Below are 72089 nucleotides of genomic sequence, written 5' to 3'. Positions count from 1 at the left end.
TGTGAGTCTGTGGCTGTGGGCCACAGTTCTCAGAAGTGCAAATATTTTGTTCTTTTGATCTGACACTGCTACTGTTGCATTTGTAGCACTGAGATGGTGGGGGTGGGACGAGCTCTGTGAGGTAGGGGAAAGGTCGGCTAAGCTCTATTCCTAAGCCTTCCATCCTCTGCTTGGCAGTGAGGGTTTAACCCTCCATTTTCACCCTTCTTCCCTCAGTCTTTGCTCCGAGGTCTCTGCTGTGAGCATTGGGTTCAGCTGTGTTATATGCTGATCCCTCAGGGGGGACTGTGGGCCATAAGCGGAGCACTAGAAGTCTGACTTCTTCCCTCTCCTGTGACTGTGGTAGCTCCATAATATGGGGAGCTTGGAGCGCCGAGCTTGGTCTGCTTCCTGCACTCTCAAGGTCCACTTCTCTGTACTTTCCCCTTTCCTTCTCCCCCACTTGCCCATTTGCCCACCTTTAGATGATTTCAATTGCACATCTCTTAGTGTTGCCTGTGTGCTGCACAGAGAGTACTTTGTGAATTATAGCTGTTCAATTTGTAAATTCCAGGAAAGGTTTCAAGAGACTCACCTAACACCTCCATTTCTATGATGTAATCCCTGTTTCTTACATTGTTATTCTTACCTCCCTTTCCACTACAGTACTTGTACAGCTCAAAATTTCTAGGCTTCCATTTACAATACCAAAAATCTGCCAACAAAATAGACTTTGGCTTGAGACAAGCATAATTACCCATCATAGCCCAAAAATATGATTCAAAACAATGTTTCAAAATAGAATTGGAAAAAGAATATATATTACAGTTGCCATTTTTGAGACCCCAAATCTAAGGATAAACAAATTGATGCAAAAGCCAGAACTTAATGATTTTGGTGAGTGGGAGAATCAGAAGATCAATGTGGTTGTGACTTGGTAGGTGAGGATTGAGTGGTATAAGAAAAAAACAAAAAACACTTAGATATAAAGGCCACGTTAGAGAGGATTCTATTTCAAGGGCAGTGGAGAGCCATAGACAGGATTTGTAAATACTATGGAGCAAAATTTAAGGAGTGAAATGCTATGAGTTCTACTTTTAAAAGATAATTTTTACTACTGTGTAGAGAATCAGTTTAAGGAAAACAGGTTAGTGACAGGGATCCCCACTAATAGTTGTAATAGTGTCCCCTAGGAGATGATGTTTGTATGCATAACGGTGGAGGTGGCCATGGGTATTAGATAGGTGTCAGATATGCCATAGAACACTTAGAATATTTAGTGACATGGTGGTAAGAAAAAGAGGGCTCAAGGATGACTGCTACATTTTACCATGGCATTCCCAGTGGTTTGGAGTATTCTGATATGTAGAGGGCTAGCAGAGAAAGAGAAACTAGCAGCAGAGACTAAGAAGGTTGTCCTACCTTCGATAAGCAATAAATGGAGAAAGTCCAAAGTGCTATAAAGTAAAGCAGAAGAGCTTAGGGACACAAAAGACAAGAGAGTGGAGTGTTTCAAGAGGAGTTGGTTGGTTACATTGAATGCTGCTGAAAGATGGAAGACAAGGGGGAACAAAAAAATGGCCATTGGATTTGGGCAGAAAGAAGTTAAGAATGCTCTTGACCCAGCAGTTAGAGTAGTGAGTATATAAGCCAAGGGAAATAAAGAAGAGAGGCTATAACTAAGGGAAAAAAATAGTGACCGTGGCAACCCTTTTGGGAAGCGTTGTTGAAAAGGAAAAACAGAGTAATGAGGCAATAGATAAAGGGGCATGTTTGATCACTGAAAGGTTTTTTCAAAATTACATTATGCTGGTATTTATTTTTACATTAATGGTAATGACCACAAGGAAGAAATGAAACCTACAGGTTACAGGAGAGAGGAAATCTGTGGGAGCAAAGTCCTTGAGTGTAGAAGAAATGAGTCAGACTACAGGTGGATGTATTGGCCCTCAAGATCCAGGAGAGACCCCAAAGGGTGCCCAAAGGAAGCAGATACAAGAGACTGAGACACAGAGGAGGAGAAATTGGGCTTCTCAACTGGAACTTTTCTTTTCTCACTGAAGTATGACGCAAGGTCTCAAATTGAGAGAAGTGGAACAGCAAAGGAAAGTGGTGAGGAATCATTTTGAAAAGAAGAAAATCAAATTCTTGTAACAGAAAAGTGTACCTGAGAGGACAGCAATTTGGCGGTTGAGATCATTAATGGAAATCTGTTTAGCCAGCATTCTTGTTTGTTTTTCTGCGGGTACATTTGAGCCTCTAGGCACTGAATGAATGAAGTATTATTATCTCCACTTTATAGATGAGGGGTACAAGGCTCACAGATGCTGACTAACTTATCAAGTCCATCCAGTTCCTATGTAATGAAACCAACTTCAAAGGTCTTTTAATAGAAATAATTATAATAATAACTGCTAACAGTCTTCCACCAAAGTACTTTAAAATGTATAGCAATGGTAAAGGAAAGTGTTTTAAAAAAATATTCCAAGGTTAACAAACACATTTCGGCAGAAATGAGGGGAAAAGGTATACAAGCAATCCATTGATAGGAAACAATTATCCCGTTACATATTGATGACTCTGAAATTTTTGTTGAAAGTTTAATTTTTAATAGAATGTCTTAATTGTTTGGTAGAAACCAGATAAGATGATAATCTTCTAAATGACCTGAAAGAAAGACACATGCTATAATAAGCCTGGCAATATTTATTCAAAATATTGTATTGATCAATTAATAAAACCATCAATGATCATGGCCTTGTGTCACAAAAACACTCAAAGTCTAGCAGCAAAACAATGCCAAATAAAATAAACATCCTGTGGGAAACGTCTTTAAAAGCTCATCACCTTATAAATGAACCTGGGCAAATCAAATATGGGAATCAACACATGAAAAGTCTAAATGTGGTTCTTGAAAAAAGAATGTAAGAAAATAACAGGGTTTTTTTTCTACTTCAACAATGCAAAGGAAAACAGAAGTAGAGGATTGTGTTTGTCAATTGATGCCAAACATATTTGACTGCTTTCTGGATAAGATTGCAGGATAATTAGCTGAAGTAAGGGCAAAGAATTTGCCCACTTGTGTTCGTGTACATGTATGTTACATATTACTGTGTATAATCACATCTGCACATACATTTGATACATGTGATTTATAGTTAAGAAAGCTCACAAAAGATTTTATTAAAGTCAACTTTGTGGACACACAAATTAATTTAAACATGTCTAAAAGACCACTAACAGGGGACACTATAACTCAGGGGAAAACCACAGAAGTATTTAATTTAGTCAGCATGATGTGAGGTTTCTACTAATGACCTAGCAACTTGGGGATAAACACTGTTTTTAACTTGCAATATAAAATAGGGCTTTTCTTAGGAGTAGAAACTTAACACTCAAAGGATTCAAGTAAGTTTTAAAAAATGGAGACAAGCAATAACCAGTACAGACAAACCTAGGGTATAGATGTATAAATACATCAACTTCTAAATGTTCTAAGTCAACCATCTTGATGATTTCCAGGCTGTTCGTTATTTATATAATTTTAGATATAATTTAGCTATACTGTTTAAGCTTATGGAAATACTACTACTACTACTACTAATAGCAACAACAACAATAACAACCACAGCTACCATTTATCACATTCCTACACTGTGAAAAGTGCTATCAGTCTCTTTATAATAACCTGACTGATGTAATGAAAACAGCTGTATTATCCCTATTTAATAGATAAGAAATGGGCGCGGAGAACTTGAGCTTCCGTTGTTTGCTGGAGTCAGAGATCTACCAAGTGGTGAGATGAGAGTAAACCTCCCCCAAATTATCCATCATCTGCACCATCCTTCCTGGCACCCCTGAGTCCGTCGTGCCGAAAGACAGAGTCAAGGCAGCAGACTCAGTCATCCCCGATCACCCCTAACATCGCCCCAGAGTCCGAGGTTTGGGCTAAAGCCTTCTCCTTGCCAGTCCTATCATCACTGACACGAAGCCACTGCGCTTTCCACCTTCCTTTGTCAGGGTATACAACGGGGTTAAAAGCAGAGTAAAAGCCTCCAAAACACAGCCCCAAGCAACTTTGCAGGTCCACTTCACCTGCTCTGCACCGCAGGCACCCAGTTCATTTACGGAGGTTCTGATCACTGCACACCCTCCTGCTCAGCTTCCTTGTGTCCTGTATGTTCCATTTTACTTTAGGTCATGTCTGTGTGTGCATTTTCATATGTGCATTATGTGTGTACTTGTGTGTACATGATGTATGCATACATGTACATGTGTGTTTGTGTGTGTCCATGTGCATGTGCTCTGGGGATGTGAGAGACACATGCTTAGGGGTTGCTTAGTTGGAAAGGCCCTAGCCTTTTACACTTAGAAAGGCCTAAGTTTGAATTTGAGCTCTATTACTTACTACTGATCGCTTGGACTGCTTCTGGATCCTATACTCCAGTAGTGCTCAACCAGGGGCAATTTTGGCCTAAGGGGGCATTTGGCAATGTCTAGAGATGACTTTGTTTGTCACAACTGGGAGGGGTACTGCTCGTATTCAGTGGATAGAAGTTGGTGATTCTTTTAAATATTCTACAACACACAGGAAAACAATAGAGAAGTATTCCCCAAGAAGTCAACAGTACCAAGGTTGGGAAGCCCTGCTTTATTCTCCTCAATGCTGAAAAAATGAAGGCATTCCACAAGGGTCTTTATTCTCACTCCACTCTCTGGTCACCCGCCCTTCTAGTCTCAGGGCTTTATCTATCTCCTACCAGGTTCATGAAGCTCAGCTTTAGCTAAATCATTTTCCTTCCAAAAAACCTTGTGCAAAATCTAAACACTTCAGCCTGATATTCAAGGTCTCCAAGGTTTTTCTGCAGTGGACTTTTCTAATCTTATTTCCCATTACCTCTTTTCCTACATACTATGCCCAAAACATAGGAAAAAAACCTCACTGTTACTCTTATTCAATCCCTTCTTTCCAACCTCTATACTTTTACTACTACAAAGAATCTTCTTCTTTTTTGCTACATATCAAAATCCCCATATTCTTCAAAGTCCAATACAAATGTTACCCTCTACACATCCCAACCTGATCCCTTCACTTAGAAGCAATGCTTCCAGCATCAGCAGCCCTACAGCACTTCATCTGAACTTCTTTTTTCTCCCATGTCTTAGAGTTATCCTGTGCATACCCCAGCAGATTGATGCTCTTGATGGGAACATTCCAAAATGAGATTTTTCAAATGGTGGGCAGTGATAAATTATTGTTGAACAAAGGAATGAAGAAATAAACTAATGTAAAATAATTTTAAAATCAAACAGAAGGGGTATCAATATATTTCTTAAGTCCCCAGCACAAAGAAAGTGCTCAATAAATATTCACTGAATGTATGTGTCAATCAATTGATCAGTTGAATGAATTAATTGATGGCTAAGAAGACCCACTACAACCCATTTGGTAATTTGGTTACATCACAATGTATATCACTGTCACTTCAGATAATTCCATATTAACTCTTTGAGTTTCTGAGTATGAAAAGCAATGGTTGATTATGTGTTTGGAAAGACAACATGCTATGCAACCCCTTTCATGCTATTGGTATAAGACAAGACCTTGGATAGCATCCAGTGCACATTTTCTACACTGTTGTTGAATTTATAGCATATAGAATTCTTCCAGGATCCAATAGGAAAGCCTCTAGTGTGAAAGAGATGAATGTCTATTTGCTCAGCTTCACTGGAATGATGGCTTTAATTCAGGGACAGATCAAATATGGCCTTGCTTCACAGCTACTGTGGGCGAATGTTCAGGACCCTGAAAAGGGAACACTGCCTGCCTACCTTTCAGCCCATCATTTTCTATCCTAAGTGTTCAGTGCCTTCTGTGAATGCTCATGAAATTCCTAGTGGTGATAAAATTTATCATAACAGGACATTTCAACCAAGCAGGGTCAAATCTTGGGAGAAATGCTGAGTGAGTTAGATCTTGCTGGACCCTTGACCCCCTGCTGGCTTCTGCATATGCTTTAGGCGGGCACTTCTGCATCCTGTCCTCTACTGTTCACACTTCAACACGCTCTTCTCTTCATTACTCAGGCTCCAAAATGACCCTACGTGTGTCATCACGCTGCTAAAGCTCAAAATCTCACCACAGCACAATTTCTTCTGGGTTTGGGAGAATAGCAGAAGGATGAGACACATTTACACTAAGATTTGAATGACGATAGCCTCAAAAGCCATCCCAGATATTGCTTTGCTTATAGGAAACCCTCCAAAAATTTTCTTTTATTTTAATTGCAGTAAAGAAATTCTGAAAATATAAAACAATATTTTAGGAAGGGGGGTTCTCATCATTCCATCAACCTCTAGTGCATGAACCTGCCACACTAATTTCATGATCCTTAACATGATTTCCTTAATCAGTGTAATGGACCACCCACCCCCATGGTGTCTTCCCATTCTTGCCCAAGTGAATATTCTAAAATAAAACTCTCTCCATGTTTTACCACTATTTAAAATCCATCAATAACTCATTATCACCTATGTGATAAAAGTTCAAGCTCTTCAGCATAAAGCAGAAGATTGTTCCCTGTGTTGCCACACTTCAGTGCTCCCTAAATCTCTTCTGGTATTTAGCATCTACCTATTACCCAAATTCTCACCCCTAGAACTTTGCAGAACTTGTGGACTTTGCTTGCTGTGTGTCCTGCACAGCCCTCTGAACCAGCAGCTCTTGCTTGTCCTCAAGTATCCACCCTAACTTGAACCTCGGCATCCCCTAACCTACATTTCCTGATCAGGGAAAAAAAATGTTTTAGTTTTATGTGATGAACAAACATCATTTATACAAAGGTATTTATTTTTGTAAAGTATACTCAACATGGGCTTTCAACTTCATATCAAGGGTTTCTCACAAAATAGCAAGACAAATTCCTACAAAGACTGAAGCTAAGACATGCTGGAAGAATATCTCCAGTGCCCATGCAGGTGTGGGATATATTTACACATGCATAAACCTACACACAGTGGAAATGCCCACCTTTGTTGGTGCATCTTTCTCAGTTGAAGATGGCACCTTGCTGCCACTACTTATAGCAGGCTGCCCCTCCTGTGGAGAAAGGAACTTGGAGACCAAAGTTCAACACCTGGATTCAGAAAACAAAACAAAACAGAAGAAAAACATAAAGCTAATTATTTTAAGCATCTATTTTCTACCTTTCCTTTCCTTTATTAATGCTGGAGGTTGTCATTGTTGGCCTGCTAATCTCTGGCTTAATTGTAAACACAAATATCAAGGTCCAATTCCATATCAAAATTTCAAGTATGTTGATATTTTACACTACTCATTAAATTTCAAAAAGAAAAAAGTGTCTTTTGTGCAGTACAGTGACATTTTTTTTAAAAAAAGTGCTGCTTTTAAATAAGCAGGTACAAAAAGTTTTAAAGAAAATGAATGTCTGGTATTCTCCAAAGAATACAATGACATTTAACACCAATAAATTACAACTAGAATATCAAAAATTATGGTATATTTTTCAACCATCACTGTAAAAGTGTTGTGCACAATTTCCAGTAATTTTTGGTGTTCTTTGCCTCATCTTTTTTTCCTGCTGACAGGACTGCCAATGAAATGACTGGTGCTCAAGCAGAACATTCTAAGGAAGTTTTTGGTTTGCTGAAGAGTATTTCAAATGATCCGCAAAGTATTAAATACCTAAGAACATCCAGTATAATAAATTTATGACTTAATTTAACATCCACTAAACGCGCAGTGCTATATCGAACAAACCGGAGACAAAAGGGGATGAGCTCGTACAAGAAAACCCTTGCAGAAGCTAGAGATGGTCCTAACTAGCTGGCAGGACCAAGCACATGATCAAAATTCTCTGAACAAAACCAACTGACCACAATCTCTCTTATGTTGTACCCTTTATACATGAGTGTATATGTTGTCCACTCAAATCGATTTTAAGTAGTAAACATGACAGTTACTTGCCTTGTGTTCTTTAGAGAATATGTAAAAGGATTTTCAGGGCCTTAAGTACCAAAACAATTTAATACAAGAAACTAAACTTCTATGGAAAAAAATAGTTTGTCATTTGAAATTGTAGTAAATAAATGATATAATAAAGAGTGGCTTTGTTCCCAGGCTAGCACTCAACACTTTAGTTTGCTCTAAAGCAAAGAAACTAAAAGATTCTGTGTTCATATGGGAAGGCACAGAAAGTGTCTGTTGCTGAGGCTTTAAGTGTGCTAAATGGTAAAGGACTTCTGAATTTGTTGGATTAGGTTTGCCTGTCAGTGGAAGAAAACCTAATGTGACAGTAATAACTGAAAAGTTATTTTTTTTGTTTTTTCTCCTCTCTAGAGGTACAACATAGATAGAACAGATTCATAAAATTATGAAGGGCATGCATTCCTTTGATTTTGTTTCTGTTTTCCTTAGAATGTGCCATTTATCTCATAGTCCTAGATGATTACATAAATTCCAACCATTAGTTCTGCATCTCTCCCATCTGAAAAAATAATTGTTTTTATCTCACTGTCAGAATGTAGTACATTCCCACACTTAGCTTCAAGCGGGGATGGGAAACTTAATCTTTACTGTAGACTGACATGTTGCCCCCCCTTTTGTTTTTTATAAAATTGGGCTTCTATTACAGTGAAGAAAAGACATAGTTCTTATTCAAATTATGCTTCACTTTTCATGGCATTTCCATGCCTATTCTGTAGTTTCATCTTCTATCTGAAGAAAGGAATTCTCATCAAGGACATGAACGTCCCCAGGTCACCCTCACTATGGCAGGGGTGGGGTTTGTGGACAGGACAGCTTGGCTGTGAAAAGAGCATCATCTTTCAGTTAATGAGAATAAGGACAAGCAGGGAGCGACCAGTAATTCACACGTGGATTTGCTTCATCCCAAACTGAATGTTCGTTAAAAAGTCTTGTTAACTAGGAAATATGTCTGTAAAGATTTGTATATCTGCTTTTTAGATAAGTAGTTTTTAATTACAAAAACATACTCCAATATTATTTCTTTCTCTCCTTTTTAATATTATCTATGTGTGAAGAAAAGGCTAACAAAATATGTAGTCATACCCAAATGTGATATTGTAATAAACACACACACACACACACACACACACACACACACACACACACACACACTATACTTTGGAAGTCAGAAAAAAACTTGAGGAATGTTATTAACATCACTATTATTACCAGCAGAGTTTTATATTTGCTAGTATATTTCAGATGATGTTTAAGTTATTTCTCTACAAACATATTCCTGAGGGTCTGAGGATGGAAATAAGTACATTGCAGCATCCTCTTTTGCTTGTGTGCTAAGTGAATGGAAACTGGAGAAAGGAAAACATGAGACAGAAAGACAGGAAAGTGGCATGTTTGGAGCCAGGGTCATGATTGTTTGTCCCAGTTCTGTAACTAATTTTCTGAACACTTTCCATTCCCAGGTCTCAGTTTCTTAATTTATAAAATGTAGGGACTGGATTAAACAATAAAGTCATTGGAATGGACTGAACTGTGCCTTTCCCCCAAATTCATATGTTGAAGCCTTAACCCCAAGTGTGATTATATTTGGACACAGATCCTTGAAAAAAATAATTAAGGATAAATGACATAAGGGTGGGCCCCTGATACAATGGCATAACCTAATAAGAAAAAGAAGAGACATCAGGGATGCATGTACACAGAGAAAAGACCATGCATGAAACTCAGTAAGCTAAGGAGAAAGGCCTCAAATGAATCCAACCCTGCTGACACCTTGATCTTAAACTTCCGGCCCCCAGAACTGTGAGAAAATATATTTCTGTTGTTTAGGCCACCTAGTCTGTGGTATTTGTTGTGGCAGCCTTGGCTAACTATTACAGTCACTTTAAACAAACATTGTTTTATTATGAACATAGGCTTTCTTTATGTATAAAGATCAAAATATACTAATGTGAATTAAAAACAATATTGTACAAATAATAAAGCTATTCAAAAAATTCTACAAAGTCTCATCAACTCCCAGAATTTTAATCAAATAAAAGTGACTACTTCTAAAGGGCCTTAATAGCTTATAAAGTGTTTTCACATAAATTATTTTGTTAACTCATTAAGTAAAGAAAATTTTATAGGTCACAGGATTAATCTCAGGTCCCATGCCTTCTATCTATGCACATAAATCTCATAATCTTTTCTTTATAAAAGAAGAAAATTAAAAGGGGGGGAGGGTGGTGGTAGATGAGGGTAAAAGGGATCAACTATATGGTGATGGAAGGAGAACTGACTCTGGGTGGTGAACATACAGTGTGATATATAGATGATGTAATACAGAATTGTACACCTGAAACCTATGTAACTTTCACCCCAATAATCTTTAATAAAAAAATTCTTCCAAAAAATTATATTGAAAATGGGAGTGTAGTCACGAGAACCTACCAACAAAGTCATTTAAAGCTAATTGCTGATTCTCACCCAGTTGACCACGATTATTGTAGTAATTGCTGCCCACAGGCAGTGTTGGAGAAGTGCAAAAGTTCAATTCTTGACTTCTACCATCAGGAAGATTATAATCAGTTAGGACAATAACATACAAACAACAGAGTCTAAAATAAGAAAGAGATGTAAATAATGATAGAAAATATGTGTTACGAAAGTGTGTTATCTGAAAAGCAGACTGAAAAATAACTACTGTGGAGGAAACAAGAGAATTTCAAAGATGTTTTGCTCTGATGACTAGAAAATAAGATGAAATCTGAAATAAAAAACACGCATAGTATATGACAGGAAGGTTGTTATTCCAAGTGAGTGGGAAATTATTAACCTAACCAAAGACCTCCTTAAATTTACTTCAAATAACATCCTGGGCCCCAATGAGTGTGGATTTATCTTCCCCATGTCCCTATCACATGTATTACTCAAAATATTTGTCATTCACTTGTATTTGGGTAGGTTATTAACCTGGTTATATGGGCCTTATCCAATTTCCTAAATTTATTTCATCAGATAGAGATGGTTCCAATATGTCAACATTGTGACTCTTTAAGATGGCCTTAGATGGATCCACCTTACCCCAAGAGTCACTCACTTGGAGCAAAAACAGTGTCTAAGATAATAAGACAATTGTTAAAGACAATTGTTAAAGTTGTTAAAATAATTTTTAAAGTTGTGGCTATCTCTTGCTAATTCTTGTTTGCAATACATGACCTATATGTTGTTCATGAGTCAATTTCATTCTCAATCTAGGAATCTGAATGTTTTTTCCAACATTTGATCAAGAATTTGTTCACCGAATTGCCTTCCCTAGCAGTTGTGATTTCTGCCTTCTCAGCTGAGTATGCATTACTGACCCCACTGTCAACACTCAAGGCTGCATTTCTAACTTTGTACAGAGCAGTTCACCTGACTACATGCTCCTGTTCTCAGTCCTACATAGTTCAAATCACATTTCTGTTAATTCTTGTCAGATACAATATAGATCAACTCTCTGTGTTGCCTTTTGTTGTTAAACCACCACGATACTCTATATCTAGCTTAAAAATGAAATAACACAAAACAAACAAACACAAAAAACTTGCACCAGTAAAACATCATACCTGTATGGATTTAGATGGCAGAGAAAGCATTAGAACTGCCTTTCTGGGCTGGATTCCAGAGTGCATGTTAATTTGCATGGCTCGCATCAGGTGATCCATTTATTGAGGCAACAAGGCTGAGGATTTGATTATAATAATTACTCTTTGAAAATAATTGTTTAACTTTAGTTCAAATTTATTAGTCACCAGGGAGTAATGGCCTCCTGATTGGCATCTCAAAATATCGCATTCGAGGAGTTGCAAACTCTCATGGAATAGAATCTACGTTTTTTCTTAGTCTAATGATAGCTCCATTATTGGATAAGTTTAACAAGATCCCACAATTAATGATATTTTAACAAATGTAGCCCACACAACTTCACTCCACAGTGACCACTTCTTTATCAAGAGAAACGATCCAACTGCCCTAATAATCTACTTATTTTAATATTTGACTGATATGGAAACAGGGCAAATTATTCTAATAGGAATTCACTGTGACTCTGGAAGTTTGGCTGTGTAATAAATGGTAGAGGAGTCTTCTAAGTTTGAGCATTGGCAATAACAGGGTGCTATTCCTTTAAGAGTGAAAAATGTTTCAAAATAAATTATAGTGATTGACATGTTCTTGGGTTTGTAAAGTTTCTTAATTCTTAATATTTCTTTCCACTTCTTCAAGCTTATGATGCCTTCTATTTTAAGGCTCATTAATATCATTTAAATTCTTTTGTCTATCTCCAATAAAATTAATATCTTTCCAAGTGATACAAAATTATCTGTATAGTATATTCATAGCTATGTGAAAATAGAAAAAACTTGTTGGGGGAAAAACAGTAAAGAAAATAAATCCAGATGTTTACAGTGGGTTATGGGTGAAGTTTTATTCTTCCTGTTTTTTCTTTTTTTTTTTTTTCAAATTTTCTACAATTAGTAAATATTATTTTTGTAATAATAATAATAATAATAAGATGATGATGATGACGATGACGATGATGATGATAAACACAATAACATAGTGGAAAGAACATGATTCAGGAGTCAAATAAATCTGATTTAAATTCTTGCCATGAGACTGTGGACAAGTCTCATCATCTCTATAAAGCACTATTGTTACCATTTCATCAAATTACTTATAGGCTACCTTCCTCACAGAGCCACTGTGAGAATTAAATAAAATAACCTTTATAAAAGGCCTCACGGGATACATGTTACTTTTTATATAGCAAAATTTTTATCATAATGGGATAAGAAGCCTCACTGAAAACTAAGGCACAACATATTTTTCAGTCAAAAATGCTATTTTGTTTTCTCTGCATAAGCATGCAGTAACAAAGTTGGATACAAAGCCGGAAATATCTTCCACATTGATTGTATCATCCCAGGTGACCAACACTGACTATCACAAAGTTTGTAACTGTGAGAAACAAGGGGGCAGAGGTGTGCATGGCTCTGGCTTTGAGTCATGAGCAGGATTCCAGCTTTCTCTACCTGGATCCAGGGTAGCCATTAGACTCTTGAATGGTGTGTCCAGTTTCTCAAACAACTGGTAAAAATAAAATGTCTAAAAACTAACAAATTATATATTTATAGTACATAGCTGCCATAAAACTAATTAACTGAATAATCCAAAATTATCTTATTGTCAGAACTGCTGTGACCTGGTTGGGAAGTTATCTCTGGTTCTGTGATGGGAGCTTTCTTTGATGCTATCCATGTTCAATAATGATTCCTCTCAGGTAACCTGGGCTAATTAGGCCAAAATTGTTTTCATTCTCTTGAGAGAGGTCAGTAACAGTGATTGCAAGAGATTTAGCCATTTAAGGCAATATGTAAGCTCCATTATGGACTTCTGGTATATATGCTTTCTGGTGAATGAAGTAGCTTGTGTAAGAATGTGGAAAAACAAACAAACAAACAAACAAAAAACTCCTAAGAAATTACTTAACAAATATGTTCTGAGTCTCTATTACATGCTAAGGCTTGGAGATATAATACAAAAGGAATCCTGCCCCAATAGTCAATCCCTAACAAATCCTGTTCTTTTTACATCCACAATACACCCTTGTTTTTCATCCCCCTGCCATATTGTTGGTCTAAACCTTCAACTTCTCTCATGTGGATGAATGTCAACAGCTTTCTGTCTTTTTTTGTTTTTGTTTTCTGTTTGCAACTGTTTCCTATGCCTAATTCACATCACCCCTCCTTTAGAATCCATGCCCTCCTGGAGAACATCCAGGCTCCACCTGACTTTGCCTCTGGTTTTTCCCTGCAGTCTCATCTCTTGCTATCCCAGACCCAGCGGTTCCGATAAAATTGAACAATTTTAGTGAAACTGAAGCATTCAAGAGATACGTGTGCTGTGCTGTTCACACTCTATCTGATCAAGCTTTTGGCCTCTCATTATCCTTAAACTCACTGTATTAATTATGCCTTTTAATTTTCTGTATTTCTGATGCTTCAACATCCAGGTCTTTGCTGATCCTGGAGAGACAGATCCTCTGAGGTTAGTCAGTTCCTAGACACAGTAAACAATTCACCTGATAATGCATCTTTCATATGAAAACCAACCAATTCAGAGCCCACACCTACGCCATTTCCTTTATTAGGCTCTCACAGGGCTCTCACACTCCAGGCGACTATCCCACTGCCCAGTCATCCCTGAGCCAGGTAACAGGCAACTAGAGACAGCCCTTCTGTCCCAGAGCCTACTGAAATTATGCAAACTATCCAACCCTAATCCTACTTAATCTGCATTGCTAGTTTCTTCCCATGGAAACCACTATCATGGTCTTCCTTTGTCATGTTTCCCCTTACTCCTTCTGCCTCCTGACAGACCCTAGTGCTTCCCTGTGTGGCCCTGCATGGTGTGCCCCTTTCTCTTGGGAACTGTGAGTAACAAACCATCTTTGTGATGGTAATCCTTTCCTTATCTGTTGGCCTCACCCATACCTGAATGATGGTAAAGATAAGAGGTCTGACAATTAAGTTAGCAAACTTGTTGCAACGACATTGCTAACTTTTTAAAAATATTATTTATTATGAATTTGTACCAATCAGATAAACACTTAACCAATTTTACTATTTGGAAGGGCTGAAAATGCTGAGTGAGAAAGGTAGACTAGCTGAACTTTTCGCCAGTAGTTCATGGCTCTTGCATCACGACAAAGTACCAACTCACACAGCACTGTCTGTGAGGCAGTTTGCAGCCAGCAAAACAATAACTGTATTGGAACACCCTACCTACTCACCTGATCTAACCATCAATGATTTCTTTCTTTCTTTCTTTAAAGGAAATATGTAAAGGAAGATATTTTGATGACATTCAGGACATCAATTATAATACAACAACAGCTCTGATGGCCACTCCAGAAGAGTTCCAAAATTGCTTTGGAGTGTAGACTAGGTGCTTTCATTGGTGCATAGCTTCGAAGGTGACCATAGTGATATCCAGCAATAAGGTATGTAGCATTTTTCTAGAATGATTTCATGAACTTAATTATCTGACCTCATACATTAAAAACACCTACGTAATCACATCCTATGGGAAAACTGCCCAAACCCTTTTTCTCTCTCAGGATAAATATGAGACAGTGGATCTCATCTATGCTTCCATTGCCCCATTAAAGCTCTTGCCACAGTGTATTGAAATTGACTGATAATATAGTAGGTTTCTCCACCAAGCTGCCTAGCCAGAACTATATCTTGTACATATACTTTCTGCCACAGCTTAAAAAACACCCACACATATGTTATGGCAACCTCTCCATTCATGTTTGTTAAATTGACCTGAACTAGAAAATGATCCCTACCCTTGAAAATAACAATCCGAAGAAAGATACAGAGCAGCAACCAGATCATTCCAATGCAACATGGTAAATACAAAGATACCAATGAACAACGGGCACTTCGGAACTCAAAGGACGCACATGGGACATGGGACCTGATGTGTGACAGCTTAAAAGTCTTCATTTTGGTTTGCTCTTTGGCTTTGAAAGCTTTAAAAGCTCCTGCTTTCAACAAAATGTGGGCATTATTCCACAGTAAATGTAAAAGTACTAGTAGAATGAGAAATGATTGCCTCAAAATCAGTTAATTTAGAGCTCTCGACTATTTTCATGGGTGACTTGGCATATTTTCAAAAGAGGAAGAAATTATTATATTAATTAGCTGTCTTGGATTCCACCTTCTTAATGAGTTTTCACCTTCTCTGTCCTCATTCTCTCAGCGATTACCTTTGTCCTGGCTAATGTTGGCCACAAGCCTTCCTGAGAAGGAAAGGACCAAGTAGTGACTAAGTGTCCTGAGTTAAAGTCACAGTGTGACCATCACTCTCCCACTTTGGACAAGTGATTTTACCTCTCCAATCACTTGTCTCTCCTCAATAAACTTGCATTAACTAGCATTCAGGATTATAGTAAAGATTAAATTAGTCAATCTATAAATATGTCTTGCACATATTAAGAGCTCAGTAAATGTTAACTACCATTACTCTTGCAATATCTTCCTCACTAGTCTCCTCATCTCCAATTGCAAACATGCCATCAAGTCTTTACTCTCCATAGGCACCTTTCTAACATATAATCCTAACCATGTTTTAATCCTACCTTTAAATATTTTCCCAGAGTTTATAAAATGAAGTCTTAACACTTTAATATGACATTAGAGACTTCCATGATCAGTCTTTCTCTAACCAAGCTGAACTTCTATTAGTAGCTCCTGAATGCACCAGGCTTTTCCAAAGCTCCACCTTTGTGCCCTGGCTCAAGTGTTCCCTTTACCTGGAATTCCCTTACTGACACCTTGCCCCTCCTCCCAGCAAGAATTGGGAATTTCTCTACTTTATGCTCTCCGTATCTCTGTGATAGCATCCCTGATACTTACCTGTATTGATTTATGTGCATGTCAGACTTCTCCAATAAACTGTATGCTTCCTGAAACCAAGGACCATGTCTTACTCATTTTCACATTACCAAAGCCTGAAATGGGGCCTGAAATACAGGAGTAGCTCACTAAATTCTTGTAGAAATAGTGAATCAATCGGGTGAGTAATATCAGTTTAAAAACAAAATTCATTTCCTCTTTAATTTACTGGCTTCTTTTGGAAAATTAGTAAAAATAAATTGTTGGTTTCTATCATCTTCAGGTCTGGGCCTACATAAAGAAAAGTATGTATCAATCTGAAACACTGCGGGAGCTTGACAAACTGTGTTCTATGTACACAAGCCAGGGCTTTACCTTCCAGGTCTCCCCTCCCCAATCCCCCATCACTACACACGGGCTGAAGGCATACAACTGCACCCACCCAGGCTTTTGGCTGGACCAATCTTTCCATGTTGTATAGGTGCAAAAACCAACCAACCAACCAAACTGATAACCTGAGCCAATGGGTCTGCACTTTCAGGCCCTATTTGCCTATTTGAGTAAATACTTGGCAGGCATTACAAAGATATAGCGAGTCTCAACAGACCCTTTCACCTTACTTCAACAGTTTCCATCAATTCTTAGTCAAAGTTTGACAAACTCATTCACTGTCATCAATTTTAGGGATATATTCAAAGCTCATGATTTAATAATTCACTATATTCTCCAAATACATTATAATTATATCTTGAAAGCATGTTATACTGCATTGTAATTTTCCACAGAATTGCAAATGATGCTAAGTCATGACATCAATTCTGGTCAGAGTCAATACAAAGGTCTGGATAGAGCCATGCAGTGCTTCAAAAAAGTAACCCTAAAGGAGGAAATGCTTGGCTATACTGGATTGTCACCAGTTGCATTTTAATGCTAAGCTGCTTCTACTAGCATGTGTGCAGTGGAATTTTCTATTCTCATTACAATACAATATTATTATTATTATTATTTATTTTAGATAAAGCTGTAACTGATATTGGTGGTACACAAATTTACTTTTTCAATCAGTCTTTCAGGAATCAGAGATAAAGTACTTCTACTGAGATGACCTTTCCAATAAAACCCTTCACTCTAAAAGTAACTCTTAATGTAATCTCATTACATTGATTTTCTAGGAGGAAAAAAAAAACGTGGAAAAAATGAAGTGAAATACATTCAATTTCTGAATAAATTATTAAGTTGATTATGTGGATTGTAATCAAAATGTCTTGTGCTATAACAAGCTAACTCTGAGTACTTAAACAATACAGAAACTCTGATGAAGGCTTACGGAATTTAATGACCCTGATGACTTGATTTGGTTTAGAACAATGCTAAGAAACCCATTTTCTTCACGAAAATCGTCCATACCCTTTGGGATTGCTAAATGCTTCTAGAGATGAAGTTCGTTTTTGTTTTGTTTTTTAATCATACACACTTCTTTGTTTGTTTATTCATTTGTTTGTTTTGTCCTGTAATATAATTCTCATGATAAAAAAAAGAATTACCAAGCCCTGTACCCTACTGCAATGTTTTCCCTTCAGTCTTGGTCACTTGATTCACCCTCTGATTCTGAGAAGGATTCTGCCATTTTTTCAGGACTACCGCAACCTGGTCGATAGTGTTGCTCTGAGATTGTATACCATTTTTCCCACGGTATTGAGATATTACTAACATATAACATTGTATAAGTTTAAGGAATACAACATGTGGATTTGATATACTTATATATTGAAAAATAATTACCACCATAGTGTTAGCTATCATCTCCATCACATCACATAACTATCATTTCTTTTTTTGGGGTGACAACATTTAAGATCTACTCAGTAATTTCCAAGAATGTGATACTATGTATTATTAACCATGCTGTACATTAGATCTTAGTCATCTTACAAGTGAAAGTGTGTACACTTTCACCAACATTTCCCCATTTTCCCCATCCCCCACCCCAGCTTCTGGTAACCACCACTCTACTCCCTCTGTTCCTATGAGTTTGTTTTTTTTTAGATTCTACATGTGAGTGATATCATACAGTATTTGTGTTTCTCTGTATGACTCATTTCACTTAACAAACTACCCTCAAGGTCCATATGTATTATCAATGACAAGATTTCCTTCCTCATGGCTAAATAATATTGCATTGTGTGTGGTGGTGGTGGTGGTGGTGGTGGTGGTGTGTGTGTGTGTGTGTATCACATCCTCTTTATCCATTCAACTCTTGATAGACTCATAGGTTGTTTCCGTATCTTAGCTGTTGTGAATAACGCTGCAATGAACATGGGGGTACAGATTACTCTTTGGGATCCTCTTTCCCTTTCTTTGGAATATATACCCAAAAGTGGGATTGTTGGATCACATAGTAGTTCTATTTTTAAACTTTTGAGGAAACTCCATACTGTATTTTATGGTGGTGACAACAATTTACATTTTCACCAATAGAGCAAAAGTGCTCCCTTATCTCCACACCCTTACCAACACTAATAAGTTTTGCCTTTTTGATGATACCCGTTCTAACAAGTATGAGATGATATCTCATTGCTGTTTTGATTTGCATTTCCATTATGATTAGCGTTGTTGAGTCAAGACTCTTTCCAAATACTTGTTGACCATTTATATATCTTCTTTGAAAAAATATCTATTCAGTTTTTCTGCCCATTTATTTTAGATTTGTTGTTGTTGCTACTGAGTTATATGATTCTTATATATTTTGGATATTAAATCCTGATCAGATATATGATTTGCAAGTATTTTCTCCCATTCAATAACTTGCCTTTTTATTTTGTTGACTTTTTCTTGCAGTGTGAAATATTTGTAGTTCAGTTATTAATTTCTGCTTTTGTCGCTTGCACTTTTGGTGTCATATCCAATCTTTTTTTTCCTTAGACCAATGTCAAGAAGGTTTATTTTCCTGTTTTTTTTTTCCTTTTCCTATGAGTTTAATGGTTTCTGTTTTTATGTTAAGTCTTTAATCAATTTTGAGTTAATTTTGTGGGTGATATAAGATGGGAGTCTAATTTTATTATTCTGCATGTATTTATCCAGTTTTTCCAACACCGTTTCTTGAAGAGAGTTGCTTGTCCCCACTTAAGATTCTTGGCTCCCATGTCCAGTGTTAGTTGACTATAAATGCAAGGGTTTATTTCTGGATTCTCAATTCTGTTCCATTGATCTATATATCCACATTTATGGAAGTATTACAACATAGGCTTTGAATTACTTTAGATTTGTAGCATAGTTTGAAATCAAGAAATGTGATACCTCCAGCTGTGTTCTTCTTTCTCAGGATTGCTTTGGCTATTCAGGGTCTTTTGTGATTCAATACAAATTTTAGAATTTTTTTTTTCTATGTCTGTGAAAACTGTCAATGGAATTTTGAAAGGAATTGCATTGAATATATTTTTTAAAAAGTTAATGTAGTATGGATTTTTTTAATGACGTTAAATATCTTAATCCATGAATAGGAATATCTTTCCATATGTTTGTGTCTTTTTCAATTTCTGTTATCAAATCTTACAGTTTTCAGTGTACAAATCTTTCATCTTGGTTAAATTTATTCCTAAGTATTTTATTGTTTTTCATAATTTCACTCATATGTGGAATATAAACAAAAAGTAATAAGCAAACTAACAAAACAAAACAAACAAAATCACAGAAATAGACAGTAGAATGGTGGTTACCAAAGAGGAAAGGGGGTGGGGGGAGGGTGAAGTGAATAAAGGGGGTCAAATATATGGTAACAGAAGGAAACTAGACTTTGGGTTGTGAGCACACCATAAAGTATACAAATGTAAAATTATAATGTTATATACCTGAAAATTATATAATGTTAAACAATGTTACAAAATTATTGGGAAAATTATATTTAAAAATACTTATTTCAGTTTTTACTAAATTTATTGGGGTGACATTTGTTAATAACATTATGTAAGTCACAAGTGTAAAATTCTATATTACATCTTTTCTGTGTTGCTTTGTGTACACACCACCCATAGTCCAGTCTCCCTACATCACCATATATTTGACCCCTTTTACCCATTTTGTCTTCCTCCACCCACTTCACACTGTTGTCTGTGTTTATGAGTTCATTAGTTTGCTTTGTTTGTCAGTTTATTGCCTTCTGTTGCATATGAGAAATCATATCATTCTTATCCTTTTCCGTCTGACTTATTTCACTTAGCATGATATTCTCCAGATCCATCTAGGTTGTCACAAATGGCAGTAATCATCATTTCTTTATGGCTGAGTAGTACTCCATTGCATATATGTACCACTTCTTTACCCAATCATCCATTGAAAGACATTTAGGTTGATTCCATTTCCTGGCTACTGTGAATAATGCTGAAATGAACAAAGGGATTCATATCATTATGAATAAATGGTTTTAAAATTTTCAGGTAAATACCCAGAAGAGGGATTGGGGGTGGTCATATGGTAGCTCTATTCATAATTTTTGAAGAATCTCGATACTGTTTTCCATAGTGACTGTACCAGTTTACATTCCCACCAGCAGTGTCCAAAGGTTCCTTTTTCTCTACATCCTCTCTAACACTTATTGCTTGTCTTGTTGATGAGAGCCCTTCTAACAAGCATGAGGTTGTATCTCATTGTGGTTTCTTTCAACTTGCATTTCCCTTGTAATGAAGTTGAGAATCTTTTAACATATCTGTAGGCCATTTGTATGTCTCCTTGGGAAAAGTGTCTGTTGAGGTCTCTGCTCAATTTTGTCCACCCATTATTTAACTGGTTTTCTTGTTTGTGGTACAGTTGTATTTTTTTTTATATATTTTGAATATTAGCCCCTTTTCCGATATCTTCTCGATGCAAATATCTTCTCCCATTCAGTTGGTTCCCTTTTTGTTTGGTTGATGGTTTCTTTTGCTGTGCAGAAGAGCTTTAGTTTGATATAGTCTCATTTATTTAATTAGTTTTTACTTCCCTTGTCTCTGAGATCAAATTCATAAAATTATCTTTGATCCCAAGGTCCATAAGTTTAGCACCTATGTTTTCCTCTATGTAGTTTATTGTTCCAGGTCTTATAGTTAATTCATTAATCAATTTTGAGTTAATTTTTGTGTATAGTGTCAAATAGCAGTCTAGATCTAATATTTTGCTTGTGGCTTTCCAATTTTTCCAACATTATTTATTGATGAGGTTTTACTTTCTCCATTGTATGTTATTGGCTCCATTGTCAAAAATAGTTGCCCATATACATGTGCATTGATTTCTGAGCTACCGATTCTGTTTCATCGGTCAGTGTATCTGTTTTTTTTTTTTTTTTTTTTTCCTGTTTTATTTTTTTTTAACCAATACCATATTGTTTTGATTATTGTAGCTTTGTAATATGTGAAGTCAAGGAGTGTGCTAACTCCAGCTTTGTTCTTTTTTTCTCAAGATGCTTTGACCATTCAGGGTCTTTTGTAGTTCTATACAAATTTCATGACTTATTGTTCTATTTCTTTGAAAAATGCCATTGGGATTTAGATGGGTATTGCATTAAACCTTAATATTGCTTTAGGTAATATGGCCATTTTAACTATGTTGATTCTCTTTTTTTAAAAAATATATATATTTTTTTTCATTGGAGAATAATGGGGAATAGTGTGTTTTTCCATGGCCCATCACCTTCAAGTTATTATCCTTTACTCTAGTTGTGGAGGACGCAGCTCAGCTCCAAGTCCAGTTGCTGTTTTCAATCTTTAGTTTAGGGGGCGCAGCTCACCATCCCATGTGGGAATTGAACTGGCAACCTTGTTGTTGAGAGCTCACACTCTAACCAATTGAGACATCTGGCCACTCTTCTGGAAGCTTAGCGGCAGCTTATTATCTTCAATCTAGTTGTGGAGAGCACAGTTCACTGTCCCATGTGGGAGTCGAACTTGCCACCCTATTGTTCAGAGCTCGCACTCTAACCAACTGAGCTATCTGGCCATCCCCTATGTTGAGTCTTTCAATTCATGAACTTGGAATATCTTTCCATTTCTTTGTGTCTTCTTCAATTTCTTTCAATAATGTATTGTAGCTTTCAGTGCACAGGTTCCTCAGTTCCTTTGTTAGGTTTATTCCTAGGTATTTTATTCTTTTTCTTAGAATTGCAAATAAAATTGATTTCTTTATCTCTTTTTCTGATATTTCACTGTTAGTATATAGAAATGAAACTGATTTTGTGCATTGATTTTGTATCTTGAAACTTTACTATATTTTCTTATCGTTTTGAATAATTCTTTTTTGGTAGAGTTCTTAGGAATTTTTATAGCTAGATCATGTAATCTGCAAAAAGTGATAATTTTACTTCTTCATTCCCAATTTGGATGCGTTTCATTTCTTTCCCTTGCCTGACGGCTCTGGCAAGGACTTCCAGTACCATGTTCAACAGTAGTGGTCAAAGTGGGCATCCTTGTCTTATCCTGAACTTAGAAGAAAAGCTTTCAGTTTTTCAACATTGAGTATGACATTAGCTGAGGTTTTGTCATATATGGTCTTAATTATGTTGAGGTACTTTCCTTCTATACCCATTTTATTGAATATCATAATCCTAAATGGATATTGTATTTAGTCAAACGACTTATCTGCATCTATTGATATAATCAATTATTTTGTTAATTTTGGGTATCATATTGATTGATTTGCACATGTTGAAACATCTTTGCATCCCTGGAATGAACCCCATTTGATTGTGATGTATCAATGTATTGTTTGAATAAACTCTCTTTTCCTTTTCCCCTCTCTGCTTCTTCTCGAATAACTATTATTCTTATATTGCTATTTCTAATAGAGTCAGGTAGTTCTCACAGAATTCTGCCTTTTTCTTTTTTTTTTCATCCTTTAGTTTTTTTTAATTAAATTTATTCGGTGACAATTGTTAGTAAAATTACATAGTAAAAAATACAGGTGTACAATTCTGTATTACATCATCTATAAATCCCATTGTGTGTTCATCACCCAGAGTCAGTTCTCCTTCCATAAACATATATTCGATCTCCTTTACCCTCAACTCCCACCCCCCACCCACCATCCCCCTTAACCTCTGGCAACCACTAAACTATTACCTGTGTCTATAAGTTTCTGTTTCTCATTTGTTTGTCTTGTCCTTTTGTTGTTTTTGGTTTATATACCACATATCAGTGAAATCACATGGTTCTCTGCTTTTTCTGTCTGACTTGTTTTGCTCAGCATTACTCTCTCAAGATCCATCCATGTTGTCACAAATGTTCCTATATCATCTTTTCTTACCGCCGAATAGTATTCCATTGTGTATATATACCACAACTTCTTTATCCATTCATCTATCGAAGGACATTTTGGTTGTTTCCATGTCTTGAGCACCATAAACAAAGATGCAATGAACATTGGAGCACACGTGTCTTTATCTCTAAATGTTTTCAGATTTTTTGGGTAGATACCCAGAAGAGGGATTGCTGGGTCATATGGCAATTCTATTCGTAATTTTTGAGGAACCTCCACACTGCCTTCCATAACGGCTGCACCAGTCTGCATTCCCACCAACAGTGTATGAGGGTTCCTTTTTCTCCACAGCCTCTCCAACATTTGTTACTATTTGTCTTGTTGATGATAGCCATTCTGACTGGGGTGAGGTGATATCTCATTGTGGTTTTGATTTGCATTTCTCTGATGATTAGTGATGTTGAGCATTTTTTCATATGTCTATTTGCCATTTGTATGTCCTCTTTGGAGAAATGTCTCTTCAAGTCCTCTGCCCATTTTTCAATTGGGTTGTTTGTTTTTGTTGTTGAGTTGCATGAGTTCCTTGTATATTCTGGATACTAGCCCCTTATCGGAGGCACTGTTTGCAAAAATCTTCTCCCATTCAGTTGGTGGCCTCTTTATTTTGTCAATGGTTTCTTTTGCTGTGCAGAAGCTTTTAAGTTTCATATAGTCCCATTCGTTTATTTTAGCTTTTACTTCCATTGCCTTTGGAGTCAAGTTCATAAAATGCTCTTTGAACCCAAGGTCCATAAGTTTAGTACCTATGTTTTCTTCTATGCAGTTTATTGTGTCAGGTCTTATGCTTAAGTCTTTGATCCATTTTGAATTAACTTTGGTACATGGTGACAAATAGCAGTCCAGTTTCATTCTTTTGCACGTGGCTATCCAATTCTCCCAGCACCATTTATTGAAGAGGCTGTCTTTGCTCCATTGTATGTTTTTAGCTTCTTTGTCAAAAATTATCTGTCCATATTTATGTGGTTTTATTTCTGGGTTCTCAATTCTATTCCATTGGTCTATGTATCTGTTTTTCTGCCAATACCATGCTGTTTTGATTATTGTAGCCCTGTAGTACAAGCCAAAGTCAGGAAGTGTGATACCTCCATTAGAGTTCTTTTTTCTTAAGATTGCTTTGGCTATTCGGGGTCTTTTGTGGTTCCAAACAAATCTGATGATTTTTTGTTCTATTTCTTTAAAATATGCCATTGGGATTTTGATGGGGGATTGCATTGAATCTGTATATTGCTTTGGGTAATATGGCCATTTTAACTATGTTGATTCTTCCAATCCATGAGGACGGCATGTCTTTCCATTTCTTTGTGTCTTCTTCAATTTCTTTCAAAAATGTCTTATAGTTTTCAGCATATAGGTCTTTCACATCCTTGGTTAAGTTTATTCCTAGGTATTTTATTCTTTTTGCTGCAATTGCAAAAGGAATTGTTTTTTGTATTTCTTTTTCTGATATTTCATTGTTAGTATATAGGAAGGCAATGGAGTTTTGTGCGTTGATTTTGTAGCCATCAACTTTACTGTATTCGTTGATTGTTTCTAATAGCTTTTTGGTGGAGTCGTTCGGGTTTTCTATATATAGCATCATGTCACTGCAAAAGTGATAATTTAACTTCTTCATTCCCAATTTGGATGCCTTTTATTTCTTTCTCTTGCCTGATTGCTCTGGCAAGGACTTCCAACACGATGTTGAAAAGCAGAGGTGATAGGGGACATCCCTGTCGTGTTCCTGAACGTAGAGCAAAGGGCTTCAGTTTTTCTCCATTAATTATGAGATTAGCAGAGGGCTTGTCATATATGGCCTTTATTATGTTAAGGTATTTTCCTTCTATACCCATTTTATTAAGTGTTTTAATCATAAATGGATGTTGTATCTTGTCAAATGCTTTTTCTGCATCAATTGATATAATCATATGATTTTTGTCCTTTATTTTGTTTATGTGATGTATCACATTGATGGATTTCCGTATGTTGAACCATCCTTGTGCCCCGGGGATGAATCCCACTTGGTCATGATGAATAATCTTTTTAATGCATTGTTGTATTCGATTTGCTAGAATTTTATTTAGGATTTTTGCATCGGTATTCATTAGAGATATTGGTCTGTAGTTTTCTTTTTTTGTGCTGTCCTTACCAGGTTTTGGTATCAGGGTAATGTTGGCCTCATAAAATGAGTTAGGGAGTACTGTCTCTTCTTCAATATTTTGGAAGAGTTTGTGCAGAATTGGTATTAGATCCTCTTTGAAGGTTTGGTAGAATTCACTAGTGAAGCCATCTGGTCCCGGACTTTTGCTTTTGGGAAGGTTTTGGATGACTGATTCAATTTAGTTACTGGTGATCGGTCTGTTTAGATTTTCCAGTTCTTCATGGTTCAGCCTTGGAAGGCTATATGTTTCTAAGAACTTGTCCATTTCTTCTAGGTTGTTGAATTTGGTGGCATATAGTCCTTCATAGTATTCTTGGATGATCCTTTGTATTTCTGTGGTGTCCGTGATAACTTCCCTTTTTCGTTTCTGATTTTGTTAATCAGTGTCTTCTCTCTTTTATCTTAGTAAGTCTAGCCAAGGGTTTGTCAATTTTGTTAATCTTTTCAAAGAACCAGCTCTTTGTCACATTAATTTTTCTATTGTCTTTTTGTTCTCTATTTCATTTAGTTCTGCTCTAATTTTTTATTTCCTTTCTTCTGCTGACCTTGGGTTTTACTTGTTCTTCTTTTTCTAGTTCTTTAAGGTGTAACATGAGGTTATTTATTTGGGAGTTTTCTTGTTTCTTGAGATAGGCCTGTAATGAGATAAATTTCCCTCTTAAAACTGCTTTTGCTGCATCCCAAAATTTTGGTAGGATGTATTTTCATTGTCATTTGTTTCTATGTATCTTTTGATCTCTCCTCTAATTTCTTCTTTGACCCAGTCCTTCTTTAAAAGTATGTTGTTTAATCTCCATGTATTTGTGTTTTTCCGCTTTCTTTTTACAGTTGATATCCAATTTCAAAGCCTTGTGATCAGAGAATATGCATGGTATGATTTCAATCTTCTTAAATTTGTTGAGACTGATTTTATGTCCCAATATATGGTCTATCCTTGAGAATGTTCCATGTACACTAGAAAAGAATGTATAGTCTGATGTTTTAGGATGAAGTGCTCTATAAATGTCAATTATGTCCATTTCATCTAATGTGTCATTTAGGGCTACTATTTCGTTATTTATTTTCTGTTTGGATGATCTATCCATAGCTGTCAATGATGTATTTAAGTCCCCTAGTATAATTGTGTTTTGGTCAATTTCTCCCTTTAGTTCTGTTAGTAGTTGCTTGGTGTATTTGGTGCTCCCTGATTGGGGGCATAAATATTGATGACTGTTATGTCTTCTTGTTGTACAGTCCCTTCACCATTATGAAATGTCCATCTTTGTCTCTTGTTATCTTTTTCACCTTGAAGTCTGTTTCTTCTGATATCATTATGGCTACACCTGATTTTCTCTGGGTACCATTTGCTTGGAGTGTCAATTTCCACCCTTTCACTTTGAGTCTATGCTTGTCCTTGTAGCTGAGATGTGTCTCTTGGAGACAGCATATGGTTGGGTTTAGTTTTTTGATCCAATCTGCTACTCTGTGCCTTTTTATTGGTGAGTTCAGTCCATTTACATTTAGGGTGATTATTGATATGTGAGGATTTCCTGTCATTCTATCTTTAGTTTTCTGGTAAGGCTGTGTCTCCATTGTTTCTTTGCCTTTTTGTTGTTGTCTATTATTTCTGTGTGGTGGTATTCTATGATGTTTCCCTCTGTTTCTTCTTTTATTTCAGTATATATTTCAATTCTGGATTTATTTTGAGTGGTTACCCTTAAGTTTATGTAAAAGAAAGTTTGATATTTAGAGTATTCCATTTTCTTCAGCACGCTTACTTTCTCCATTCCCATATTCCAGTTCAGGCCTTTACTCTCCCCCTTTTTGAGTTGTGGTTGCCACAAATTGTCCCTGTTGATGGTGGTCGAATAGCCTCCTTTAGTATTTCTTGTAGTGCAGGTCGTGTATTAGAAAATTCCCTCAGCTTCTGTATGTCTGGAAAGGTCTTTATTCCTCCTTCATATCTAAAGGATATCTTTGCTGGATATATTATTCTTGGCTCATGATTTCTCTCTTTCAATAGTTTGAATATTTGGTTCCACTCCCTCCTGGCTTGTACAGCTGCTGCTGAAAAATCTGATGATAATCTAATGGGCTTTCCTTTGTAAGTTACCGTCTTCTTTTCCCTGGCTGCCTTGAGGATTCTTTCTTTGTCGTTGATTTTAGACAGCTTCAATACAATGTGCCTTGGAGAAGGCCTGTTGGGATTGAGGTAACTAGGTGTTCTATTTGCTTCTTGGATTCGAGGGTCCAGTTCTGTCCACAAATTTGGGAAGTTCTCATCGACAATTTGTTTGAATATATTCTCTGTTCCTTCTCTCTTTCTTCTCCTTCTGGTATGCCCATTATTCTTATATTGCTCTTTCTGATGGAGTCAGAAAGTTCTTGTAAAGTTCTTTCATTTCTTTTAAGTCTCAAGTCTCTTTCTTCTTCTATCTGTGTCATTTCCAGGTTTCTATCTTCGATGTCACTGATTCTTTCCTCCATCTGGTCAACTCTACTACCTAAGCTGGTTATTTCATTCTTAATTTCTTCTATTGAGTTCTTAATCTCCAGAAATTCTATTTGGTACTTTTTTAAAATTTCAATCTCTTTGGTAAAATGCTCATGCTGTTCTTTGATTGAGTTTCTGAGTTCCTTTAACTGCCTATCTGTGTTTTCTTGTATCTCGTTGAGTTTTTTCAGAACTGCAATCTTGAATTCTCTGTCACTTGAGTCACATATTTCTGTATCTTTAAGTGCCTTCTCTGGAGATTTTTCACTCTCTTTCTGAGCTATCTTGTTGCCTTGGTTATTCATGGCGATTACTATTTTACTATTTATCTTCCTAGACATCTACAGGAGTGACTTCTGCAACAGGTTGATAGGAAGAGGTCTTTCTTTTGTTTTCCAGTACTTGTTGGTAGAATGTCTTATTATTTCTTCAACTGCAATTTATTTTTCTTCTCCCACATGGTAGTGCTGTTTTCTCTGCACTATTCCTGCTTCTCACACGATGGGGGGATTCCCTGGGAGACGGGCTTCTCCTCTGTTAATAATTCGTCTAGGTCACAGTGCGCAGTGTCCCGGTGGGTATGCGGAGAACTTTTGATGTTTCAAAGCTCTTCCAGCTCCTAATTCAGAGCCCGTATGTTTCAGCAGTTCTGTTTACTCCAGCAGGGATCCGCCCAGATAGGTGGGGACAGGGGCGGGGTGAGTTGTGAGAGGTGGCCCAGAGCAATGGCGGCGACCACCACCACATCCGGTCCTGCTTCCACAGCTCTCTCCCCTTTGCCGGAACTAGTTGGGCTGTGAATTTGTGTCTGTGGCCCACAGTTCTCAAAACAGCAAATTTTCTGTTGTTTTGATATGACACTGCTACTGTTTCGCTTCTAGCACCGGGCAGGTGGGGGCGGGGTGAGCTCTGGGAGGGGTGGGAGGGGGCAGCTAGTCTCAGTGCCTAAGGCTCCGTTCTCTGCTCAGCAGTGCGGGCTTAAACCACCGTTTTCAGCCTTTTTCCCTCAGTCTTTTCTCCGATGTCTCTGCCGTGAGCGTTGGGTTCAGCCGTGGTATATGCTGCCCCTCAGCCCTGTGGGCCACAAGCGGAGCTCTAGCAGTCCGAGTTCTTCCCTCTCCCGCAGCTGCGGTAGTTTCGGGAAGCAGCGAGCTCGGCGCACTGAGCTAGGTCTGCGTCCTGCGCCCGCGCACTTCTCCCTTTCCTCCTCCCTCCACTCGCGCAAATCTCCCACCTGTAGGTGATTTCAGTCGGTAGTGGGCCTCTTCGTCGTGCCTGTCTGCTGTGCAGGGAGTCCTTTGTGGAGTTTTTGTTGTTCGATTCTTTGTAAATTCCAGGGGAGCTTTACAGGGGCTCACCTCATGCCGCCATTTTTCCGGAAGTCCAATTCTGCCATTTTTAATTTTTGCCTTGATTGCCTCTCTTCTTCCACCAGAATCATTTCTAGATTTCTATCTTCAATATCACTAATTCATTCCTCCATCTAGTCTGCTCTATTTCCTAAGCTTACTAATTCATTCTTCATCTCATTTATTTAGTTCTTTAGCTCCAGAATTTCTGTTTCATTCTTTTTTTATACTTTCAATCTGTTTGGAAAATTATTCCTTTTGTTCCTTGATTTTATTTCTGAATTCATTGAACTGTTTTTTTCTGAGTTTTCTCGTATCTCATTGAGATTTTTTTTTTTAATTTATTGGGGTGACAATTTTTAGTAAAATTACACAGATTTCAGGTGTAGAATTCTGTATTACATCATCTATAAATCCCATTGTGTGTTCACCACCCAGAGTCAGTTCTCCTTCCATCACTATATATTTGATCATTGAGTGTTTTTTTTTTTTTTTTTTTCAGAACTGTAATCTTTAATTCCCTGACATTTAAATCACAGTCTTCCATGTCTTTAATGGAAGTTTATTTACTGGAGATTTTTCATTTTCTTTTTTTTCTTTTTTTTTTTTTTTAAATTAAATTTATTGGGGTGACAATTGTTAGTAAAATTACATAGATTTCAGGTGTACAATTCTGCATTACATCATCTATAAATCCCATTGTGTGTTCATCACCCAGAGTCAGTTCTCCTTCCATCACCATATATTCGATCCCCCTTACCCTCATCTCCCACCCCCCACCCCACGCCCCCCTTACCCTCTGGCAACCACTAAACTATTGTCTGTGTCTATGAGTTTCTGTTTCTCATTTGTTTGTCTTGTTCTTTTGTTGTTTTTGGTTTATATACCACATATCAGTGAAATCACATGGTTCTCTGCTTTTTCTGTCTGACTTGTTTCGCTCAGCATTACTCTCTCAAGATCCATCCATGTTGTCACAAATGTTCCTATATCATCTTTTCTTACCGCCGAATAGTATTCCATTGTGTATATATACCACAACTTCTTTATCCATTCATCTATCGAAGGACATTTTGGTTGTTTCCATGTCTTGGCCACCGTAAACAAAGCTGCAATGAACATTGGAGCACACGTGTCTTTATCTCTAAATGTTTTCAGATTTTTGGGTAGATACCCAGGAGAGGGATTGCTGGGTCATATGGCAATTCTATTCGTAATTCTTTGAGGAACCTCCACACTGCCTTCCATAACGGCTGCACCAGTCTGCATTCCCACCAACAGTGTATGAGGGTTCCTTTTCTCCACAGCCTCTCCAACATTTGTTACTATTTGTCTTGTTGATGATAGCCATTCTGACTGGGGTGAGGTGATATCTCATTGTGGTTTTGATTTGCATTTCTCTGATGATTAGTGATGTTGAGCATTTTTCATATGTCTATTTGCCATTTGTATGTCCTCTTTGGAGAAATGTCTCTTCAAGTCCTCTGCCCATTTTTCAATTGGGTTGTTTGTTTTTTTGTTGTTGAGTTGCATGAGTTCCTTGTATATTCTGGATACTAGCCCCTTATCGGAGGCACTGTTTGCAAAAATCTTCTCCCATTCAGTTGGTGGCCTCTTTATTTTGTCAATGGTTTCTTTTGCTGTGCAGAAGCTTTTAAGTTTCATATAGTCCCATTCGTTTATTTTAGCTTTTACTTCCATTGCCTTTGGAGTCAAGTTCATAAAATGCTCTTTGAACCCAAGGTCCATAAGTTTAGTACCTATGTTTTCTTCTATGCAGTTTATTGTGTCAGGTCTTATGCTTAAGTCTTTGATCCATTTTGAATTAACTTTGGTACATGGTGACAAATAGCAGTCCAGTTTCATTCTTTTGCACGTGGCTATCCAATTCTCCCAGCACCATTTATTGAAGAGGCTGTCTTTGCTCCATTGTATGTTTTAGCTTCTTTGTCAAAATTATCTGTCCATATTTATGTGGTTTTATTTCTGGGTTCTCAATTCTATTCCATTGGTCTATGTGTCTGTTTTCTGCCAATACCATGCTGTTTTGATTATTGTAGCCCTGTAGTACAAGCCAAAGTCAGGAAGTGTGATACCTCCATTATTGTTCTTTTTCCTTAAGATTGCTTTGGCTATTCAGGGTCTTTTGTGGTTCCAAACAAATCTGATGATTTTTTGTTCTATTTCTTTAAAATATGCCATTGGGATTTTGATGGGGATTGCATTGAATCTGTATATTGCTTTGGGTAATATGGCCATTTTAACTATGTTGATTCTTCCAATCCATGAGCACGGAATGTCTTTCCATTTCTTTGTGTCTTCTTCAATTTCTTTCAAAAATGTCTTATAGTTTTCAGCATATAGGTCTTTCACATCCTTGGTTAAGTTTATTCCTAGGTATTTTATTCTTTTTGCTGCAATTGCAAAAGGAATTGTTTTTTGTATTTCTTTTTCTGAGATTTCATTGTTAGTATATAGGAAGGCAATGGACTTTTGTGCGTTGATTTTGTAGCTTACAACTTTACTGTATTGGTTGATTGTTTCTAATAGCTTTTTGGTGGAGTCTTTAGGGTTTTCTATATATAGCATCATGTCATCTGCAAGAGTGATAATTTAACTTCTTCATTCCCAATTTGGATGCCTTTTATTTCTTTCTCTTGCCTGATTGCTCTGGCAAGGACTTTAACACTATGTTGAAAAGCAGAGGTGATAGGGGACATCCTGTCGTGTTCCTGAACGTAGAGCAAAGGGCTTCAGTTTTCTCCATTAATTATGAGATTAGCAGAGGGCTTGTCATATATGGCCTTTATTATGTTAAGGTATTTTCCTTCTATACCCATTTTATTAAGTGTTTTAATCATAAATGGATGTTGTATCTTGTCAAATGCTTTTCTGCATCAATTGATATAATCATATGATTTTTGTCCTTTATTTTGTTTATGTGATGTATCACATTGATGGATTCGTATGTTGAACCATCCTTGTGCCCGAGGATGAACCCCACTTGGTCGTGATGAATAATCTTTTTAATGCATTGTTGTATTCGATTTGCTAGAATTTTATTTAGGATTTTTGCATCGGTATTCATCAGAGATATTGGTCTGTAGTTTTCTTTTTTGTGCTGTCCTTACCAGGTTTTGGTATCAGGGTAATGTTGGCCTCATAAAATGAGTTAGGGAGTACTGTCTCTTCTTCAATTTTTGGAAGAGTTTGTGCAGAATTGGTATTAGATCCTCTTTGAAGGTTTGGTAGAATTCACTAGTGAAGCCATCTGGTCCCGGACTTTTGCTTTTGGGAAGGTTTTGGATGACTGATTCAATTTAGTTACTGGTGATCGGTCTGTTTAGATTTTCCAGTTCTTCATGGTTCAGCCTTGGAAGGCTATATGTTTCTAAGAACTTGTCCATTTCTTCTAGGTTGTTGAATTTGGTGGCATATAGTCCTTCATAGTATTCTTGGATGATCCTTTGTATTTCTGTGGTGTCCGTGATAACTTCCCTTTTACGTTTCTGATTTTGTTAATCAGTGTCTTCTCTCTTTTATCTTAGTAAGTCTAGCCAAGGGTTTGTCAATTTTGTTAATCTTTTCAAAGAACCAGCTCTTTGTCACATTAATTTTTTCTATTGTCTTTTTGTTCTCTATTTCATTTAGTTCTGCTCTAATTTTTTATTTCCTTTCTTCTGCTGACCTTGGGTTTTACTTGTTCTTCTTTTCTAGTTCTTTAAGGTGTAACATGAGGTTATTTATTTGGGAGTTTTCTTGTTTCTTGAGATAGGCCTGTAATGAGATAAATTTCCCTCTTAAAACTGCTTTTGCTGCATCCCAAAAATTTTGGTAGGATGTATTTTCATTGTCATTTGTTTCTATGTATCTTTTGATCTCTCCTCTAATTTCTTCTTTGACCCAGTCCTTCTTTAAAAGTATGTTGTTTAATCTCCATGTATTTGTGTTTTTCCGCTTTCTTTTTACAGTTGATATCAATTTCAAAGCCTTGTGATCAGAGAATATGCATGGTATGATTTCAATCTTCTTAAATTTGTTGAGACTGATTTTATGTCCCAATATATGGTCTATCCTTGAGAATGTTCCATGTACACTAGAAAAGAATGTATAGTCTGATGTTTTAGGATGAAGTGCTCTATAAATGTCAATTATGTCCATTTCATCTAATGTGTCATTTAGGGCTACTATTTCGTTATTTATTTTCTGTTTGGATGATCTATCCATAGCTGTCAATGATGTATTTAAGTCCCCTAGTATAATTGTGTTTTGGTCAATTTCTCCCTTTAGTTCTGTTAGTAGTTGCTTGGTGTATTTCGGTGCTCCCTGATTGGGGGCATAAATATTGATGACTGTTATGTCTTCTTGTTGTACAGTCCCTTCACCATTATGAAATGTCCATCTTTGTCTCTTGTTATCTTTTTCACCTTGAAGTCTGTTTCATCTGATATCATTATGGCTACACCTGATTTTCTCTGGGTACCATTTGCTTGGAGTGTCAATTTCCACCCTTTCACTTTGAGTCTATGCTTGTCCTTGTAGCTGAGATGTGTCTCTTGGAGACAGCATATGGTTGGGTTTAGTTTTTGATCCAATCTGCTACTCTGTGCCTTTTTATTGGTGAGTTCAGTCCATTTACATTTAGGGTGATTATTGATATGTGAGGATTTCCTGTCATTCTATCTTTAGTTTTCTGGTAAGGCTGTGTCTCCATTGTTTCTTTGCCTTTTTGTTGTTGTCTATTATTTCTGTGTGGTGGTATTCTATGATGTTTCCCTCTGTTTCTTCTTTTATTTCAGTATATATTTCAATTCTGGATTTATTTTGAGTGGTTACCCTTAAGTTTATGTAAAAGAAAGTTTGATATTTAGAGTATTCCATTTTCTTCAGCACGCTTACTTTCTCCATTCCCATATTCGGTTCAGGCCTTTACTCTCCCCTTTTTGAGTTTTGGTTGCCACAAATTGTCCCTGTTGATGGTGGTCGAATAGCCTCCTTTAGTATTTCTTGTAGTGCAGGTCGTGTATTAGAAAATTCCCTCAGCTTCTGTATGTCTGGAAAGGTCTTTATTCCTCCTTCATATCTAAAGGATATCTTTGCTGGATATATTATTCTTGGCTCATGGTTTCTCTCTTTCAATAGTTTGAATATTTGGTTCCACTCCTCCTGGCTTGTAGAGTTTCTGCTGAAAAATCTGATGATAATCTAATGGGCTTTCCTTTGTAAGTTACCGTCTTCTTTTCCCTGGCTGCCTTGAGGATTCTTTCTTTGTCGTTGATTTTAGACAGCTTCAATACAATGTGCCTTGGAGAAGGCCTGTTGGGATTGAGGTAACTAGGTGTTCTATTTGCTTCTTGGATTCGAGGGTCCAGTTCTGTCCACAAATTTGGGAAGTTCTCATCGACAATTTGTTTGAATATATTCTCTGTTCCTTCTCTCTTTCTTCTCCTTCTGGTATGCCCATTATTCTTATATTGCTCTTTCTGATGGAGTCAGAAAGTTCTTGTAAGTTCTTTCATTTCTTTTAAGTCTCAAGTCTCTTTCTTCTTCAATCTGTGTCATTTCCAGGTTTCTATCTTCGATGTCACTGATTCTTTCCTCCATCTGGTCAACTCTACTACCTAAGCTGGTTATTTCATTCTTAATTTCTTCTATTGAGTTCTTAATCTCCAGAAATTCTATTTGGTTCTTTTTAAAATTTCAATCTCTTTGTAAAATGCTCATGCTGTTCTTTGATTGAGTTTCTGAGTTCATTTAACTGCCTATCTGTGTTTTCTTGTATCTCGTTGAGTTTTTCAGAACTGCAATCTTGAATTCTCTGTCATTTAAGTCACATATTTCTGTATCTTTAAGTGCCTTCTCTGGAGATTTTTCACTTTCTTTCTGAGCTATCTTGTTGCCTTGGTTATTCATGGCGATTACTGGTTTACTATTTCTCTTCCTAGACATCTACAGGAGTGACTTCTGCAACAGGTTGATAGGAAGAGGTCTTTCTTTTGTTTTCCAGTACTTGTTGGTAGAATGTTTTATTATTTCTCCAACTGCAATTTATTTTTCTTCTCCCACACGGTAGTGCTGTTTTCTCTGCACTATTCCTGCTTCTCACACAATGGGGGGATTCCCTGGGAGACGGGCTTCTCCTCTGTTAATAGTTCGTCTAGGTCACAGGGCGCAGTGTCCTGGTGGGTATGCGGAGAGCTTTTGATGTTCCAAAGCTCTTCCAGCTCCTGATTCAGAGCCCGTTTGTTTCAGCAGTTCTGTTTACTCCTGCAGGGATCCGCCCAGATAGGTGGGGTCAGGGGTGGTGTGAGTTGTGAGAGGTGGCCCAGAGCAATGGCGGCGACCACCACCACATCCGGTCCTGCTTCCACAGCTCTCTCCCCTTTGCTGGAACTAGTTGGGCTGTGAATTTGTGTTTGCGGTCCACAGTTCTCAAAACAGCAAATTTTCTGTTGTTCTGATCTGACACTGCTACTGTTTCGCTTCTAGCACCGGGCAGGTGGGGGCGGGGTGAGCTCTGGGAGGGGTGGGAGGGGTCGGCTAGTCTCAGTGCCTAAGGCTCCGTTCTCTGCTCAGCAGTGCGGGCTTAAACCACCGTTTTCAGCCTTTTTCCCTCAGTCTTTTCTCCGAGGTCTCTGCCGTGAGCGTTGGGTTCAGCCGTGGTATATGCTGCCCCTCAGCCCTGTGGGCCACAAGCGGAGCTCTAGCAGTCCGAGTTCTTCCCTCTCCCGCAGCTGCGGTAGTTTCGGGAAGCAGCGAGCTCGGCGCACTGAGCTAGGTCTGCGTCCTGCGCCCGCGCACTTCTCCCTTTCCTCCTCCCTCCACTCGCGCAAATCTCCCACCTGTAGGTGATTTCAGTCGGTAGTGGGCCTCTTCGTCGTGCCTGTCTGCTGTGCAGGGAGTCCTTTGTGGAGTTTTTGTTGCTCGATTCTTTGTAAATTCCAGGGTAGGTTTACAGGGGCTCACCTCATGCCGCCATTTTTCCGGAAGTCCAATTCTGCCATTTTTAATTTTTGCCTAGATTGCCTCTCTTCTTCCACCAGAATCATTTCTAGATTTCTATCTTCAATATCACTAATTCATTCCTCCATCTAGTCTGCTCTATTTCCTAAGCTTACTAATTCATTCTTCATCTCATTTATTTAGTTCTTTAGCTCCAGAATTTCTGTTTCATTCTTTTTTTATACTTTCAATCTGTTTGGAAAAGTATTCTTTTGTTCCTTGATTTGATTTCTGAATTCATTGAACTGTTTTTTTCTGAGTTTTCTTGTATCTCATTGAGATTTTTTTTTTTTAATTTATTGGGGTGACAATTGTTAGTAAAATTACATAGATTTCAGGTGTACAATTCTGTATTACATCATCTATAAATCCCATTGTGTGTTCACCACCCAGAGTCAGTTCTCCTTCCATCACTATATATTTGATCATTGAGTGTGTTTTTTTTTTTTTCAGAACTGTAATCTTTAATTCCCTGACATTTAAATCACAGTCTTCCATGTCTTTAATGGAAGTTTATTTACTGGAGATTTTTCATTTTCTTTATGAACTCCCTTTGTAGCTTGGCTATTCATTATGCATGATGGATTATTTGTTTCTCTGGGCATTTGTGGGAAGTATATATACATATATATATATATATATATATATATATATATATACAAACATATATATATATATATATATATACACAAACATATATATATATATACATATATACATATATACACATATATGCATATACATATATGCATATACATATATATTTTTAAGTATTAGACTCAACTGTTTAGCAGTTTGATAAATAATGGTCTTTCTTTCATTTCCCAGTAGGCAGTACTGAAGCACAAGTTTTTGTTTCTTCTTACCTGCACTACTGGGGCTTCTAGGATCTCTATGGGGTAGGGTGGACTTAACCATGGAAAATGCCCTATATTCCCCAAGGAGGCAGGCATCTTTTTTATAATCTTAGTCTCAGGACACCACCCACATGATATAGTCCTCCTAGCCTTTGTGTTCCTGGTGCCACCTTCCTGAGGCCAGAGGGTGCTACCCACACTACTCTGCCTGAGGTGTCCTAGCCTGCCTCTACCTTGTTCCACCACTATGGGTGTGGGAGGGTTGGGTCAGGGAGATTAGTGCATGTGCAGCTTTGTTCTGCCTAGTGGGCTCAGCTACAATGTGTACAGACTACTTAGGCTGGAAAGTTCTTTCTGCCCTTTCATGATCTGCCTAGTAGGATTTTACTGCCAGCCAGGTCACAAAAGGATGGGGGTGCATGTTCTCACCTCTGTGGCTCCTTTTGTCTGGAAATGGCGGTTTCTCGAATGCTACCACCCTTTGTGCCACTTATCTGCCCGTTACCCCGGGCTCAGCCTCAATGTGTACTGGCCATGTAGGCCCAATTGCTGTCTTTTACCCTTGGATTTTCGCAGTGTGGTTTGCACCCCAACCCTTCATTGATACTTGGGTCATGGCAGATACCAGACTGTATCTGTAGCCCATGTGTCTGTCCTTACCCCTGTCCCATCTCCCCTGATTGCTCCATTATGCCCACTTTCAGATGTCTCAATGCACAGATCCTTCAGACATGTTTATGTGTTTAGCAGGGGATCCTTTGTTGAATTATAGCTGTTGGACTTGTTGGGGACTCAAGGGGAAAGACCTGGAGGTCCTCTCATGCTACCATGCTACTAACATCACTTTACCTTTGTATGTTTCTATTGTGCTTTCCCCCGCCCCCAAATGTTTCAGTGTTATTGTATGGAAATGCAGCTGATTTCTGTACGTTGATTTTGTGTCTTGCAATTTAACTGAATTTGTTGATTAGTTCTAACAGTTTTTTTGTTTGTTTGTTTGTTTGTTTTTTTGGCAGTCTTTAGGGGTTTACATCATATCATCTGTAAATAAAGACACTTTTGCTTTTCAATGTTTTGTATCATATTATTGATTTGTGTATGTTTAACCATCCTTGGATACCAGAGATAAATCTCACTTAATTGTGATGTATGATTTTTTAAATGTGCTGTTGAATTTAGCTTGCTAATATTTTGTTGAGTATTTTTGCCTCTATATTCATTAGGGATATTGGCCTATAGTTTTATTTTCCTATAGTGTCCTTATCTGGCTTTGTTAAAAGGGTAATTCTTGCCTTTTACAATGAGTTTGGGAGTGTTCCCTCCTCTTCAATGTTTTTGAAAAAGTTTGAGAAGGATTGACATTGGTTGTTTTTTAAATGTTTTGTAGAATTCATCAGTGACACCATCTGGTACTGGGCTTTTCTCTGTTGGGAAGTTTTCATCACTGGTTAAATCCCTACATGTTTTTCCTCTGTCAGATTTTCTATTTTTTCATGATTCAGCCTTTGGGGGTTGTATGCTTTAAGAATTTTTCCATTTATTCTAGGCTACTTGATTTATAGGCATATAGTTGTTAATAGTAGTCTCTTATGATGCTTTGTATGGTGTTAGTTGTAATGCCTCCTCTTACATTTCTGATTTGTTTATATGAGTCTTTTCTCTCTCTCTCTCTTCTCTCTCTCTCGATCTAGCTAAAGGTATGTCAATTTTGTTTATCTTTTCAAAAAAAAAAAAGAACATCTTAGTTTCATTGGTCTTATCTATTTTTTTTCTGGTCTCTATTGTCTTTATTTCTACTCTGACGCTTGTCATTTTCCCTCTTCTATTTAGTTTGTTTTTCATGTTTGAACTTCCTTGATGTGTAAAGCTATGCTCTTTTTTTAAGGTCTTTCTTTTTCTTCATGCAGGCATTTCCACTAGAAATGTTCCTTTTAGAAGTTCTTTTTCAGTATCCCATAAGTTTGAACATGTTGTGGTTTCATTTCTTATGTTTCAAGATACTGTTTTTTAGTTCTGTTCTTTGATCCACTGGTTGTGTGTATACCATTTTTAAGTTCTGTATTTATTTTAATTTCAGTATAGTTTTGATACAATATCATATTAGTTTCAAATGTATAATTTTGTGATTTGACATTTATATACCTTACAATGTGATCACCACAATAAGTCTAGTAATCATCGATCATCATGAAAAGTTGTCACAAATTTGAACAGCTATATGCATCCCTACAATTACTGTGTCATTATTTACAATAGCCAATATATGGAAGCAACCTAGGTGTCCATCAATAGATGAATGGATACAGAAGATGTGATATATATATATATATGCTCCATGAATATATATATAATATTCATATACATATGAATATTACTCAAGAATAAAATCTTGCCATTTGCAACAATGTGGATGAACCTAGAGGGTATTATACATGAAATAAGTCAGGCAGAGTAAGACAAATACCATAGGTTTCACTTATATATGAAATCTGAGGGGAAAAAAAGCAAAAAGAGACTCAACAACAGAGATCAAACTGAGGATTGCCAGAGGGGAGAAGAAAAAGTGAAGGGGAAAATAGTCAATAATGTTCTATACCATTTTAAAAAATCAGACTTCTCCCACAAGAGAATGCAGACAAGAAAATGCACTTCACAAACCTGTAACTACTAGGCACAAAATGAACCAAGAATCCCAGTTATTGCAGTGAGAAATCTATCACTACATTTGTGCCAAGACTATGTCACCCATGGGCTGTTACAAGATTAGCCCACAGATAGGAGTTAATGTAATTATCTTCAGGCTATAGATGAGGAAACTGAGGCTTAGCAAATTTAAATAAACTATTAAAGGGAATGAAGAATTTAAAAAGCTGTTAATATGCTCTCAATAGAATCCTTTAAAACAATGTAATTCACATCAAAGTGGGTGTTTGTAACTCCAAAATTCCTATCTAATAAAAATCCTACATGGACAATTTTCCAGCATCTCAGTAGGAAGGGTAATTCACTCTATCTTGTCCAGATGCACTCAAAGTGTAGAATTGGTTACTGAAGTACAATAAAAAATATTTGTATTACTTAGAATCAACGTAAATAGTGATCACTGCAGTTGTTCAATGCAGCTGTCCTGCTACTATTTTCCATCAGCCCTTCCCTGACTTGCTTGTGTTCGCTATGTTTCCTGTCCCTGGGCTACCTTTCAATATGTTCCACAAGACTGCAGAGATTCCACCAACCCAGTAGTTATCTATTATCTGTTTCTGTAGTCTCCAAATGTTAGACTCTGTCATATTTTAGTCCAACACCAGCAGCTAGGTCCCATCCTGCATTAGGGGACCCAACAAGAAACAGATCCCGCTCAAGCAGAGTAACTGTTTACATACCATGATGTGATTGAGATTAAAGTATGCCCAAAACGAATGGTGAAATACCTGAAAGCTGGAAACAACAGGGAGCCAGTTTACCCCTTAGGCGGAAAGGGAAAAGATTCTAGGCCCTGGTGAGGGTGATAGTTATACTGTAACAGTAGCTGTAACTGTAGGACAGGGTCACAGGAAGAAGCTCGGGCCTTCTGGAGAACACAGCTACTGACAGCTCAGCTCAGCAGGGAAGGAACAAAGGGAATAAACACCCCAGTCTCCCTCTATTTCCACCTTCCCATCTACTGATTGTGAAAGTCACAGGGCAAAGGAGCTTAACTAGGGTAGCTCATAGAAGTCATTTTCTGGGACACAAAGCAGGGTGGGGAAGAGGGTGCAAATTGGATCTGGAGAGGGAAGGCAAGTATCTATCACCCTATGTGTATCTGCTTGTTCCCAAGAATGTGTTCAGTTTATATCCTAGGTTTTTCCACTGTGAATTAGTCTGTTTGATGGCTTTCTAGAACTTTTTTTTCAGACAGGCTCACCATAGGTAGCAGGTATTTCCTATTTCTGGCCTTTTTACATTCTCTCTCTCTCTCTCTCTCTCTCTCTCTCTCTCTCTCTCTCTCCCCCCCCCTCCCTCCCTCTGTTAGTAACACCATCAAATTATTTTGAGGATTTGTCCCCCAAATCCTATTTCATGTGCTATGTGGCTGATATAAATACATGTAGTGGCGTATGTTGAGTCTATTTTTAGGCATCAGTAACAGACCAATCCAAAATAAATTATTTTATTTGGAGTCAAGTCAAGTAAGTAAAGCAGAAACAAGTTGACACATAAAATTGTGGCCCGATTTGAACTTCAGCTCTCAAGAGCTAAGTCATCTACTGTTTCTTAGTAATGCTAGTATAAATATCTCACTCTGTTTCAGGATAAGTCTGTTTCCCTTCTAAGGCTATGAATACCATGAGGACAGAGAATGCACTGTTCTTGTTTATGTCTCTAATATCTAACAAAATTTCTGACACTCAGTCAACACCGTGGAATAAACAGAGCTGGAATGAAGGCTTGTGATGCTAAACACCTGATAGAGTTATTTTTAGACTATAAGTGATCCTTGTAGGGATTTTGTTTCCAAACTTTAGCCTGTGTGTCCATCTGATATTGAGAGTCAGAATAAGAGTGGTGGAGGAAAAAAGAAAGGATGAGAATGATAAAGAGGGGTTGTCTAGGAAATGAGTTAACATGTTGTATAAATATAGAAATAACTTAAAATTTCGTATCTTGGTAAAAATTGAAATGTTCCTGTATTTTAATCACTGCATACAAACTACAAAATTGGCAATACAGAATGCACAAAATTAAGTGACTAAAAAGGTTAAATAATGAAGAATAATTTTTCGATCAGAGAATAAGAAGGCCCCAGAACATGGACTACTTCTATCGTTCACTTACATTTCTGGGTCCACCCATGCGGTCTTTTCCATTTGTTTTTTTTTGTAATTATTTATTCATCTGTATTATTAGTTTCAAGTGTATCAAACAACATAGTGATTACACATTTACGTACCTCACAAAATGATAACCTACCCATCTGACACCATACATAGCTATTATACCATTGACTATATTCCCTATGCTGTACTTTACATCCCATGAACATACACACACACACACACACACACACAGTATATTAGTTTCAGGAGTCCAGTGCAGTGGTTAGGCATTTATTGATTTAAGAAGTGATCCCCCTGATAGGTCTACTGCCCATTTGAAGCCATACATAGTTTTTACAACATCATTTATTATATTCCCCATACTATATTTCACATCCCGTAACAATTTTGTAACTACCAATATGTACTTCCATATCCCTTCACCTTTCTCACCAATCCCCCCCAACACCCTTCCCATATAGCAACCTTCAGTTTGTTCTCTGTATCTATGAGTTTATTTCTGTTTTGTTTGTTTATTTATTCTGTTCTTTAGATTCCACATATAAGTGAGATCATATGGTATTTGTCTTTCTCAGTCTAACTTATTTCAGTTAGTATAACATCTTCTGGGTCCATCCTTGTTGTTGCAAATGGTAAAATTTCATTCTTTGTTACGTCAGAGTAATACTCCATTGTATAGATATACCACAATTTATTTATCGAATCATATATTGCTAGGAATTTTAAATATTTCCATATCTTGGCTACTGTGTCTAGCACTGCACTAAACATAGGGGTACATATATTTTTTCAAATTAGTGTTTTGGATTTCTTCAGATAAATACCCAGGAGTGGAATGCTGGGTCATGAGGTAGTTCTATTTTTAATATTTGAGTATACTGTTTTCCATAGTGGATAGACCAATGTGCAATCCCACCAACAGGGCACAAGCGTTCCCTTTACTCCACATCCTTGCCAATACTTGTTATTTGTTGATTTATTGATGATAGCCATTCGGACACATGTGAGGTGGTATCTCATTATTGCTTTCAGTATTTGCATTTCCCTGATGATTAGTGATGTTAAGCATCTTTTCATATGTCTATCAGCCATCTGTATGTCCTCTTAGGAGAAATATGTATTCAGGTCCTCTGCCCATTTTTTAACTGGATTGTGTTTGTGTGTGTGTGTGTGTGCGTGTGTGTGTGTGTGTGTGTTGAGTTGTATGAGTTCTTTATAAATTTTGGATATTAATCCATTATCAGATATATCACTGAAAAATATCTTCTCTGATTCAGTAAGATGTTCTATCATTTTGCTGATGGTTTTCTTTGCAGTGCATAAACTTTTAGTTTGATGTAGTCCCATTTCTTTGTTTGTTTTTGTTTGTTTCCCTTGCCCAAGGAGATATATCAATAAAAATATTACTAAGAGTAATGTCTACGGATCTACTTCTTATATTTTCTTCTAGAAGTTTTATGGGTTTTGGTCTTACGTTTGAGTCTTTAATCCATTTTAAGTTTATTCTCATATATGGTGTAAAAAGGTCACCTAATTCCTTCCTTCATCCCTCCCTCCTTCCTTCCCTCCCTCCCTTCCTCCCTCCCTCCCTCCGTCTCTCTCTCTCTTTCTTTCTGTTTTGGGCATGTATCTGTTCAGTTTTCCCAGCATCATTAATTGAATAGAATGTCTTTACCCTAATGTATATTTTTACTTTCTTTTTCATAGATTGAATGACCATATAGACATGGATTTATTTCTGTGCTCTCTATTCTATTCAATTGATCTATGTGTCTGTTTTTATGCCAACACCATGTGGTTTTGATTACTATGATCTTGTAGTATAGTTTAATATCGGATAGCATGACACCTCCAGCTTTTTTCTTTTCTCAGGATTGCTGTGGTTATTCGGGGTCTTTCATGGTTTCATATAAATTTTAGGATTATTTGTCCTAATTCTGTGAAAAATGCCATTGGTATTTTAACAGGAATTGCTTTGAATCTACAGATTGCTTTGGGTAGTAGGCACATTTTAACTATATTAACTGTTCTTACCCAGGAGCATGACATATGTTTCTATTTATTTGTGTCTTTAATTTTTCTCTTCAATGTCTTAAAATTTTCTGAGTGCAGGTCTTTTATTTCATTGGTTAAATTTATTCCTAGATATTTATTTATTTATTTATTTATTTATTTTTAATGCAATTGTAGATAAGAATGTTTTCTTAATTTCTCTTTCGGATAGTTTGTTATTGGTGTATAAAAATGTAACCAATATCTAAATATTAATTTTGTATCCTATGATTTTACTAAGTTTGTTTATCAGTACTAAAAGTTTTTGATGGGTTCTCTCTCTATAGCATAATATCATCTGCAAATAAAGACAATTTTACTTCCTCCTCTCCAATATGGATGCCTTTCACTTCTTCTATTTTTTTCTCTGATTGCTGTGACCGGGGTGTCCAGTACTATATTTAATAAAAATGGTGAATGCGGATATCCTTGTCTTGTTCCTGATATTAAGGAGAATGCTTTTAGCTTTTTCCCATTGAGAATGATATTACCTGTGGGCTTGTTATATGTGGCCTTTATTATGTTAAGAAATGTTTCCTCTATTTCCACTTTGCTGAGAGTTTTTGTCATAAATGGATACTGGATTTTGTCAAATGCTTCTCCTGTTTCTATTGATATAACCACATTAATTGATTTGTAGCTGTTGAACCAAACTTGCATACCAGATATGACTCCCCCTTGTTTGTGGTATATGAACTTTTAAATGTATTGCTGAATTTGATTTGCTTTTTTGTGGAAGATTCTTGCATCTATGTTCATTAGGGATATTAACCTATAGTTTTCTTTTTGTGTAATGTCTTTGTCTGATTTGGGAGTCAGTACAATAGTGGCCTCTTCATATTTTAAAGAAATAGAACAAAAAATCATCAGATTTCTTTGGAACCACAAAAGACCCCATAGCCAAAACAATCTTAAGAAAAAAGAACAATAATAGAGGTATCACACTTCCTGACTTTGGCTTGTACTACAGGGCTACAATAATCAAAACAGCATGGTATTGGCAGAAAAACAGACACATAGACCAATGGAATAGAATTGAGAACCCAGAAATAAAACCACATAAATATGGACAGATAATTTTTGACAAAGAAGCTAAAAACATACAATGGAGCAAAGACAGCCTCTTCAATAAATGGTGCTGGGAGAATTGGATAGCCACGTGCAAAAGAATGAAACTGGACTGCTATTTGTCACCATGTACCAAAGTTAATTCAAAATGGATCAAAGACTTAAGCATAAGACCTGACACAATAAACTGCATAGAAGAAAACATAGGTACTAAACTTATGGACCTTGGGTTCAAAGAGCATTTTATGAATTTGACTCCAAAGGCAATGGAAGTAAAAGCTAAAATAAACGAATGGGACTATATGAAACTTAAAAGCTTCTGCAGAGCAAAAGAAACCATCGACAAAATAAAGAGGCCACCAACTGAATGGGAGATTTTTGCAAACAGTGCCTCCGATAAGGGGCTAATATCCAGAATATACAAGGAACTCATGCAACTCAACAACAAAAAAACAAACAACCCAAATGAAAAATGGGCGGAGGACCTGAAGAGACATTTCTCCAAAGAGGACATACAAATGGCAAATAGACATGAAAAAATGCTCAACAGCACTAATCATCAGAGAAATGCAAATAAAAACCACAATGAGATATCACCTCACTCCAGTCAAAATGGCTATCATCAACAAGACAAATAGTAACAAGTGTTGGAGAGGCTGCGGAGAAAGAGGAACCCTCATACACTGTTGGTGGGAATGCATACTGGTGCAGCCATTATGGAAGGCAGTGTGCAGGTTCCTCAAAAAATTACGAATAGAATTGCCATATGACCCAGCAATCCCTCTCCTGGGTATCTACCCAAAAAATCTGAAAACATTTAGAGATAAAGACACGTGTGCTCCAATGTTCATTGCAGCTTTGTTTACGGTGGCCAAGACATGGAAACAACCAAAATGTCCTTCGATAGATGAATGGATAAAGAAGTTGTGGTATAAATACACAATGGAATACTATTCGGCGTTAAGAAAAGATGATATAGGAACATTTGTGACAACATGGATGGATCTTGAGAGTGTAATGCTGAGCGAAGTAAGTCAGACAGAAAAAGCAGAGAACCATGTGATTTCACTGATATGTGGTATATAAACCAAAAACAACAAAAGAACAAGACAAACAAATGAGAGACAAAAACTCATAGACACAGACAATAGTTTAGTGGTTACCAGAGGGTAAGGGGGGTGGGAGGTGGAGGGTGGGAGATGAGGGTAAGGGGGATCAAATATATGATGATGGAAGGAGAACTGACTCTGGGTGATGAACATACAATGGGATTTATAGATGATGTAATACAGAATTGTACACCTGAAATCTATGTAATTTTACTAACAATTGTCACCCCAATAAATTTAATTAAAAAAAAAAAAAGTGGCCTCTTAAAATCAGCTTGGGAGCCTTCCCTCTTTACTGTTTTGGAATCATTTGAAAAGCATAGATATTTGGTGTGGTTTTTTTTGTTTGTTTGTTTTTGTGGGGTTTTTTTTTAATGTTTAATAAAATTCACCCGTGAACCAATCTGGTCCAAGACTTTTGATTGTTGAGAACTTGTTTATTACTGATTCGATTTCAGTAGTAGTAATTTGTCAGTTCAGATTTTCTGTTTCTTCTTGATTCAGCCTTGGAAGATTGTACGCTTCTAGAAATTTTACACTGCTTTTGGATTGTCTAATTTGTTGGTGTATAGTTGCTTGTAACATCTGAAGTCTAACTGAACCATCTGAAGTCTCACTGAACACAAGTTTTATAACTAAAGATATAAAGAAGAAGCCACACTGAGACTCGTATTGGGGTGAAGATATGGAATGGACCAGTCCCAAACTTATCTGTGGTGTTGAGAATCAGAAGGGATAACTCTGCTTCATAGATCCCCCTGGAGAAGTGAGGCACCTCAGCCCCACTTCAGGCTCCCCAGCTCAGAGTACTGGTGCAAGGAAGAGGAGCCACACAAAAATCAAGCTGTGAAAAACACTGGGTATCCTGACTGTCCATGGGGGATGGAAGGCTGTGGGAAATCCAGACATCCTTTAAAAGGACACACACACAGAATCACTCACAGTCACTCACCCTGAGCTCCGGTGGAAGACAGTGACTCAGGGGTCATTGGAGATATATGTGGAAAGACTGAGTTGTGTGTTCAGTGTGAGGACTGGAATGACAGTTGCCATTTTAGATCTGTGGGGTCCTCCTCTCATGTAGAATGCTGGCGCTGTCTTTCCTGTATTGAGTCCTTCCCTCCACACGCCTATGGCCAAATCTGAATCTGAACCAGTCTAGTGAACTCTGCTTGCTCCATCCTAGTGACTCCCTGGGACCCTGCCCCATCCAACTTGCCCAATGCCAGAGGAACTTTCTGGCTGAGCAGCCAGTCCCATCTACATAGCACTATTTCTTGGACAGTTATCAGGGCTCCATAGGCCTCAGGTAAACAGTGGTTGACCTCAGTGTGTTCTGAAACTTTTGCTGAGTAACTTCAGACTCAGAACTGGAAACAAACCAGAATCTACATTAATCTAGTGGACATAACTTGTACCACCCTGGGATTCTGCTTCACCAATTCATGTACAGCATGAGGCTTTATCAGTGACTGAAACTTACAGGAGCTGGCAGGTAGCAGTAGGCCATGGGGTGCTCTGATTTTTGTGGAGCTACCCAGACCTAATACTGGTGGGAGCCATTGTAGGTTCACAGTGTGGCGTCTGCCACACCCCCCCAGGTTTAACATACTTGGTGACTAACCACACATCACATTTGTAGCTCCTACAAGGTAGAGCCTGGCTGATCACAGGGAATGGGAGATGTGTGCCTGCATAGAGCCCCTCCCAAGAGGTCCCTATCAAATATATGTGGAAGTTGGCTTCTGACCACAAAAGATCACCACACAATTAGCCTCATAAGTGACACATGCAAAGGGCAGTCTCAACAGGAACAAGAGCCCACTGGGGTGAATCCCACTTAGTGGCGTAAGCCCCCTGCATAGCAGCTGATAAACTGTGGACGTGGCCAAACCCCACAGCCAGTCATCCTGAGGGTCAATTCCACTCACTGATTTGTCAATAACAATCAAGACTCAACTATAACAGGAGGGTACCCACAACCCACACAAGAGACATTCCTGCAGCACCTAGAGTAGGTAACAAGGGACACTGTGTCACTGGGCTCCACAGGGCACCTACTACATAAAGCCATCCTGCTAGGACTGGGAGATATAGCAGATCTACCTAACACAGAGAAACAAATACAGAGAGGCAGCCAAAATGAAAAAAACAAAACAAAACAAAAAAAACACACACACACAAAAAAAAACCCCACAAAAGAATACATCCCAAATGAAGGGAGAAACTTCCAGCGGGGAAAAAAATGAAAGCGAGCAACCTACCAGAGAGTTCAAATCAATGGTTATAAAGATGCCCAAGGAGCTTTTGAAAACTTCAACAAAGAGATAGTAAGCATAAGAAACAACATAGAAACTATATAAAGAACCAGTCAGAAGTGAAGAATACAATAACTGAAATGAAGACTGCAACAGGAGGAGTCACTGGGAGACTAGATAAAACAGAGGACTGAATCAGCAATTTGGAAGACAAGGTGGCAGAAAACATCCCCCCAGAACACAATAAAGAAAAATGTATTTCATAAAATGAGGATGATTTAAGAGACCCATGGGAAAACATCAAACATAACAAAATTCATGTTATAGGGGTACCAGAAGAAGAAGAGAGAAAGCAAGAGATTGAGAAACTATTTGAAGAAATAATGGCTGAATACTTTCCTTTTTTTTTTTTTAAAGTTTATTGGGGTGACGATTGTTAGTAAAATTACATAGATTTCAAGTGTACAATTCTGCATTACATCATCTATAAATCCCATTGTGTGTTCACCATCCAGAGTCAATTCTCCTTCCATCACCATATATTTGCCCCCCTTACCCACGTCTCCCACTCTCCACCCCCCTTCCCCTCTAGTGACCACTAAACTATTGTTGTCAATGTCTATGAGTTTTTGTTTCTCATTTGTTTGCTTGTTCTTTTGTTGTTTTTGGTTTATATACCACATATCAGTGAAATCACATGGTTCTCTGCTTTTTCTGTCTGACTTATTTCGCTTAGCATTATAATCTCAAGATCCATCCATGCTGTCACAAATGTTCCTATGTCATCTTTTCTTACTGCTGAATAGTATTCCATTGTGCATATATTCCACAACTTCTTTATCCATTCATCTATCGAAGGACATTTTGGTTGTTTCCATGTCTTGGCCACCATAAACAAAGCTTCAATGAACATTGGAGCACACGTATCTTTATCTCTAAATGTTTTCAGATTTTTTGGGTAGATACCCAGGAGAGGGATTGCTGGGTCATACGGCAATTCTATTCGTAATTCTTTGAGGAACCTCCACATTGCCTTCCATAACGGCTGCACCAGTCTGCATTCCCACCAACAGTGTATGAGGGTTCCTTTTTCTCCACAGCCTCTCCAACACTTGTTACTATTTGTCTTGTTGATGATACCCATCCTGGCTGGGGTGAGGTGATATCTCATTGTGGTTTTGATTTGCATTTCTCTGATGATTAGTGATGTTGAGCATTTTTTCATATGTCTATTTGCCATTTGTATGTCCTCTTTGGAGAAATGTCTCTTCAGGTCCTCTGCCCATTTTTCAATTGGGTGTTTTATTTTTTTGGTGTTGAGTTGCATGAGTTCCTTGTATATTTTGGACATTAGCCCCTTATCGGAGGCACTGTTTGCAAAAATCTTCTCCCATTCAGTTGGATACCTCTTTATTATGTCGATGGTTTCTTTTGCTCTGCAGAAGCTTTTAAGTTTCATATAGTCCCATTCATTTATTTTAGCTTTTACTTCCATTGCCTTTGGAGTCAAATTCATAAAATGCTCTTTGAACCCAAGGTCCATAAGTTTAGTACCTATATTTTCTTCCATGCAGTTTATTGTGTTAGGTCTTATGCTTAAGTCTTTGATCCATTTTGAATTAATTTTGGTACATGGTGACAGATAGCAGTCCAGTTTCATTCTTTTGCATGTGGCTATCCAATTCTCCCAGCACCATTTATTGAAAAGGCTGTCTTTCCTCCATTGTATGTTTTTAGCATCTTTGTCAAAAATTATCTGTCCATATTTATGTGGTTTTATTTCTGGATTCTCAATTCTATTCCATTGGTCTATATGTCTGTTTTTCTGCCAATACCACGCTGTTTTTTGTTTTGTTTTTTAATTTTATTTTATTAAATTTATTGGGGTGACAATTGTTGGTAAAATTACATAGATTTCAGGTGTACAATTCTGTATTACATCATCTATAAATCCCATTGTGTGTTCATCACCCAGAGTCAGTTCTCCTTCCATCACCATATATTCGATCCCCCTTACCCTCATCTCCCACCCCCCTTATAATACCATGCTGTTTTGATTACTGTTGCCCTGTAGTACAAGCTAAAGTCAGGGAGTGTGATACCTCCAGTATTGTTCTTTTTTCTTAAGATTGCTTTGGCTATTCGGGGTCTTTTGTGGTTCCAAACAAATCTGATGATGTTTTGTTCTATTTCTTTAAAAAATGCCATTGGGATTTTGATGGGGATTGCGTTAAATCTGTATATTGCTTTGGGTAATATGGCCATTTTAACTATGTTGATTCTTCCAATCCATGAGCACGGAATGTCTTTCCATTTCTTTGTGTCTTCTTCAATTTCTTTCAAAAATGTCTTATAGTTTTCAGCATATAGGTCTTTCACATCCTTGGTTAAGTTTATTCCTAGGTATTTTATTCTTTTTGCTGCAATTGCAAAAGGAATTGTTTTTTGTATTTCTTTTCTGAGATTTCATTGTTAGTATATAGGAATGCAATGGACTTTTGTGCGTTGATTTTGTAGCCAGCAACTTTACTGTATTCGTTGATTGTTTCTAATAGCTTTTTGGTGGAGTCTTTAGGGTTTTCTATATATAGCATCATGTCATCTGCAAAGAGTGATAATTTACCTTCTTCATTCCCAATTTGGATGCCTTTTATTTCTTTCTCTTGCCTGATTGCTCTGGCAAGGACTTCCAACACTATGTTGAAAAGCAGAGGTGATAGGGGACAGCCCTGTCGTGTTCCTGAATGTAGAGCAAAGGGCTTCAATTTTTCACCATTAATTATGGGATTAGCTGAGGGCTTGTCATATAGGGCATTTATTATGTTAATGTATTTTCCTTCTATACCTATTTTATTAAGTGTTTCAATCATAAATGGATGTTGTATGTTGTCAAATGCTTTTTCTGCATCAATTGATATACTCATGTGACTTTTGTCCTTTATTTTGTTTATGTGATGTATCACATTAATGGATTTGTGTATGTTGAACCGTCCTTGTGTCCCTGGAATGAACCCCACTTGGTTGTGATGAATAATCTTTTTAATAAATTGTTGTATTCGATTTGGTAGAATTTTGTTTAGGATTTTTGCATCTGTATTCATCAGAGATATTGCTCTGCAGTATTCTTTTTTTGTGTTGTCCTTGCCAGGTTTTGGTATCGGGGTGATGTTGGCCTCATAAAATGCGTTAGGGAGTACTGTCTCTTCTTCAATTTTTTGGAAGAGTTTGAGAAGGATTGGTATTAGATCCTCTTTGAAGGTTTGGTAGAATTCACTAGTGAAGCCATCTGGTCCCGGACTTTTGCTTTTGGGAAGGTTTTTGATGACTGATTTAATTTTGTTACTGGTGATTGGTCTGTTTAGATTTTCCAGTTCTGCATGATTCAGCCTGGAAGGCTACATGTTTCTAAGGACTTGTCCATTTTCTAGGTTATTTAATTTGGTGGCATATAGTCCTTCATAGTATTCTTAGATGATCCTTTGTATTTCTGTGGTGTCCGTGATAACTTCCCACTTTCATTTCTGATTACTTTCCTAACCTGGTAAAGAAAATGCACATACAAACCCAGGAAAAGCAGTTAATCCTAAAGAAGTTTAACCCAAAGAGGCCCACACCAAAACACATCACAATTAAAATGCCAAAAGTTAAAGACAAAGAGAGAATCTTAAAAGCAGCAAGAGAAGCAGTTAGTTACCTACAAGCAAGCGCCCATAAGACTGTCAACTGATTTCTCAGCAGAAACTTTGTAAGCCAGAAGGAACTGACACAAAATATTCAAAGTGATGAAGAGAAAGGACCTACAACCAAAATTACTCTACCCAGCAAAGCTATAATTTATAATATAAGGACAAATAAGGAACATCCCAGACAAGAAAAAGCTAAAGGAGTTCATCACCACCAAACCTGTATTACAAGAAATGTTAAAGGGCTTCTTTATGAGAAGAAGAAAACAACATTAAAAATATGAATAATAAAATGGCAATAACTACATATCTATTAATAATTACTTTCAATATAAATGGATTAAATGCTCCAATCAAAAGATATAGAGTGGCTGAATGGATAAGAAAAAAAGACCCTTACATATGTTGCCTACAAGAGACTTATTTCAGATCGAAAGATATAAACAGACTGAAAATAAAGAGATGAGGAAAAGATATTTCATGAAAATGGAAACAAACAAACAAACAAAAACAAACAAACAAATAAAAATTTGTGTAGCAATACTTATACCAGACAAAATAGACTTTAAAACAAAGGTTATAACAAGAGACAAAGAAGAACGCAGTTATCCCACTTTGGGGTGTTTATCTGAGGAAACCCAAAACACTACTATGAGGGGAGATGTCATGCTTATGTTCATTTCAGCAATGTTTACAAGGCCAAGATGTGGAGGCAACTTGAGCATCCATCAGTGGATGAATAGATTAAAAAGTAGGTGGTACATATACAATGGAATATTGCTCTGCCATGGAAGGGAATGGGTTCTTGCCTTCTGAGGTGGCATGGATGGACCTGGAGGACATTGTGCTGCATGGAGTATGTCAGACAAAGAAAGACAGACGCAATGTGATTTCATTTATATGAAGAAATCTAAAGAGAAACAAAACAGAAACAAAATCATAGATACAAACTCATAGAACATTTTGATGGTTGCCACCTGGGAGGGGTTGGGGGGTGGGTCAAAAAGGTAAAGAGATTAAGAAGTATGAATTGGTAGTTACAAAATAGTCATGGGGGTGTAAAATAAAGCACAGGGAATAGAGTCAATAATATAGTAATAATCATGTATAGTGCCAGGTGGGTACTAGACTAGTCAGGGTGTTCACTTCTTAAATTATATAAACGTCTAACCAGTATGTTGTACACCTGAAATTAATATAAAATAATATTAATATCAACTTTAATTAAAATATTTAAAAAGGGGGAAGAAAAGGTGAAGGGAAATAAGATGTTCAAATTTCCAGGTATAAAACAAGTCATGGGGATGTAATGTACAGCATAGTGAACATAGTCAATAATATTTTGATAGCGTGGTACAATATCAGATGGTTTCTGAACTTATCATGGTGATCACTTCTTTAGTTATATAAATGTTGAACAACTATGGTGTATTCCTGAAACTAATATAATATTGTACGTTAGCTATATTTTAATAAAAATCTTTAAAAAATACTGTAGAGGTTGTTAAAAAACAGACATTATGATTTATAATTCTTATTGATTCTCCCACCCTCAGCCCTTATTATAAAATCTAGCAAACCCAGTGTTAGGCATATAATAGGTATGTCATAATTTTGTTCAATCAAAATAATATTATGTGAAGAGCTATCACTTTATGTCATGAAGTCTTCTTCAAACAATGTTTCAAACAGGTTTATTTCTTCTATGAACTTACCATCATAAGTATATCCACAATACATTGAGATTGCATTAAACTGTTGGTTGAGAAACAATACCTGCCGCCATGCTTACTCCAAATTCATAAAAATGAAAAATAATATTTTAAAAATAATAAATCCCCAACGTCATAGAATATAAGATATAGAATAGGTGAGATTAGATTGACAGAGCAAAGTACATCTAAAAATGTATGCAAAAGGAAATTGCTGAAAATGTATAAGTGGTAGGTATTGGTCAGGATAGCCTGAGTTATGTTGTCATAACAAACAACTCCAGAAGTGCAGCTATGTAGTCAATTCTCCCTTATGCTACATGTACCCGGTGGGTTGGTGGGGGCTAGGTTACATATAGTCACTCAAGGACCCAGGCTAAAGGTAAAGGATGCTCCCCTATCTTTTAGAACACCATCTGTAGTATGCATCCTCTACAGTTGCTACAACAGGGAAAGAGAAAAACTGGCAAATTGCACATGGAATTTTTACTGCCTCAGCCTGGAAAGGAGATGTATCACTTCCCAATAGCTCTTTGACAAGAACTAGCCACCTAGCCCTGTCTAACAAAGGCAACTGAGAAATGTAGAATAGTAAATGAAATCGTTGATGAATATTATCATCTCTTCCATCCAGTATAAAAATATTTTTTAAGTCTTCTATGTAATATTGTATGACTTGATTTCAGGAACGTGGTAGACCCTAAGTGTAAGAAGTTACAAGAGAAAGAAGAACCAAGGAGATTAGAATTACTAACAAAGGTCCATTCCTTAATTTTACATACATTACCTAAAATATCTTTAGTCAGTTTCATTCCTGTTTCATCTAGTACAGTCTTCTAAGATTTCATTGGAAAAGGGGAACAGGACTTTATTTGGGGAGCAATGTGTCAATCTCAGTTGTGGAGGGTGCTGTTCAGCTTCAAGTTGTTGTCCTTTCAGTCTTAGTTGTGGAGGGCGCAGCTCAGCTCCAGGTCCAGTTGCTGTTGCTAGTTGCAGGGGGCGCAGCCCACCATGCCTTACAGGACTCTAGGAATTGAACTGGCAATGTTGTGGTTGAGAGCCCACTGGCCCATGTGGGAATCGAACTGGCAGCCTTTGGAGTTAGGAGCACGGAACTCTAACCGGCTGAGCCACCTGGCCAGCCCCAGTCTTCTTTCTTAAAGACAAAGATATTAGAGTTTAAATTTTTTCTTACAATCAATCTGAGAATGGGAATAAAAGATTCTTTAGAGATTCTTTAAGGGACCAGTGGATAGAGTATGTGCAAAATGTTTCTAAAATCTCTCCAGATGTGCTCATCCACTTTCTCAGTCAAAAAGAATGATGGGGTGTCTCCTGTGTACCAGATAATGTGCTAGATGCTCCGTCTCTGAATGCACAAAGTCAAATAAACCTGGTATCTGCCCAAAGATGAGGCAACAGATAAACACATGAAGCCATATGTCCAGAACATCATCACAGAATCTTCCAGTGTTAAGGGAAAGAATCAGGTCTATAGACAGATATGACAGTGAGGGTTTGCAAGACTTCATAGTGCAAGTGACATTGGAAGAAACTATAAACGTCCAGTTTGGATATTATTCCAAGCATTAAGAAAGTGTTCTATTATTTTTTCAATCTTTTGTGACCACAACTTTTAAAAAATTCACCTTCCCATTTACTTACTTGCCAGAAGTGACAGGAACCCAAAGGGATGCCACATTTTCCTGCTTGCAAATCATTCAATTTTGCCTTTTCCAACTGTTGTGCTGAATGTCAGTGTTCAAAACCAACCTGGAAGCACAGGAAGCTGAGGCTGTATAAACCTATTCATTTGATTGCTTCTTTCCCACTTGATGGTTGAGTCAGCTTTTAAAATAATGCTTCCTTCATTTGTTATTCCCCTTCTTTAGCACCACTGCCAGCTGTACTTTCCACTTCACATGAATTTTAGTCTCTTCCAATTTTCCACTTCTCTGACTCTAATCCCACAGTTACAAATGAAATCCCAGGCTACACTAATATCTCTTACTTGCAGGCAGTGAAGAGATCAATATTTCAAAATGCCATATGTTTTACAGATCAGCTACTGCATGCATACAAATAAGTGATATTGGAACCATTACAGTATTTGTAAGTTATATAAACCAGTGGCCAAAAAGGCCAGCTTTCCCTCATGGCTAAATTTCCGAAAATTATCTTGATGGGTGACCACTGAGCCAACTGTTCCCATGTCTTTTACCATATCTGAGAGTCTGAGACATGACATAGAGTGAAAAAGAAAAAGATCTCCAAAATCACCAACAATATTTTGAGTAATTTACTGGTGAACATACTCATTGAGTCATTGATCCCCACAGACCAGCATGAAGATTTACCCAAGAGGAGCATTCAGTTCCTGAGAGTCTTTACCCTAACCCATTCTTTCGCTCATTCTTTCAACCAATACTCACTATAAGGATAAAAGAACAAATAAATCACTTCTCAAGAGGATCTTGGTCCACTGGAGGTAGAAAATATGTTCACAGGTGATGGAGTATAATAAGGACAATGATAGAAACACATAGTGGTGTGAAAGTCCACTGGGAGGGAGGTCCCAGCCTAAAGGAACCTAAGAGGCATCCAGGAGGAAGAGATGCCTGATCTGTGTGTATATAAACCAAAAGCAACAAAAGAACAAGACAAACAAATGAGAAACAGAAACTCATAGACACAGACAATGGTTTGGTGGTTACCAGAGGGTAAGAGGGGCGGGGGGTGGGAGATGAGGGTAAGGGGGATCGAATATATGGTGATGGAAGGAAAACTGACTCTGGGTGATGAACACACAATGGGATTTATAGATGATGTAATACAGAATTGTACACCTGAAATCTATGTAATTTTACTAACAATTGTCACCTCAATAAATTTAATAATAAAAAAAGATGAATAGAAGTCAGTTAGGTCAAAAATTTCAAAGTGCGTATCTTAGAGAGAATGGTATATGTAGGAAACTGCAAGTAGTTCAGTATGATAAGAACAATTCATGACAGTGGACATGTGATAGATATAAACAAAAAGTAAGAAATGATCTGTGCTTCAAAAATAGAGTTCTTTGGGACAATTGAGGACAGGAACTAGCACTTTTTGATGACCCTTTGTATGCATATATGTATTTGGTGTTTTTACATATTTTATTTTATTCTTTAATAGTCTTCAAGGTACACTAAATTAAGTCCCTCCCTGTTTTGCAGATGAGAAAACTAGTACACAGAGAGTTTTGCTTTGGGTCTTTATCTAGTAAATTATAAAATTAGGCTGCAAGCCATAGACTCCAAATTTTACAAAGTGGACCAAAATTCGCATTGAATGATGTGTGGAACCAGATCAAGGAGGATAAATTCTGAGATATAGAAATTTGAAGAAAAAAAAAATCAGTGTTCATAGAGTGAATATTAAACACTCATGTGGTAGGTAATATATGAACCTGAAATATAGGATAGAAATTCACCAGGGAGAGAAGAATAAATATATTTTTAAAGGCAGAAACTAAATTGTTGCTTAAGAAGTTAAAAATCATTAACCTATGGTTTGAATTAGTTCTTTGTGCATTACCCTTGTCAGAGGACAAATATTTATTTAGTGCCTGTCAGGTATTAAATCCTATGCCTTGTATTTTACAAGGCTTCTCTCATTTAACCCCCATCACAAACCAATAGGCCTGCCTATTGTTTCGTTCATGAAATGGGAGTGAATCCAGTTAAAAGATAAAACGACATCAGGTGTATGCAAAGCATAGTCCTTGGCATAGAGTAGACTCTTGGCTCACATCACCTTCATTTCATGGGTAAAAATACTTTGCTTGAAGGAGATTGAATGTCTTGCCTTCAATCACACAGCTAGAGGAGACTGAGAGGAAATTTGAACCCAGGTATTTCTGTCCCGTACTTTCACAGCCTTTCCATTAAGCCAGACAAACTTCTTTGGATAGAGCTAAACAGAGACAGAACTGTTTAACAGACACTGTAGGTGCTCAATGAGGCAAGAATACTTTGTCCATAACTAAAACTCTATGATTTGATTACCCCCACTCCTGACTGTAATATATCTTCATTTCAGGAACATAGAGCTTCATGAAATTCCCGTCAATTCCAATTGTTTAAAATTAGATAAATACATGTGTAGATTAGATAGATGATAGATAGATGATAGATAGATAGATAGATAGATAGATAGATAGATAGATAGATAGATAATAGTCTATCTATTTATACTTTAGAGTGATTTTATTGCCATTCTTAAACTCTTCCAAGTTCTTCATGTCTTAAAACTCTTCAATAATTTGTATAATTAACAAGTATATACTTTTAGGTAATTTCAGTAACCACTGAGCAGATGAGGCATCAGAAGTCCCCTTAAGTCATCACAGGCACAGTGTACCCTTTGATTTAACAAAACAAAACTGTATTCAAGTATCAAAAGAATGTAAAATCAACAAGCTCCACAGAGTCTCCAAAATAATAAAATAAGCAATTTCAAGGGAAGAAAAATGACCCCATTAAAAAAAAACAGTTTTAAAAATTAGGTGTGGTAATACGGCTTTAGCCTGTAAAAGCAGTAATCAAATAAAAATATATTTAAAGAGTGGTTCTGGCCTTTGTAGTATGTGTACCCGGGAAGAGCTATCATTTCTTTATTAACTTTGCTGTATTTCTTCACCACATTATTGTAAATTGTTTAATGAATCCTTTCCGTCAAAGAAGATTTCAGATTCTCAGAAGCAGTTGCATGAGAGATACTCTTTAAAGCCTGATAAAACTGTTTATTTTTTACATTTTTTTCCTGGAGCGGTAGAAATGGTGGTGTTTTCTTTTCTCTCCCACTTTTAGAAATATTTTTTTCTCATAAAAATAATGCATTCTCATGGTAGAAAAATTGAAAATTAAAAAGTATAAGAACAATAGAGAGCAATGTGATCCTACTGTCTAAACACAGAGGGTAAGTAAACATTTGAACTTTATTACTTTCTAATCTTGAATTCCAGCATTATTTTCATTTGAGTAAGATCACATAAATGTATGTTAATTACATTTGTATACCACTTGAATTTTGTGTCCCAGGTTAACCATCATCTTCTTGTTACCCAGACAACAGCTGCCGGTATATTCCTACCCTCCAGTCTGCAGTGATTTTATTTTTCATTGATATCTAACACTTGCTTCCATTCATAACTCCTGAGTCTTTAGGCAGTTGCTCTCTGTCTTATAGCTTACTTTCTGCCATGCTGGTATCACTTGTCTTCCTTCAGCATAACTCATGATTGACACATGTTGACACTAATGTCAGACTTGCCCATCTATCATCTGTGAGATTGTGGGTCAGATGCTTAAGCTTTCTAAGCCTCCATGTATTTTTTTTCATCCATGAAATGGGAACAAATCCAGATTAAACATAAAACACATAAACAGCATAGCAGTGTTTGGCACAGAGTAGACCGCTGGTTCACATTGGCTCACAACGTTAGTGTATATTGGAGGGAAGTAGTATGGGACATTACACTGATAGTGATTGTTACCACATTCCTCCAAATACAAGAGTTTTTAGTATAATGGACTAGTTAAAGGTTTCAAGATAGGAGAGGGTTATTACAGCATAAATCAAGAAACAAATTAAAATTTAATGTCAGGCATCACTCTTCCTAGAATTTTTAATAATGTCACCCAAAGAGCTTTCTTACTGGCTATCTTATCAAGTAATAGCACAGCTCTGCTTTTAATAACTGCAGACATTTCTTCTGAATGTTTCCTTCAGAAATTGCTTCTATCCCATTTTTACTGACCATTTTATTTTTTGTTGGATTATTTCTTTATGCTTTTTGGTCCATTCACTTATTGGGGTTTTAGTGTATTTATTTTTGATTTAAAGGTATTATTTTTATGTCATATTATATTTTATATTATTTTTGGTCAAACATTTTTAGTGTTTAATATTTTGTATTGGCATTGATATTTTAGCTATAATCCTTTTGCATTTTTTTTTACTGGTTTTACTAAAAAATTTCATGTGCATTTAAATATAAGATAATCTACATGGATTTGACATTTTACTACTTCATGTAAAAAGGCAGAAACCTCCTAATATCATAGTTCAATTACCGCAGCTATCCATTGTCCTATAATTTTCATACATATTATACTATAAACATTATAATTTCCATACTACAAAGTTATAATTCTTGCTTTAAATAGTGGTACTTTTTTCATTAAGAAAAGAAAAAATCCCAGTTACTTTTTTAAAAATTTACTTAGCTATTCATCCTTTCTAGTGATTTTTTTTTCCTTACATAGATTCAAGCTACCATCCTGTGTAATTTTTCTCCACCCTTAAAAAGTAGAACTTCCTTTGGCATTTTTTACAGAATAGATCTGCTGACGATTTTTTGTTTGTTTGTTTTTGTTTCTCTGAAAATGTTTATTTCATTTTTGCTTTTGAAGTATGGTTTGCTGAATATAGCAAACACTACAATGACAGTGTTTGTCTTTTAGCACTTTGAAGTGTTCTACTACTTTTTTATTGAGGTAAAATTGGTATATCACATTATATTAGTTTCAGATGTACAACATCATAATTTGATATTTATATACACTAAAAGTGATCAACACCATAAGTCAAGTTACTACCCAACACTAAACTACTGAACCCTTTACTCATTTTACACACTCCCAGTCCCTTTGCTTTCTGGTAACCATCAATCTGTTCTCTATCTATGAGTATGTTTCTGTTTTGTCTTATTTGTTATTTGTTTTATCTTTAGAGTCTACATACAAGTGAAATCACATATTTGTCTTTCTCTGTCTGACTTATTTCACTTAGCATAAAATCCCCCAAAGTCCATTCATGTTGTCATGACATGACAATATTTCATTCTTTTTATGGCAAAGTAGTATTCCAGTGTGTGTGTGTGTGTGTGTGTGTGTGTGTGTGTGTGTCACACCGTTTATCCATTGATGGACACCTAGGTTGCTTATATATTTTGGCTATTGTAAATAATTCTCCAACAAACACAGTTGTGCATATATCTTTTCAAATCAGTGTTTTTGTATGCTTCAAATAAATACCCAGAAGTGGAATTGCTGGGTCATAAGGTTGTTCTATTTTCAATTTTTTGAGAGCTCTCCATACTGTTTTCCATAGTGGCTGCACCAATATATACTCCCACCAACAGTGCACGAAGATTCCCTTAGTTCCACGTTCTCTCCAACACTTGTTATTTCTTGTCTTTTTGATAATAGTAATTCTAATAGATGTGAGGTGATATCTTCTTGCAGTTTTGATTTGCATTTTTCTTATGATTAGTGATGTTGAACCACTTTTTTATGTGCCCATTGGCCGTGTGTATGTCTTCTTTGGAAAAAAATAGCTATTCTGCTTCTCTGCCCATTTCTTCATTGGGTTTTTTTTGTTGTTGTTGTTATTGTGGAATTCTGTGGGTCCTTCACATATTTTGGATAGTGACCCTTTCTTAGATATACAATTTGCAAATATATTTTTCCCATTTAATATGTAGTCTTTAATTTTGTTAATAGTTTCCTTTGCTGTGCAGAAGCTTTTTAATTTAATGTTGTCCCATTTGTTTAGTTTTGCTTGTGTTTCTCTTGCCTTTGGAGTCAGATTTGAAAACAAAACAAAACAAAACAAAAAAACATTGCTAAAACTAATGTCAAGGACTTACTGCCTGTTTTCTTATAGAAATGTTATGCTTTCAGGTCTTACATCCAAATCTTTAATCCCTTTTGAGTTATTTTTTGTGTGTGTATGGTGTCACATAGTGGTCTAATTTTATTCTTTGGAATAAAATTGGCTGTCCAGTTTTTCCAAAATTATTTTTTATGGAAACTGTCCTTTCTTCATTGTATATTCTTGGATCCTTTGTGGTAAATTAATTGTTCATATATATGTGTGCTTATTTCTGGGCTCTAAATTCTGTTTCAATGATCCGTGTATCCATTTCAATTCCAATACACTACTGTTTTGATTACTTTAGTATTGTAGTATACTTTGAACTCAGAAATTGTAATACCTCTAGTTTTGTTCTTTTTTCTCAAGAACTTTGTCTATTCAGGATTTGTTATGGTTCCATACAAATTTTAGAATAATGTGTTCTAATTTTGTGACAAAGGCGTTTTGAATTTTGGTAGGGATTGCATTAATCTGTGCATTGCTTTGGGTAGTATGGACATTTTAACAATATTAATTCTTCCAACCCATGAGCATGGAAAATATTTCCATTTATTTGTTTCCTCAATATCTTTCATAAATGTCTTATAGTTTTCTGTGTATAGATCTTTTATCTGGTTCAATTTATTCCTAGGTATTTCATTCTTTTTGATGCAATTGTAAATGAAATTATTTTCTTAACTTTTATTTCTGATAATTTGTTATTAGTGTATAGAAATATCACAGATTTCTGTATATTAATTTTGTATCCTGAAACTTTACTGAATTCATTTATCAGTCCTAACAGTTTTTTAGTAGAGTCTTGAGGGATTTCTATATAACATTAGGTTATCCGCAAGTATTGACAGTTTTACTTCTTCCTTTTCAATTTGGATGCCTTTTGCTGTTGTTGTTGTTTTTGCCCAATTGCTGTGGCTAGGACTTCCAATGCTATTAGGTTGGTGCAAAAGTAATTGCAGTTTTTGCAATTAGTTTTAACCTTTTACACCACAATTACTTTTGCACCAATCTAATATATTGAATGAAAGTGGCAAGTGTGGACATTTTTGTCTTTTTCCTGATCTTAGAGAAAAAGGTTTCACCTTTTCACTACTAATGATATGGTATGAATTTATATGATGGGTTTGTCATTATAATACAATTAAAATGTTAGCTGTGAGTCTGTCATATGCAGCTTTTGCTATGCTGAGCTACATTCCTTCAATACCTACTTGGTTAAGATTTATTTTTAATATCATAAATGGATGTTAACTTTGTAAAATGCTTTTCCTGCATCTATTGAGATGATCATATGATTTTCTTCCTTCATTTTGTTAATGTGGTGTATCACATTGATTGATTTGCAGATGTTGAAACATCCTTATAACCCTGGAATAAATCCCACTTGATCATACTGTATGATCATTTTGATGAATTATTGAATTTGGTTTTCAATATTTTTGAGGATTTTTGGGTCTATATTCATCAGGGATATTGGCCTGTAACGTGTAATATGTGTGTGTGTGTGTGTGTGTGTGTGTGTGTGTGTGTGTGTTATCCTGCTCTGATTTTGGTATGGGGTAATGCTAGCTTTAAAAAAAGGGTTTTCTCCTCTTCAATTTCTTTGAGAAGTTTGAGGATAGTTATTAAATCTTTGAAAGTTTAGTAGGATTTATCAGTGAAGCCATCTCATCCTGGACTTTTCTTTGTTGGGTGTTTTATTTGTTTGTTTGTTACTGATTCAATCTTCTTACGTGTAATCAATCTACTTTTCTTTGTGGTTCAGTCTTGTAAGATTGTATGTTTCTAGGAATTTACCCTTTTCTCTAGATTGTCAAATTTGTTGGTGTATAATTGTTCATAGTAATCTCTTGTAATCTTTTGTATTTCTGTGCTATCAGTTGTAACTTCTGTTTCATTTTTCATTTTGTTTATTTTTCTCCTTCTTTTTTTGTCTTTGTGAGTCTAGCTAAAGATTAGTCAATTTTGTACGTCTTTCCAAAGAACCAACTCTTAGTTTGATTTTTTTAAATTCCTCTGTCATTTATTTCCACCTTTATTATTTCCTTTCTTTTATGAATTTTGGTCTTTGTTCTTTTTTTAGTTCCCCTAGGTATAACGTTAGATTGTTTATTTGAGATTTTATGTTTCTTGTTTTCTCGAGTTAGGCTTATGATAAAGACTAACTGGATCTTTAAGTAAACATAATCAGTCAGGAGGTTCTATGGGAGGAGCTAGGGCTTATGGAAGTTCTCACACTCTACATAATCACAAGAACCCTACAGGAAGACTGTTTATAATAAGGCTCTATGTTTCTAACTTCCCCTTCTCTTAATGTCCTTACCCCTTCTTTAAATGCTCCTGCATCTTGGCATACTGGGCAGAGTGTGAACATGGCTTGCCATGTCGGCTCTGCCTTCACTGGGTTGCAAACCTTTCTTTTTCCCTGCTAAATGCTTTTTGGGATGAAACACCTGGTTAGCATTACTTTTCAGTTGACATTTTGGGGGCTGATGCAGTATTGCAGTGAAGAGCAATACAGACAATTTCCGGGCAGGTGAGCAACCACATGCTGGCACCTCACACAGAGCCTCTTTGGTTCCTGCTTGCCCTCCCACTCAGAAACTTGGGGTAACTCTTCTCCTGGAATCAAGCTTCTGCCTTTTGCATTTTGAAGCTCTCTGGGCTTTATTTAGGAATTTTAGAGTTTTTGTTGTTAAAAAAGGCCTTGCTTGTTTGTTTGTCTATCTGCTGTCTGTGAGTACACAATTTGGCACGGAGGTCTGAGTTCTTTGGAAACAGGTCATTCTTTCAGACAACTGGCTTTCACCTGAGGATCTCTTTGAAGACAGAGGTTATTTCTACTGAAATTAGTTAGTTTGGCCCAATATTACACTGTGCCATCTCACTGAGAGAACTGCCACTAAGCACTCAGCACAGCCTATAACTGGACTCTCTGAGGGTTAGTGATTTTCCAGAACTGGCTTTTAGCCTTTGTCCTGGTCCTCTGTGATCAGAATGTTCTAAAGTGAGGCTGACTTGTGTCTGGCCTGCAGGTTGCTTGAGCTGTTGTAAATTGTCTTAGGTTTGTGCTCTAGAGAAAATACTCTGAAAAATGAGATTTCAGCTATCTAAATATTTCAAGACCATCCGTCCTTCACCAGGGACCCTGGCTGAGGACATGGCTAAAAGCCATGTGCATATTTCCATGTGCATATTTAACTAACTGGACAGATCTGATTAAAAGTAATTCAGCAAATCTGTGGCCATTCTGAGGTACTTTTGAGATTCCCAAAACTTAATTTTCTTAAAAACCAAACTGGACAATAATAAAGCTAACATTGATAAAACTAAGTAGAATGCCTATTTTGAATGACATTTTGAAGCTTCCAAATGAGACCAATAATCTGAAGTTGCCTCTGGAAAATAGTCTTAAAATCTGAAATTTAAAAAGGGAGAAAATGGCATCTGAAGCCATGTGTTCTTCCTCAGCAGTGCTGTCTTGTCCTTCCCTCTACTCCACAGTCTCAGGGTCCGTCTTTGGATCCACGCTGTTCTTCTATGGAGGTGTGGGGATGGAGCCCCAGAGAGCAGTTTCCAGGCTCTCGGACTCATGTGGAGGGGTGCTGGCTCGGGTAGTGGATGGCCGTCAGCTGTGGTTGGTTGGCCGTCAGCTGTAACCATTGAGCCATTGGCCACTGATATAACTGTCGTGGCTATGGAGGAGGAAGGAGGAGAATTGAGAAGAGAGGAGAAGAGAGGAGGAGAGCGGAGGAGAGCGGAGGAGAGCGGAAGAGAGAGGAGGAGAGAGGAGGAGAGCGGAGGAGAGCGGAGGAGAGTCGAGGAGAGTCGAGGAGAATTTGTCGGTTGGCAGCAAAGCGGACAGCAGGTCGCACGTCGTGTGAACCCAGCCTCCAGTGAGACCGTAGTGGTATGACTGCCCTACCTATGGCTCCGTGGGTGTTCCTTTTGGGCCTGGCCACATCCTGCGTTCTTATGTGGGGAGCGGGAGCTGAGACCCCGCAGGCCGCCCTGCACAACAAATGGCGCAGTGAGCAGGGTATGGTGTCGACCGGAACTCTCCAGAATGTACTGGAGCAGTTTACACGTATAACAGCTCAGTTTCGTAAGCAGGGTACGGTGCCGGCCAAAACCTACCGAAGCATGGTGGAGCGGTTTGTGCATGTGAGAGCCCAGCTTCGGAACGCCCATGAGGAGCGACACCGGGAACGGGAGGCGCGGTCTGCCTGGGAGACTCAAGCCTCCAGCTGGCACATCGCCCTCTTGGACATGGATGGCGTTGCCTTCATTTTGGTGATCTGCTGCGGCCTTAAGCTCCGAGGGTTGTGGACATCTTACACCGAGGCCTCCACCCACTCAGACACCTGGCATGGTGAGCAAGATTCCGACCAGGTAGGAATGGAGTCTGAGTCTGGGCAGGAGGATGTATGGCCCCCACACAGTGTGTGGTGCCCGGTGACCACTGTTCTCAGGAGTTGGACCCCCAAGGAGGGGTGGGAGGACATGGATGGCTCTCCAGCAGTGTGGAGAGGGCCCTGCAGGCTCTGGCTGAGCGGTTGCCGGAGGAGGAGAAGGCTACAGCTGGCAGCGTGGGCTGGATGTTCCTCATGGCCTTGAGTCTCAACACGGAAAATGGGCTTAATGAAAAGGCCCGGGTGCCGAACCAGGTGTCCTGGTTGGAAGCACTGGAAGCCCGGGTCCGCCTGTTAGAACAGGGGCCCCAAGGTGGAGACTCTGAGGCAGGGGCCAAGAGCCTGGAAACTGCTCTTTGGGGCTCTGTCCCCACAGAAGGCTTTGCCTCAGGTTTCTTTTCCAGCTGGTACAAGCATTTCCCCAACATCTTTGCCTCAAGCCATCTTGCATTCCACTACCACCTTCCTTCTTTCCTGTTCTGCCTCTAGTACCATTTTCCCTCGAATCTTTTACTTTTTCTTCCTCTGAACTTCTCAGTACTTTCCCATTTAAAATTAAACCCTCTGGGGATCCTAACACGCCTCAAGTTACATAGGTCCCCGGGACTAAAGCTGAGTTATGAGCTATTGTAAAGGAATCCCATAAGGTAACTGAGAATCCTCACAAGTTTCCTGAGGAATTTGATATTATTATTCAGGCCTATCAGCCTGGGTTTTCTGACTTATATCAGCTAACTTGCATCTTATTTGGTGAAGGCCAGGCTCAGCACTGGATGAGAGTTGCCAAATGGGAACATCCTGAAAGGTACTTAGAAAAGCAAACATCCAATTTTGGGGCAGAAGCTAGAGAACGAGCTCAAAAACTACACCAAGAAATTCCTACAGCTTTCTTAATGCCTGTTGACTGGAGCAAACTTTAGACTTGCTCACAAAAGTCTAATAATTCTGTTCATGACCGTTATAATAGACTTCAGGTCATTTTTAAGGAAAATTGTGGTCTTCCTTCAGATGTTCATTGCACTCAGGTAACTTTTAATTATTTGTTTGTTAATGGGTTAGAGATCTTTCCCTCCTAGTTAAGAGAACCAGAATGGAATGGGAGACCATGGCCATCTTAGATTAGGTTAATTTGGCCAATCAATTTGCTCATACTCTAGAAGAGCCTAAAAGTAAAATTGTCAAGATTTTTAATTTTCAGCCTTGGCAAATGAGAGGCCCTACGCAAAACCAAAAGACTCCAAACTTTTGCCATTATTGCAAAGAGCCAGGACACTGGAATAGGAACTGTCATAACTCTAAGAATTTCAGACACTCTCAGCATTCTAACTAGCCCTTTCTCCTAATCTCCAACGATGGTTCTCTGAGGAACTACACAGGTTTTTTCCAATCCTTGCTCTTAATAAGCTTAGTGAAACTTCTCTTCAAATTGGTAAGCCAATTCTATTCTTAATTGACACCGATGCTACACTCTTGGTGCTCACACCCACTGTCATAAAACAGCCCTGCCTCAGAGTAATAAAACAGTTCAAATAGTGGGGACTTTAAATAGACCTCAACAGGTTCACATGTCTAAACCTAGGCCTTTTCACTTGGGCCCCTTAAGAAATACACATTGTTTTCTCCTTAATACTTTGTCCCTACTCTAGAGAAGTTTTGTGCTACAATATCCTTTTCCCGAAATTGGGAAATCGTGTTAGAGTTTGATGGTAACTGTCAGAATGGCCAATTAGGTGAATTGAATGGCCTTTCAACATCTTTAATTTGTTCCATTTTTAACAGTACAGTTGCTGAATCTGACAGCACTGATCAATTGTCCTTATTGGACCAACTGCCATCTTTTTTACATGCAAAATATTCAACAGATATTGGCAGAATACACAGTGCACCTCCTATTAAGATTCAAATTGATCCTTCAAATCCTTTTCCCAGCAGTAATCAATATCTTATAAGTAAAGAGGCCCTTCAATGTATAAAGCCTGTATTAGAAAATTACATAAATCAGGGCCTTATTATTCCTTGCACTAATGCCTGTGACAATCCACTTATACCTGTGAGAAAGCCAAAGAGATGAAGGTCGAGGTTTGTTTAGAAACTGCAAAAAATAAACCACATTGTTATCCCTTGACATCCTATTGTTTCTGACCTTTATACTCTGCTAGCACTATCCCAACTGGAAATAAATTCTTTATGGTAACTGATTTATGTAGTGCATTCTTTAGATTCCCAGTTGATGAAGTTAGCCAATAACTTTGCTTGGAAAGAAAAACAATTTACCTGGACAGTAATGCCTCAGGATTTTACTGAAAGACCCTATTTCTCACAAATTCTGAAGGCTGATTTGGATGATATAATTTTCCCTATAGGGTCCACCTTGTTGCAATCTTTGGATGATTTACTTATTTGTTCTTCTCAGGTCTCCTCACAGGAAGATATTTAACATCCATCTGTTAGAATTTTTGGCCTTAAAGGGACATAAGGTCTCTAAAGAAAAATTACAATTTTTCCAAACTCATGTTTGAAATTTGGGACTTCTGATATTGGAACAAGGACTACATCTGGATCTGGACAAGCTTCAGGTGGTGCCCTAAGTTTCCCAAGGCCCTAAACTAAGGCAGTTGCAAGGTTATCTTGGGCTAGATGGCTACTGCCAAATTTGGACCCCAAATCTCTCTTTTATGGAAAAACCGCTATATGTCTTAGTGAAAATGACAGTCCTAACCCAATTTTAAGGGAAGAACAGTATAGCATTGCCTTTAAGGCCTTAAAGGAGAGTTTAATAAACCCACCTGCTCTTGGGCATCCTATCAGATTTTTTTTTTCTATTTATGCATGAAAATGAAGGACATGCCTTTGTGGTACTCAGTCAAAAACACAGGAATCACCGTTGATCCCTAGGATATTATAGTCAGCAACTGGACCCTGCAGGTCATATATACCCCTTGCCTTAGAGCCATTGCTGCTACTGCTTTCTCGGTTAAGGCCACAAAAGAAATTTTACAGGATTCCCTTCCACCATCTTTGTACCTCATACAATAGAGGCTCTTCTGGATTCTCATCCAGCATCTTTCAGTTAGTTGTCTTACTGCCTATGAAATCCTGTTGTTAACCATTTCCCATGTAATTCTTTCATGTTGTAGTAACCTTAATCCAGCTTCCCTTCTCCCTTCTGAAACTGATGAAGCACCTCATGACTGCTTGACACTGATGGATCACCTCATGATTCTTCATGAAAATTTGCATGAGACTCCACTGGATAAAGTTGGTTTTTCGTGGTTTATACATGGTTCATACTGAGAAAAAGAAAATGGTAAGCACTGTGCTGGTTAGTCTGTTGTGGCCCCTTTTGAAGTAGTCAAAACAGCATTTTCACCTTTGACCACTTCAGCACAGTAGGCTGAATTATATGCCATCACTAGAGCTTCCATTTTAGCAAATGGTAAAACTGTCAACATTTATATAATACTTACAGTAGATATGCCTTTGGAATGTCATGGAAAAACATGGTTTCCTTACCTCCAATAGAGATATTAATAAAATTAAAAATTATTCATATGTTCAGGAATTATTGGACGCTATACTTTTACCTGATGTTTTAGCTATTATTAAGACTTCAGGACATTGTAAACTTGACTCCCTGGAAGCTAAAGGAAATCACCTCCACCAAGAACACTGCCCTTAAAGGCATCAACAGCAGTCATGGTCCAAAGAGTTATTTCCCCAGTTGATAAGAGAAAAACTGTCCAAAGAAGTCCAACAATTGTCTGGAAAAAACAATTGTCTCTGATTACCAAGAGTAAAAATCCAACAATTGCTGGTTTACTAAGAAGACAAAGTGCTGGTTCAGATTAAATAACAACCCAGTCCTACCAGAAACTCTAAAGTTTCCATTCCTGACTACTGTATATGCATTAAGCCATTGGTCCACTGACAAAATTGTTGTATTCGTAAACCAATATTGGTGAAGAGATATTAACAAGGCTGTGAAAAGTGCCTACCTTACATGATCCACCTGTCCAAAGTACAACCCAGGGAAGCCTATTTCCACAGCCCGTAGACATTTTAAATTGCCTAACGAACCATTTGAGGTTTGGCAAATAGGTTTTAGGCAATTTCTCCCATCTCATGGATATAAATATGTTTTAATCATGATATGTATTGTTTTCTCACTGGACTGAAGTTTTCCCTTGTAAACAAGCTAATTCCTCTATAGGGGCTAAAATCTTATTAGAGAAGATTATTTCTACTTGGAGAACTCTTCTTGAACTCCAGTGAGCAAGGAACCCATTTTACTGGTCAAGTGCTACAAGTCTATGTTATTTGGCCACTTTTACATTTTAAATGTCCTTACCATGCTCAATATCCAAGTTTAGTTGAACATACTAATGGCATTTTTAAGATTCTATTAGCAAAATCTGTAGAAATTCTTCAAATACCTTGGCCAAAAGTATTGCCATTCGTCCTTCTAAATTTCAGATGTATTCCTTTTGGGACTCAATGTTTCACCTTTCGAGATAATTACAGGACACCCCATGCATTTGATCCCTGCTTCTTTTGATCCACAGTTGGTAAAAGGAGACATACTTCAGTATTGTAAAGGCTTAATTGTTTCTATTGAAAATAATGATGTTTTGGTAGAACAGTGTTCACACTGCACTCCAAGGAAGTGAAAAACTAAAAATCCACACCCACAACATGGAGATTTTGTTTACTGGAAAGAACACCTCAAAAAAGATTCCCTCCAGCCTTGCTAAACGTTCCCTTACCAGGTATTATTGACTAAAGCCTGTGCTGCTAAATTGCAGTTGATCTGTAAGTGGATGTATTTAACCCAATTTGAAAAGTTTTCAAAAATTTTCTGTCTTCTGTCTTTCTGGGAATCAATTACACATCTTACATTGTATGGTAATATCACAGGGCTCTGACTCTGTTCATGTTTCTTCAATTTTTGTTGTTGTCATATTTTACATTGCATAATTTATTTTGGTCTGCCTTAAAACTTATTAGTTTCTTCTGTTAAATCTTTCCAGTAAAATTTTCATTTCAGTTACAGAATTTTTGAGCTTTAGAATTTCCATTTGGTAGTTATTCCTTGTAGTTTATATTTCTCTGCTAAGATTACTCATTTGTTTATTATATGTGTAAGATTCTTAAGTTCTCTAACATATTTATAATAGCAACTTCAATTGTTTTCTGATGATTGCAACATCTGAGTCATCTCAGGACAAGTTTCTATTAACTGTTATTTATTTTCTTAAGTATTGATAATTTCTCTTTATTTTTTGTCAGGTACTCTGAGCATTGCTACTTTATATTTTATTACCATTTTAAAATTTATTGGGGTGACATTGGTTATATAGATTTCAAGTGTACAATTCTATAATACATCATCTACATATTGCATTGTGTGTTGACCCGCCAAAGTCAATTCTCTTTCCATTACCAGATATTTGTCCATATTTACCTTCTTCCAACTTCCCCCCACCGTTATTCTCTGGAAATCACTAAACATTTGTCTGTGTCTATGAGTTTTTGCTTGTTTGTGTTTTTATTTTTTATTGTTTTAATATTTTGAATTACAATTGATATTGAATATTATTTTATATTAGTTACAGGTGTATAGCATAGTGGTTAGATATTTATAAAATTTGTGACATGATCTCCCTTTTAGTCCAGTAACTCTATGGCACCATACATAGTTATTACAATATTATTGTCTATATTTCCTATGTACTTTACATTCCCATGGCTGTTTTGTAACTACAAAT

Source organism: Rhinolophus sinicus, linkage group LG01 (assembly GCF_036562045.2).
Source record: "Rhinolophus sinicus isolate RSC01 linkage group LG01, ASM3656204v1, whole genome shotgun sequence".
NCBI lineage: Eukaryota > Metazoa > Chordata > Mammalia > Chiroptera > Rhinolophidae > Rhinolophus > Rhinolophus sinicus.
Note: the sequence above shows the minus strand (reverse complement) of the source record.